This window comes from Mytilus edulis, chromosome 9 (genome assembly GCF_963676685.1).
Source record: "Mytilus edulis chromosome 9, xbMytEdul2.2, whole genome shotgun sequence".
NCBI classification, from domain to species: Eukaryota; Metazoa; Mollusca; class Bivalvia; order Mytilida; family Mytilidae; genus Mytilus; species Mytilus edulis.
Genome location: NC_092352.1, coordinates 25,152,332 through 25,221,463, shown reverse-complemented (window position 1 = coordinate 25,221,463; position 69,132 = coordinate 25,152,332). Strand labels below are relative to the sequence as shown.

The 69,132-nt window shown below is 33.1% G+C and overlaps 3 protein-coding genes and 2 long non-coding RNA genes across 5 annotated transcripts in view; 4 read left to right on the top strand and 1 right to left on the bottom strand.

The window, feature by feature from the left end:
* The window catches only part of LOC139487883 (cytochrome P450 2B4-like), an 11,454-nt gene extending 4,434 nt beyond the window's left edge, over positions 1–7,020 (top strand). Inside the window, exons 2-4 of the mRNA XM_071273049.1 lie at positions 1,669–2,187; positions 4,289–4,732; positions 6,677–7,020. Coding sequence (XP_071129150.1) covers positions 1,669–2,187; positions 4,289–4,732; positions 6,677–6,858 — 1,145 coding nt within the window. The 3' untranslated portion in view covers positions 6,859–7,020. The remainder of the gene's footprint in view (positions 1–1,668; positions 2,188–4,288; positions 4,733–6,676) is intronic.
* A 12,386-nt stretch (positions 7,021–19,406) lies between these two features.
* LOC139490282 (uncharacterized) lies at positions 19,407–21,732 on the top strand. The gene is made up of 3 exons (XR_011656263.1): positions 19,407–19,452; positions 20,373–20,427; positions 20,851–21,732. It is a non-coding gene; the product is annotated as an uncharacterized lncRNA (long non-coding RNA).
* A 5,434-nt stretch (positions 21,733–27,166) lies between these two features.
* Positions 27,167–31,327, top strand: LOC139490280 (uncharacterized). The gene is made up of 4 exons (XR_011656262.1): positions 27,167–27,797; positions 29,458–29,502; positions 30,120–30,181; positions 30,738–31,327. It is a non-coding gene; the product is annotated as an uncharacterized lncRNA (long non-coding RNA).
* Positions 31,328–33,563: 2,236 nt separating this feature from the next.
* Positions 33,564–41,468, top strand: LOC139487882 (uncharacterized). Its single transcript, XM_071273048.1, has 5 exons — positions 33,564–33,645; positions 34,266–34,885; positions 39,252–39,296; positions 40,103–40,168; positions 41,188–41,468. Exons 2-4 carry the CDS (start codon positions 34,274–34,276, stop codon positions 40,163–40,165), a joined length of 720 nt encoding a protein of 239 aa, XP_071129149.1. The 5' UTR covers positions 33,564–33,645; positions 34,266–34,273; the 3' UTR covers positions 40,166–40,168; positions 41,188–41,468.
* Positions 41,469–67,260: 25,792 nt separating this feature from the next.
* LOC139489885 (uncharacterized) overlaps positions 67,261–69,132 on the bottom strand; it is a 4,402-nt gene continuing 2,530 nt past the window's right edge. The window contains exons 4-5 of the mRNA XM_071276730.1: positions 68,853–69,045; positions 67,261–67,740 (exon numbers count right to left, since the gene is read on the bottom strand). Of these exons, the coding sequence (XP_071132831.1) occupies positions 67,521–67,740; positions 68,853–69,045 (413 nt within the window). The 3' untranslated portion in view covers positions 67,261–67,520. The remainder of the gene's footprint in view (positions 67,741–68,852; positions 69,046–69,132) is intronic.

The window sequence follows — 69,132 nt, the reverse complement described above, 5'->3', positions numbered from 1 at the left end:
ATGTTTTGTTATCCGCGAAGGGACATTTTTCTCGATTTCCCCCGATTATCAAAGACAAACGTATAATGCTCTCAGTATTGCATTGGTTCATGTTTCCACCAGGAACCAGGTTCACTTAGAGGAAACATGTTAAGACATTAAAGAATTCACGGAAATGTTGTAGATTGATAAAAGAGGGACAAAAGATACCAAACTCATAAATCGAAAATAAACTGACAACGCCATGGCTAAAAATGAAAAAAAGACAAACAGACAAACAATAGTACACATGACACAACATAGAAAACTATAGAATTAGCAACACAAACCCCACCAAAAACTAGGGGTGATCTCAGGTGCCCCGGAAAGATTAGCAGATCCTGCTCCACATGTGGCACTAGTCGTGTTGCTTATGTGAAAACAAATTCGGTAAATAGTCAAATTCCGATAAACGATTCCCAAAACCATATTAATTACAAGTACATTAACAATTACTTCTGTGTTGACATGAATTATCATTGATATGGTCATATTTATAAATTAACTGTTTGCAAAATTTGGAATTTTTGAAATACTAAGGCTTTCCTATCTCAGGTGTGGATAACCTTAGCCGTATTTGGCAAAACTTTTAAGAATTTCGGTCCTTAATGCTTTTCAACTTCGTGCTTTATTTTGGCCTTATTAACTATTTTTGGATTCGAGCGTCACTGATGAGTATTTTGTAGACGAAACGCGTGTCTGGTGTAAATATAAAATTTAATCCTGGTTTATATGATGAGTTTATTGTAACACAATATGCCAATCACCACATGAACCTTTTCCAAAATATACAAATAAGACGAGGGGGTTACATTGCTATTCACCAGAGAAAAAAGATGATGTAAACAAGTTAGGGCACTGTACATATGTTGTATACTTTTCCATAAAGACAATCTTATTGGAACTCTAAAGTGTCGTGTGGCTCCTTATATATATTGAAAATAACTCTGCAGTTATAATAGAAATCAAAAGTACCAGGATTATAATTTTATACGCCAGACGCGCGTTTCGTCTACATAAGACTCATCAGTGACGCTCATATCAAAAAAGTTAAAAAGCCAAATAAATACAAAGTTGAAGAGCATTGAGGATCCAAATTATAACAATGTTTCTTGATTCACAATAGATTGGTGTACATCCTGGTGAAATAGTCTTAAAGCACACCGCTTTATGAGCCAAAAATATACTAATCAATATCAATATGTTTACAAGACAGATCTGCAACAGTTTTACGTTTATTTATTGTTCTCATAGGGTTTTGTCTGGTGCTTGGTCCGTTTATGTGTGTATGTCTGTTACATTTTAATGCTGTGTCATTGTTCTCCTCTTATATTTAATGCGTTTCCCTCGGTTTTAGTTTGTTACCCCGATTTTGTTTTTTGTCCATGGATTTATGAGTTTTGAACAGCGGTATACTACTGTTGCCTTAAATTACCCTAGTAACAAAATCTAATTAATCGATGGACAATGTTTTGTTACCTATCACAATATATTCAAAGACGATTAAAATGTTTTGCTTTAGTAAGTATAAAAATAAAGAGACGTGGTATGATTTCAGTACACATGTAACATACAATGGATATCGTGTAAAGACGTCATTGACGGTTCGAGAAAAATATGACCTTGTGCAATGTTTTTATTTTGTTTCAGGAATTATTGGATCTAGTGGTCTTTTGTGGAAAGAAAGCAGATTTTTTACTCAAAAGACATTGAAGGATTTCGGATTAGGAAAACGCAGCCTGCAGGACAAAATCCTTGAAGAGGTGACAATTTTATTAAAAACAATTGAAAACACTAAAGGCGAAATGTTTACATTGAAACCACTTATTCAAGGTGTTTTTTCTAACATTGTAACATCTATTGTGTTCAATCGTCGTTTTGATTATGATGACCCACAAATGATGAAAATCAGAGATATGCTACACGAGCATCTAACAGACTCCGAATTTTCTGGAATATTAGACGCGATACCAGTTTTGGAATCATTCCCTGGAGATCTTTTCCATGCTAAAAGATTATTGGACGTCGAAAGAAAGTTAGACGCATTTGTCCAGAAATGTCTTGATGAGCATAAGCAAACATTTGATGAAAATAATCTAGTCGATTATGCTGATGCTTATTTATCTGAGATGAAGAAGCGACAAAACGAAAAAGATTCTGTATACTCAGGTAAGAATTGTTCTTCCATTTTTATGCCCCACCTACGATAGTAGAGGGGGATTATGTTTTCTGGTCTGTGGCTCCGTTCGTTCGTCCGTCCGTCCGTCCGTCCGTCCGTTCGTTCGTTCGTCCGACTTCAGGTTAAAGTTTTTGGTCAAGGTAGTATTTGATGAAGCTGAAGTCCAATCAACTTGAAACTTAGTACACTTGTTGCTTATGATATGATCTTTCTAATTTTAAAGCCAAATTAGACTTTTGACCCCAATTTCACGGTCCACTGAACATAGTAAATGAAAGTGGGAGTTTCAGGTTAAAGTTTTTGGTCAAGGTAGTTTTTGATGAGGCTGAAGTCCAATCAACTTGAAACTTAGTACACTCGTTGCTTATGATATGATCTTTCTAATTTTAAAGCCCAATTACACTTTTGACACCAATTTCATGGTCCACTGAACATAGAAATAGAAAATGGGAGTTTCAGGTTAAAGTTTTGGTCAAGGTAGTTTTTGATGAAGCTGAAGTCCAATCAAATTGAAACTTAGTACACTTGTTGCTTATGATATGATCTTTCTAATTTTAAAGCCCAATTACACTTTTGACCCCAATTTCATGGTCCACTGAACATAGAAAATGAAAGTGGGAGTTTCAGGTTAAAGTTTTTGGTCATGGTAGTTTTTGATGAAGTTGAAGTCCAATCAACTTTAAACTTAGTAAACACATTCCCTATGATATGATCTTTCTAATTTAATTGCAAAATTATATTTTCGATCCCAATTTCACGGTCTACTGAACATAGAAAATGAAAATGGGAGTGGGGCATCCGTGTACTATGGACACATTCTTGTTTTTAAGTTGTATTAGATTTTCATTTTTTTTTCTTAAAGTGAGTGGTGAACATACAACGAGGAAAAACTAGTTTCACTCATAGTGTCAACTCGTAAACGTTGTCATGGAACATAATGAATAATATATTTTTGCGAAAAACTAAGGATTTTCTTATCCCAGGAAAAGATTACCTTAGCCGTATTTGACACAACTTTTTGAAATTTTGTGTCCTCAATGCTCTTCAACTTTTCACTTGTTTGGCTTTATAACTTTTTTGATCTGAGCATCACCGATGAGTCTTATGTAAACGAAACGCGCGTCAGTCGTATTAAATTATAATCCTGGTACCTATGCGAATTCTTGACTCTTTGACTAAAAAAAATTTCAACGTAACCATATAACATTTAATCTTTTATCTTCTTAATTCAAATGTGAGATTTGTAATTCATATTAACGACGTAAGTGTCTTAAATCGAGGTATGTGCAACTTTAAAATTCATACTTGACAATAGTTTACATAAAAGATGTAATAATAACTATTAATCTTTGATTTAGTATAGTAGTAACCAAACTCTGCCAAAATTTTTTATGAATGCAAACCATTCTGCCTAAAACATTGAATAAATGCAAATTATTTCATATTATGGTTACTTACTTTCCAACTCATTGTTTTGGCAATTCCTTATAGAAAGGGATTATAGACTCTGCTATTGCATAGTACTATATGCAACACAACGTTTCATGTGGTCATGCCCAAACAAATATGATCCATAAACTCATATCATCGTAAAGATTTATACATAAATAAACATTTTTTTACCAATAATCCGTTCCGTAGAAAAAAAACCACACAGCCTTACTTATATTTAATTTTGGTTTTGATTTAATGTCATTTACATTTTTACATTTAAAAGAAACAGTTATATTTTGGTTAAATATAAAATAGTATGACATGAGTTGTCAGAAGTTCAACGAAACCACACGTAGCTGTGTTATTGCAAACTTTATTTGAAATTTTATAGTTTTTTTGTAAATATCCTTGGTAGTCAATAAAAATGTTTAAAACCTAAGTGGAGCACTTATTTATACTTCTTTTATTTTATTGTGTGTAAAAATGTTTTTGACTCACGTTATGATTCGAATATGATAATGTTCAAGAGATAGCTCATAGCTCTAAGAATTTGTTAAACTTTATACTTATGATATTTTTAGTATGCGTGTTACAACTTTCTAAACTATGAAAGAAGACCTACGTTTAAAAATATTTCTGTACTTTTCTTATTTGTAGAACGACAGCTTGTAAGAATATGCCGTGATTTTTTGTTGGCAGGAACTGACACTACAGCCACAAACACACGATGGGCAATTCTCCATCTTATTTGCAAACCTGAAATACAGGAAAGAATGTTTCTTGAAATTCAAGACGTTATTGGACTAGAACGCCCTCCTGATATGAATGACAGATTGAATATGCCTTACTGTGACGCTGTTTGCAACGAAACCATGCGGGTATCGAATGTGGGACCATTGTCTGCTCCAAGGTCTTCTCGGGTTGATGTTAAATTCCAAGGGTATAAAATCCCTGCTGAGACTGTTATCTACCCAAGTTTGGATTCTGTACTTTTTGATAAGAACATTTATCCTGACCCAGAAGATTTTATACCAGATAGATTCTTAGAGGGATCTAAAATATCTACATCGATGACCAAATTGAATGTACCGTTTTCGTTAGGTATGTAAAAGAAAAAGTAGAAGGCATATAACACTCTTCAATTTTTCGCTGTGTTGACACACTGGTAGCGTTTTAGCTGCTTTTTAGTCGGTGTGTTGTCTCCTTGACGCATTCTTCGATTTCATTCTTAATCTTATTGGTTACTGCGAAAAATCTTACTGTATTCTTCTTAGCTTTAATTTTATGTTTTAACATACTCATAGCTATAAACAACAGTAACCAAACCACATACACAACAGTAAATCATAAAACGACAAAAGATATCAGAAAATGTGGTATAGGTGCAAATAAAAAACTCTGCCTGCATACATGACTTGTATAGATTCTGAAAATGTAAATCGCCACATGATAAAACAATAACGAAAAACAAACCATGAGAAATAAAATTGAGAATATATATGGCAAATGTGTCAAAGAGACAACAACCCGACCATAGAACAGACAACAGCAGAAGGTTACCAACAGGTCTTCAATGCAGCGAACAATTCCCGCACCCGGGGGCGTTCTTCAGCTGGCCCCTAAACAAATATATATATCATTTCAGTGAATATGAACGCCATACTAAACTCCAAATTGTACACAAGAGACTAAAATTAAAAATAATACAAGACTAACAAAGGCCAGAGGCTCCTGAATTGGGACAGGCGCAAAAAATGCGACGGGGTTCAACATGTTTATGAGATCTTAATCCTCCCCCTATACCTCTAGCCAATGTAGAAAAGTAAACGCATAACAACACGCACATTAAAATTCAGTTCAAGAGAAGTCCGAGTCCGATGCCAGAAGATGTAACCAAAGAAAATAAACAAAATGACAATTATACATAAATAACAACAGACTACTAGCAGTTAACTGACATGCCAGCTCCAGACTTAGATTAAACTGATTGAAAGATTACGTCTTCATCATATGAATATCAGGCACAATCCTTCCCGTTAGGGGTTAACTATCTTACCATCATAACATATATGAGAAGAACATAACCCGTGTCATGCCAACCACTGGTTTTTAAATAAATGTGTTTAGTTCCGATGCAAAGACCCTATAAGTGAATCAATATTAACGCCAAAATATGCAATCTTTAATGACCTGACAACAGTATCGTAACTATATCCCTTCTTAATAAGTTTATTAAAAGGTTTTGTAAGCTGCTGAGGTGAATACTAAAATTTTTGTGCTTTATAAAGAATATTTCCATAAAAGATTGGATGTGAAATACCTGAACGTATAAAAAGTCTGCATGTTGAGCTATATTTACGAATGATGTCCTTATACCGATGATAAAATTTAGTAAAAGTGTTGACTAGTTTGTGATATCGAAAACCCTGGTGTAATAATTTTTCAGTAATACATAAATTTCTCTCGTTAAAATCTAAAACGTTGTTACATACACGAGCGAATCGTATGTATCGAAAGTCGAATAATATGTGTTAAATCTTGATATTTTATTGATATAACCATGAGGAATCGCATATTAATGGTTTCAAGAGACAACGATCCTTTTTAACGCATTGGAATTTTTGGGAATACAATAAAGAGGGTACTTGTGATATTCAAAATACACGAGAAGTATGGAAAGGAAATGACGGTATAGATATAGTAGAAATCATGTCATGCCATATAAGCTTAGGTTAATTCAATATAATTTCATTTAGTAATGTTTAGGACCCTTTATAGCTTACTTTTCGGTGTGAGCCAAGGCTTCGTGTTGAAGACCGTATTTTTACTATAATGGTTCTTCTTTTGTCCGAGAAACATATTTAATGCGAAACCAGTGTACATTACATTTAACTAATTGTAAACGTGTTTAAACTAAATCAATGTTGATTTTGTACTGTGATATGTATCCAGTGAGACAGGATGAATATTTGTTCTAGCAACTACATATGCTAAGGAATGAATGTGATATTGGTAATATTTTATATTGTATATTACTTATTCTAGGCAAAAGAAGCTGCCCTGGAGAAGTGTTGGCCCGGCAAGAGTTATTTTTAACCATCGTTTCCCTTGTGAGAAAGTTTAAATTTTTGCCACCTGATGGATCGGGACCACCCGCTAAGAAAAGAATGTTTGGAGTTATCTTCTTTCCTGCAGAATACAAACTCAGAGCAAAATTAAGGAACTGAAGTGTTTCAATTACTCTTGGCAATTGCCTCCCTTTTTGATTCATTTGACTATGATTGTGATCATATTTATTGCAATTTGATAGAAACAAACTGAAATGTCAAATGTTGTTTCAAGTTTAAAAAAAAATGTTTACTTGTTTCTTGATTGACGAAATAAATATATTGAGAAATATGTCAATTTCCTTATTTTTGAACAATGTTCTTTCGGTGGCGCAATTCAAAGGACAGGGTACGATAAGGCCTGCCTTTTGCCCCCTATTTTCTCATTTTCAAATTTTGTTTTGGAAAGCTATTTATCACGTTAAAATAATCCCGTAAGTTTGAAATTTGTTTGAATGAATTTCAAAACCATAAATTTCAAAAAATGGGTGAGTTGAGGGGGTTAAAAGAGCATAAAAAATGCCAAAAGTAGGAAAAATAACGATTTTTGGCCATTGTTTCTTAAAATTTAATAGCGTGTGCCTATGTGATTATGGCGATTTAGACAGCAAAAACTACGGTGGCAGAATGCGGCCATGAAATAAAAAAAAAATATGTTGTTCCCTCAAGATACTATGTCGTTCCCTCAAGATGCTATGTCGTTCCCACAAGATAGTTATCTCGTTCCCTCAAGATACTATGTCGTTCCTTCAAGATAGTTATCTCGTTCCCTCAAGATACTATGTCGTTCCCTCAAGATGTTATGTTGTTCCCTCAAGATAGTTATCTCGTTCCCTCAAGATGCTATGTCGTTCCCTCAAGATACTATGTCGTTCCCTCAAGATGTTATGTTGTTCCCTCAAGATAGTTATCTCGTTCCCTCAAGATACTATGTCGTTCCCTCAAAATAGTTATCTCGTTCCCTCAAGATACTATGTCGTTCCCTCAAGATAATATGTTGTTCCCTCAAGATAGTTATCTCGTTCCCTCAAGATACTATGTCGTTCCCTCAAGATGTTATGTTGTTCCCTCAAGATGCTATGTCGTTCCCTCAAGATACTATGTTGTTCCCTCAAGATAGTTATCTCGTTCCCTCAAGATTTTAAATTTGTATTGATATATGATTCATTTCGCCCTTCGAAGCGGAACTGTAGACGTGGCCAGATCCCAAAAGTAGAATATTTACATAATAATAATGATATAATAATTCTGTATTTAAAGAGAATAACTGAGAGGGGATAGGAGGGTTCCTGATCCAGAAATCCCGGGCTTAAAAACACGAAATCTCGAAATCCCGAATTTAAATAAAGTAAATCCCGACGTCCCGTAATCCGAAAAAAAGAATTCCCGGATCCGAAAGGGTCAATCCCGAAATCCCGAGCTTAAAAACACCCGATCCCGGAGTCCCAGTAAAGGTAGCACTCCACAGTTAGATGTGTAGTTTCGCATTTTGGCCCCTGAGGATTTTTCAAATATAAGAGCTAGTGTGCAATAAAATTCATTTTTGGATAGCTGAGTATTAAAATAGCCTTCGTATTGGGTTTATATGAACATCAAGATCATATAATGTATGTAATATAGGCTGTTTTCTGTATGACAGTCCGTATTTGTACATGTATGTCCATACCATACATTGGTCCGGCAATTTTTGTAATGTTTTTTTCCAACTTTTTGTCGCACGAACTTTGTGATTAGATTTTACGAAAAAATTAGGCGAAAGACACCCATTTTTTATTTGATCATTAGGAAGATTTATGAAAACAGTGTCTAAAAAGGTATCACTCAAAGGCATTGAAATTCTAGTTTGATCCAACTTTTGGGGGATATGTGACATGCATGTTTACCCCCTTTTTGCAATATTTTATGGTAAATAAATGAAGAATGTTGCCATGGATACACAGAAAAGGAATTATTTTTCACCCTTTTAACATTTGAAAATTAAATCTAAGGAAGATACTGATTACATACATATGCACATGTACAACACAAACAGTTAGGTTAATGTATTAGAAATCCAGGAATAGGAGATGATAAAACATTTTGTGGCTCATTTTTAATTTTATTTTCTAAGGGTGGTAAAGGGTTATTTTCGTGCAACGTTTTCGGCTTTTTCATTTTACGTGTTTTCGTGATTTGGTGTTTTATTTCTCGTTTTCTCGTGTTTGGTTCGATGTGCGTGCTTCGTATTTCCCCTTATTTATTTTCCGTGTTTCGTGTCGGTGGTCTTAATTTCTCGTTCTTGCATTGTTCCGCATTTGATTAAAAAGTGAATTGGAAGTAACTCCACGTCTTTACTCCACCGTTTCGAAGTTGGAAATAAAGAATAAATCAATATAATTGTATTGCTATGTTGAGGGAACGAGATAACTATCTTGAGGGAACGATATAGTATCTTGAGGGAACGAGATAGCTATCTTGAGGGAACGACATAGTATCTTGAGGGAACGAGATAACTATCTTGTGGGAACGACATATCATCTTGAGGGAACGACATAGTATCTTGAGGGAACGACATAGTATCTTGAGGGAACGACATAGTATCTTGAGGGAACGAGATAATTATCTTGAGGGAACGAGATAACTATCTTGAGGGAACGACATAGTATCTTGCGGGAACGAGATAACTATCTTGAGGGAACGACATAGTAACTTGAGGGAACGAGATAACTATCTTGTGGTAACGACATATCATCTTGAGGGAACGACATAGTATCTTGAGGGAACAACATAACATCTTGAGGGATCGACATAGTATCTTGAGGGAACGAGATAATTATCTTGAGGGAACGAGATAACTATCTTGAGGGAACGACATAGTATCTTGAGGGAACGAGATAACTATCTTGAGGGAACGACATAGTATCTTGAGGGAACGAGATAACTATCTTGTTGGAACGACATAGCATCTTGAGGGAACGACATAGTATCTTGAGGGAACAACATAATTTTTTTTTCTTTCATGGCCGCATTCTGCCACCGTAAAAAACAGTTCTCATGACTTTGGAATAAAAAAATCCTGGGTCACGTTGTCGCAGGCACTTAAAAACTAAAAAATAGTTGTACTGAACACCTGCAAAGTGAAAAAATAATTACATTATTTGAATAGATTGAAATCATAGGAGTTTTTTTTAATTGGCCATAAATATTTAATATCAATGAATTTCATTAAGAGTTACACGTCGGATAACACTTGTGCAGCTATACCCTTCGTTTATTTGGTTGATCAGACTTCCTCTATCTTTAGTTTTCTGTATAGTGTTTTGTAAGCTATTGTAAGGCTTTCGTCTTATTTTCTTTATTAAACAAAGGCGAAAAATATCAAGGGGACATTTAAAACTCATAATTCGAAGAGTAACTGTCAACAACATGGCAATAACAAAAGAGGACGAAAACAATCAATCTCCTCAAAACATTTTATTTGATAAAGGCAACATTAGTATACCACTGTTCAAAAGTCTTAAATCGATTTAGAGAAAACAAATATGGGTTACACACTAAAGCAGAAGAAAACACATTTCCTCAAAAAAGAAAACAAAGGCAGAACAAACACACTGAAGTGCAACAAAAACAAAACACCCATTAAAGACTAAACAAGGGGTTTTCCAAAGGTAATCTTTAGGGGGAAGCAGATGATGCACAAAAATTTAGACACGTCATGTTACTCATTATAAGGACACATTCGTTGATAAGTTTAATTCGGTATTATCATAATCGTGTAAAGGGGACTGTATTGTGTAGCAAGAACGCGAAGCAAGCTACAAAGGGTCTCACACATGACTAGTGTAAAACTATTCAAACAGAGAAACCAACGGTATAATCTATATAAAAAAATGAGAAACGAGAAACTGTTATGAAAAACGTCAACAAACGACAACCACTGAACATCAGCTTCCTGACTAAGGACAGGTATAAACAAAGGCGTTTTTATTAGATACCAACCTTCACCCTTACCTGAAACAAAAGTAGAACATTACAACATAGAAAGACATACTATAAAATATCAATAGAAATGGCTTAACTGATTCAAAATACTTACAAAACACAAACAAGTGAAAATGCACTGAACGAAAACAATTAATATATGAAACAATCTTAATATAAAATCAATATCATAAGGGGTGAGATGTCGAAAAGACAACCATAACAAAATACCGCTAAATAAAATAAAATATTGTACACAGGTAAATGGAAAAAAAAAATGTTGTAAGGTAAAGGACTACTTTAACTTTAGTAATTTGAACCATGAGTACAATATATTTTCCATGTGAGTAGCAACCTTCTGTCATGGAAAATCAGGATAGAGAATGCAGCCATCAACTTGGAGATACAAAACTTTGATATCGTACTACATAGAAACTAAAATTCACAATTAGGAAGCTGAATTCATCCCTTTTACGGTAAAGTTTTGGCGTTGTCTGTTTTGTTCTACTAACGGTTTATGTAATATTGTAAATAATATATTCTCCTGTTTTATGTCGTCCAAGATAATCATTGTTTTATTAAGACTACTAACTAATATGATATATTTGTACTGAATCTCTTTGAGGTGTACTGATCGACATTTTTAATCAAAACCAATAAACTCTTGACAAGATTTTTTATACAAGTGGCAGGATCGTCTCCAAAAGATGACTCTTTCCGTCGAAAATGTATTAATAAAAGCGAAAATGTCATTATTCATACTTTTCCTCTGTCTTCTTTAATATAGCCTTTCGTTATAATGACACCAATGCATAAAAGGCTTACTGTTCTATTTTTCTATTTTTTATAATCCCGCCTTCAAGAAAGCACCGTTCTGACTGAGATGTAGCATTCAAAAGTACTTCTCTAGATTAAGACTGTCTTGCTTACTGTCGCGATTGCCGGACACAACTTTACATTAACAATAAAGCAAAAGTTTTAGTATTGTGCATTTTGAACATGCAGTGAAGCTAGCAAAGGCATATCTACATTGAATTCGTAAAAAGTTAAATAACAGTTTCCTTAATGTCTTTAAATTAACAATAGTAAATAAGAAATAGATGTAATTTTGATTGGACTGTTTCCGACTCATGTGTTCTTAAAAATGTCAGTATTCACCTCAAAAGCTTACAAAACCGTTAAACAGACTTATTAAAAGGGATATAGTTACGATACTGTTGTCAGGTAATTAAAGATTGCAAATTTTGGCTTTAATATTGATTCACTTATAGGGTCTTTTCATCGGAACTAAACACGTTTATTTAAAAAAAAACAGTTGTTGACATGACACGGGTTATGTTCTTCTCATATATTTTAGGATATTATGATACTAAACCCCAAACGGGAGGGATTTTGCCTGATATTCATATGATGAAGACATACTCTTTCAATCAGTTTAATTGAGGTCTGGAGCTGGCATGTCAGTTAACTGCTGGTAGTCTGTTGTTATTTATGTATTATTGTCATTTTATTTATTTTCTTTGGTTACATCTTCTGACATCGGACTCGGACTTCTCTTGAACTCAATTTTAATGTGCGTATTGTTATGCGTCTACTTTTCTACATTGGCTAGAGTATAGGGAGAGGGTTGAGATCTCATAAACATGTTGAACCCCGCCGCAATTTTGCGCCTGTCCCAAGTCAGGAGCCTCTGGCCTTTGTTTGTCTTGTATGATTTTTAATTGAGGTTTGTTGTGTATAATTCGGAGTTTAGTATGACGTCCATTATCACTGTACAAGTATTTATATTTTTTAAGAAGCGAGCTGAAGGACGCTTACGGGTGATGGAGTTTCTCGCTATATTTAAGACCCATTGGTGGCCTTTGGCTGTTGTCTGCTCTATGGTTGGGTTGTTGTCGCTTTGACACATTCCCCATTTCCTTTCTCAAGTTTATTAAACATTAAATATAGCCCACTATAGGTTATGTAACTTTTAATTTAAACGCACTGTAATATTTTAAACAAACCTCTAAATGCTTCTATCCTGAAATTTGTCAAAAAATCGAATAATGTCTAATTGGTGTTGTCCATTCGTTTGATGTGGTGTTTTTTTTTCATTTGATTTTGCCATTTGATAAGGGACTTTCCGTTTTTACTTTTCCTCAGAGTTCAGTATTTTTGTGATTTTACTTTTTATCAGCAACTACCTCATTTCACACTCACTTCTTGTCTGGTACAATCCCTGTATTTGATAATATTTTCCTTTTCATTTCAACCTGTTTTGTTGTGCAAATTAATAGCGAGAGTACAAAAAAAAAACGAAACAGAAACCCGGAAACAAAACGTAGTATTGTCAGTTTATTCGACATGCCAGATATTTTCTCAAAGTTACGATTTTATTAATAGAAACTTAAATATTTCCTGTTTTCTGGATTTTTTTTCATTGCTGTTTTTTCAATACTTGTTGTCTGCTCTATGGTCGGGTTGTTGTCGCTTTGACACATTCCCTATTTCCTTTCTCAATTTTATTCGTTCAATTCATATCAAAACCGAGGTACGATGGTGGTTACGCTGTAGTGCGATGGGTTACATAAATTGCATATTGTTCGTGTCGATAAAGAAGTAAATATCTGTGCTAGAAGAAGCATTATTGTTTATTAATTAAAAAATCGAGAATATTTCAAGTTTTAATCGTAAAGTTTAAGTGTACTCTCAGACTTTGCACAAAAAAAGTTAAAATTCATTCAATCGTTCCAGCAGCTACAAGCAAACATATTTTCCATTAAAAATAGTGCTTATTTTATTGACTGAATATGTGATAGCTGCTTAAAACGAAATATAATAAGTACTTTATAACTTATCACCCGCATGTCGCTTTTACTGCAACTGGACTAAGAAAATATGGAATTGTTTTGTATATCCATTATGCATACAAGTTATATACATTCTTAATACTACCGGTAAAATGAAATTATTAGAAAACATGTGAAATTAAGCCTCTGTGAAGCACATCTTTTTTTGAAATTTACAGAAGTTAATTGTATTTTACATACGATTGTGCTTTGAAACCTTTAACTATATATGGGTTCGCTCACATGGTCCGAGAACACAATTTATTTATAGTACATTTCTTTTAGACAATAAATGAAAATAAAAAAAATCCCACTTGCGCTTTATCAATGATATTTGTACAGTGTGTTGTACTAAATTAAAGAAAACTTCATCGACTCTAACTCAAAGTATGAACAACGAAAATTAACGGACGATAATTGTGTTCCCGGACCACATACTCTTCGTGTTATGATATGTGAAGATGTGGTATGATTACCAATGACACAACTCTCCACAATAGACCTACATGACACAGAAATTAACAACTATAGGTCACCGTACGGCCTTCAACAATGAGCAAAGCCCATACCACATAGTCAGCTATAACAGGCCCCGAAATGACTACGTAAAACAATTTAAACGAGAAAACTAACAGCTTTATTTATGTACAAAAAATGAACGAAAACAAATATAAATATTAACGCAGAAAATATCTTCATACAGAAAATTTAAAGAGAACGTTCTCTCATTAAGCATAAAACTATAAATAACAACATATATAGACCATCGCACATTAGCGTACGGACCATCGCACTTCGGCGTAGACCATCGCACTAAAGCGTGACCATCGCACTTCAGCGTCCCTAACGCACCTCCGAGTCCCTAACGCACCTCCGAGTCCTACATTTATACGATATCCCATGCCCCCTATCGAAGATCTGATATTTTCAACGGTTTTGTAATTTTCCTATATGTGACAAGACCAAGAACTACATATGAAGCAAACTTCGCATTGACGCCGGAAGTGCTTGAATATTAGGCATTTATGTCGACACAACTTGTCTGTCTGTCTTCTTATACCTGGACTGAAAGCTGAAATGACTTTTGCACATTATCATAATTTATAAACTGAAGGCAATTAGTACTTTTCCTTTTAGAAATTTGGTGTTTTAACACCCATGTGTATAAGTATAACAGAGACATATTTAAAAGGTTCCGATTACAATTTAGTCCAATTTTATTTTAACATTACGCTGGTACGACTAATTTCCTTTATTAAATATGCAAAATTTAAATACAACAATTAAAACAATCAAAATTCACTTATGTGGATCACTTGCTAAGTCTTACACAATTCTAAAAAAAATAATGTAAAAGGTCAAACTATTTATAAATATAAAGGTTATGGAATATTGAACACAAAAATAAAGGTAAGAGCTTTCAAATATATATATTCATTTTTAGAATTTCAAAGCAACAGAAAATTGAGAAGGGAAATGGGGAATATTTCAATAAGACAACGTATACTTTAAGATAGGAACAGAAAGAATATGTTAAGAAAAAGCCGCATGCACATTGAGCGGGTGTAAAACTTTTTTTTTTAAAAACACTCAAACATCCTGCTTTTCATTTCGAGCAGTGGGGTGGGTATCAAAAGGAATAAAAAAGGCAATGAAAATTAGTTTGAAAAATAGAACCTCACCGCATATATGATAAACAATGGTAAAAAAAACCCAGATACAATGACACAATACATAAAATATCAGTATTAAAGAATGTTCGGATTCTATGAAAGTAAGCATAAAGTACATACTATGCCACCTTTATTTTCGGCAGCTGTCTTTCGGGTTAAGTTTCATACAGCACCTGCATAAACAGTACAGATAGACACCGGCACGACCAATAAGTTAATATTTTATACTTATGTAATTATAATTTATTTTTATTTTTGTCGATGTTAGAAACATGGCATCAGAACAGCAAAATTACGAGCGTCTGAATAAATTACTAAATCAATTAGTTCATCCAACGTGTGAAAAGATACTCGAAAATCATCTACGAGAAAATAGAGTGTCGTTCTACCAATTCCTAGAGACAAACAAACATCGCATTATGCACTGTTTTCGTGTCAATATAACTTGCTGTGCACTGCATGCTGACTGTGCATACTCTATATCGGCAACATTGACCAAAAGACAATGGAGTTTCTTGTATAAAGACGAAAAAACAAATAGTTGCAGGAAGTCAGGATGTATTTGTAAAGTTATAACATCATGCACAACATTTCGGAATCTAAATCTGAATGTTATATGTTTCCTTATAATCGAATGCTCAATGATTAATGGATCGAACATTGAAGCAGTGAAGAGATTGAATGTGTTCAATCAGGAGATGCAGGTTATAAGAACAGGAATAGTTCCGTACAGTGAATTTCAGACCAAATGGAAAACAACAACAGACAGTTTAGTGGTCCTAGGTGTTACTCGGCAGCAGATAGATGAAGTAAACCGCATACCTACTCCCACTGCTATAACTCCCACTGCTATAGATGACAGGGTAATAATATATGTAAAGATTTTTTTCCATCAATTTGAGAGCAGAAAAAAATATTTGGTCGTTGCAATTTTTCATTCCTGAATACAATGGGTTACAAGACAAAACACAATTCATGTCTGGTATGTCCGTTTTACCTTGTGTGTAATTGAAGACGTAGTGAATCAAATCCAGTGCAAAAAAGACACGAATGAGAAATTGTAATCTAGACTATTGATTTAATCTTTATGGAAGTTAGTTTCCACATAAAATATTATATCATTAAGGTACATCCTTAGAGAGTGGGTATGAGGGGTCCTGATCCCGAAATCCCAGGCTTAAAAAGACGAAATCCCGAGGTCCCGACATCCCGATATTCCAAAAACAGAATTCTTGGATCCCGAAAGGGTCAATCCCGAAATCCTGAGCTTAAAAACACCCGATCCTGGAGTCCCGATAAAGGTCATATCCCCCTCACTAGAGGCTAATTAAAGTTCAGCATGTCCAGAAATCAACGCCACCTTGCCTATTTGAATATTATACTAAAGAAATCGAATACGGGTCACGGGAATTATATTGAAATGATAGGGAAATAAAAAAAAATGTGTGTTTTAACTTTAATTTAAGCATGGAAGTAATATTACTTCCATGATTTAAGTGATAGATAGGTTGCCGGGACAGAAAGTAAATATACATAACAATAAACACAATTTAAACGAAACATAATGACTGTTGTTGCAAAAATCAAGGTTCCTGAGCTATTTTAAAAATTGAAGAGAGAGGCTTTTAACATTGCAGTATTAAATACAGGCTAAAATGGCTGAAACGTCAAATTTGCAAACTTCGTGTTGAAAATTGGCTAACAAGGTCGTTACAAAAACAGGTTGCCGGGATAAAACTTGAAACTTAAATGTTCAGAGAATAAGCAAGTTTAAACCTTGTATGTGTAGTCGTTGAACTTTAGGTTCCCACGTAAAGTTAAAATGCCCCTATTTCAAGAAAAAAAAACCCTCACAAAAACATGAAAAATTCACTAAATTCGTGTTCATTGTTTTGATTTTGACCGCCTGACAACTTTAGGGAAAACGGTAGTATTACATTTTCCCAGCATTAGGTTGGCCTTTTGTGTACCCAAGGCAGGTGAAGGAAGTCAAATTAGGAGCGCTGTGATTGGATGTAAGGGTACAATATATTTTTTTAATTATCTATGAATAACTGCAGTGTGTAAATTTCCAATATAAATTTAAAAACCTATTGAAATATTTTCTAGAGAATTATTCGAAAAGGCTTCCAAAATTTCCAAAATTTGTTGTAAAATGACGGTGGGCATGGATAACATAAACAAGCTCCGTTGGAAATTGGTCATGATACTATTTGGCTTTAATTTTTAAAATAGAATAATAAAGTACTAACACCACACATAACTGTTTTATTCAGGTTTTTATTATAAAAAGTGGTAAATTTAGGAATTGTTAGTATTGTCGCCTATGGCAGAATAAATAGTACCGTTTTCCCTTTACGGAAATATCAGAGTGATTATAATCAAGGCTTTGTGACGGGCAACTTATAATATCCGTGTTTTAAAGATTTTAATGATATCAACCCATTCCAGTTCAAACTATTATCACGTGGTACAATTCTCATTTACATATTATGAATATTAATTAGCAAAAGTACTACAAATTTCTGGCTATGGGTAATTTGATAGATAAATTGATTTTTACAATTTCTTCGATTTTCATTTTGACAGTAGCCCATATCAAAAATAAAGGTGTCTTTACTAATTAATGAATGTTTGCTGAAACTCAAGTGATAGAAATTAGTGGCATATTTTGTTATAAAAATTTAAGGGATGTGTAGAACATTTAAACAGCCCTTAGGACAAAAGAGCATGATTGAAGTTTTACTAATACGGCTGTAGATTGGACAAAACAACAAGTGGAATTTGTGATACAGTTATGATCAATTATGTAGCTAAAGATAATTCAGACATCACCTCTGGTAAGGATTCTACATGTTTAACATGAACGAATGTACATGTTGTAATTTATAAAATGTGTTTGTAGTTTTACAACCTAGATACTTTTAAATTTCTACAACTAAAAATAGTGTCTGTAAATTCTGCTCTATCTTTAAATTGGTCACGTCAACATTTCTACAAATTACAGAGAATAAGCTGCAAATGAAACTTTCATCAGTGAAACTAATCAATATGAGAGATATCAAATCTCATGATGACATCAGGATAAATTTTGGGAAGATTATTTTGTGTTGCTGTTCATCAGAATGTGGGCGTTTTATAAAAATTGTCGAATAAGCATTTTGATCAAGATTCTGTGGTTCACTGAACTAGGTAGTGTGATAGTGTGAGCGAGGTATCATTTCTTGTCGACACACATTTTTGTTTTTTTAATATCTTTGTTTTGATAAAATTTGTCAATACAATGATATATAGACGTTTTTTTTTTATGTAAATGAAAAATCGTATAAAAATAAGATATGTTATGATTGCCTACGAGACCAGACACCGAAGGACGAGGATGGTATTATCTACAGGTTACTATACGGCCTTAAATAATGATCCAACTCAACCGTTTAAGAGACTATATGTATATATGCTCACTATTTTTATTTGTAACAATATTAACGGGAGTTTTATTACAATTTATAATGGAAATGGGTAACGTGTCAAAGAGACAACAACCCGACGAGATAGCAGACAACAACCTAAGGCCACCAATTGGTCTTCAACGCAGCGTGAAATTCCCGCACCTGGAGGCGTGCTTCAGCTGGCCCCTAAACAAAAATGTGTACTAGGTTAGTATTAATGGACGTCATACTAAACTCCGAAATATACAAAAGAAACTATAATTCAAAATCATACAAGACTAATTAGGCCAGAGACTCCTGGTTTGGGACAGGCGCACAAATGCGGCGGGGTTACACATGTTTTTGAGATCTCAACTCTCCCCCTATTCCTCAAGCCCATGTAGAAAAAACAAACGCACAGCAACACGCACAGTAAAACTCAGTTAAAAGAAGTCCGATGTCAGAATAAGTAACAAAAAAAAAAACCCTAAACAATATGACAATGATACAAAGTCTAAAAACTTGGATTTAAAAAAAATCAATGTTTACAATTTTAAAATCATAGATTTACTCATACTTTTGATTTTAAAGTTTTAATACTGAAATTAAAGTTTTTCTCCAGACCTTAAACTGAAAGTACGAGTTTTTGCTCTGTTAAGTAGGTAGTAACTAAGTGCTTTTCTTGAACGTGTCTTAACAAAATTTAAGAATAGGACTCTTACTGATTTGTTCAATATGTTATGATAGTTTATTAATTTAGCTTTTTCTGTTTTGCAGGAGTGCAGAAATGTATGTTATACAATACTTCTATCGATAAGTGCCGTATCCTTTACATGAATTGTGAGGAAAGCAGTTAATATAAAGATAAAATGCCATGTAAAAAATACTTAGAAAGCTCTTATATGAATCGTGCTTGGGTAGTTTTGTATTTAGGAAGTCAATGGAAATTAATGGAATAAGTTCGTGTAAATACTATAGAATATTTATGAAAGTCCTCAGTAATTAAAACAATGACAGATTTTTGCTTCGGAAAGAAAACAGAAACGGCTGTTATGGCGTTTTTCGTGTCTTGTTCTGTATGCAATGTGCCATCTATTATTTGAAGCAGTAGGGTCATTGTCTGTCGAAGAAGAGCGTTGCGTAACATGTCAATGCTCGAATTGGTTTTAGTTAAATAATATCTTATTAGCCTTCTTATATCTGTTGCATTCACAATAACATTTCAAAACTTAACATACGCCATCACGAGTTGACCGTTATTATTTCACATATTAATTTTGTGTGTTTATTTTAATTGGCTTATGTTCGACCAATTCCCTATTTCCATTCTCTTTTTCCAATTGTCGTAACTACAATCCCGACCTATTTTTGCCCGACGTTGACCCAACGAATTCAACTAATATATACTGGGTTTGTACTTGCATAAGCAACACGACGGGTGCCACTCAAGAAGCAGGAGCTTTGCGTTTTGTATACTGCTGTTGGTCTTTTGGTCGTTTTCTTTATGTGCAATGGCGTTGTAAGTTTATTTCCATCCTCTCTAATATAATTTCATCAGAGAAAAATAACAGTCCTACGCAATGTATAAATTAGTGTTATGATAACTTTCGAAGACCGTTCTGTAGTTGTTTAACGACCTTGAACTTTGATAACTTTGCGGATATTTTTCTCATTGAAATGATCATATTGTTTGACAATACAATGCATTATAATTACAATTTCCTTAACTTTAATACTTACAGCTAGTATTCTGTGTTGTTCTTACAATAGGTATTACACTGGGCATCACTTCATAATGTAAGTCAACATACAATTAATAAATCTCATAGTTAAAGTGTGGGAAATGAATATATTCTCATAAAAGTTTGGCATTCGCATTAATTTTATAATGTCAAGTCAATTAAACAGTCATCGTTCTGTGTTTTTTGCTTGGAATTTCAATAACATTTATTTTGGAATTATTTAGGAGAAAATTGCTTATATATTCGAAAATGTAAAACCCTAAACTAACAAGATCGTCAGATATCTCAACAGAACTATGTACAAAAAGATAAAAAATAGCAGTTAGATATCAGACAAACAGACTATTTGAAATTAACCTTTCCTTTTAGTTTTGCCTACTTAATATACTAAAATTTAAAAAAATATTATTTTCAAAATGTGTGTTACTCTGCCTTTTGATGCATTATGCATACTAATGAACGTATTTATTTCTTAAAGTACAGAAAGAGAGACTGCAGATCAACATCAGCAACAGTGGACTCGTTATATTAACACGACTAATTTGAGAATGGAAGACTTAAGAAGGGCATGCTATCTTGTTGCTTTTATCCGTGGCATAAACAGCTGAATACAATGTCTTATTTAGAAAATGCGGTTTGATATAGAATTCAGATTTGTTTTTAAAGAGACACTTGCTGTAAAATTCACCAATTTGACTCAAATTCTCATATTAGATTTATAACAATGTAAAACATTTATACAAATTTTAAAAAGTCTAAAATAAACAATTAACAGTGCATGGACTCGATAATATGTAGCTTCGTGTCATGTGCATTTTAGTCTAGACGCCATCTAACTAACTATCGAGATGACCCCGAAAACAACCGACGGTCACATAACACGATATAATCATCAACATACATATAAATAGATATATTGACCTTTTACAAATGGATTTTTCCATGTCTGTTTAAGTTCAATTTTAAGGTTTAAAAAATTATTTTGACAGTGCGAGTTAAAATCACAAAAACACTGCACCCCAATTGTTAATGTATAATTGTTATCCTCTTGTAGCACCATACGTGTGCCTAAGTTGTAATAAATTATCTTGTCTTGTCTTGTCCAAACGAAAAATCTCTTATAAAATGGCAAATTATCAAAGCTCAAACACATTAAATTGATGGAAAACTAACTTGGTACAGGCATTTACTTATGTCGAAAAGGGTGGATAAAACCTGGTTTAAGCTAGCTAAACCTCACACTTTTATGACAGTCGCATCAAGTTTTTTGGTACCTTTATTTCATTAAAAATCATACTCGAAAAGAAATGTTCAAAAGTGAAAATTTTAGCCTGATTTTTATCGTAAGAGATATTTTTGCGTGAAAGGGTACATCGCAGATCGTTGGTATAATTTGGATATTTTCCGTTTTATCAGAGACTTTACGTTTTAATTTTTCCTCGGAGTTCTGTATTTTTTTTAATTTAACTTCGCATTTTATTTCTTACTTATTAAAACAGTGCAATTTTTCTACATCGGGAGAAAGGCTTTTCAAAGATTTGAATTACACATGATAGTAAATATGCTATTTTATTAGGTAAAATTGAGAATGGAAATGGGGAATGTGCCAAAGAGACAACAACCCGACCATAGAAAAAACAACAGCAGAAGGTCACCAACAGGTCTTCAATGTAGCGAGAAATTCCCGCACCCGGAGGCGTCCTTCAGCTGGCCCCTAATTAAATATGTACTAGGTGTACAGTAAAGTATATAAAGTATACTATGTGATGATGTAGAGTATTGATATTTATCATAACAAGTAAGGAGCTGTGGTATGAGTGCCAATAAGAAAACTAAGGTCGACTATATATGAATCACCGTGCATCCTTCAACATGGCGTAACATCATTATAGTTTGGCTTAGGTTTCGGTATGACAAAACCTGAAGCTAAACACAATAAACGAAAAACAAATTTCCTAGATAACAACATACGAAAATAGCTGAATTACAGGATCGTGTTATAAAGAATATGGAGGGTTGTCAATAACAAAAAAGCTGTAAACTAAAATAAATTTTGAAAGTGACTGACTCAACAGATCGACTTGAAATATAGACACATTCAGAATAAAAAACAAAACAATATTACAATCTAAATATAGGCGCAATTATTGTAGTAAATTGAAACTTTAGATATCTGATGTATTCCTGGACACAAATTATCAAAAGTACACATCTAGTGGAATTTAACGCAAAGACATTTAACACTCGAAGAAAAAGCATGTCCTTGTGCAACCACAAGTGTATTACATGTATGTATAACACTACATGAAAGTACACATTCGGTGATTAATCTCAATCGATGATGTAACTGTGGCGGAAAAGGAACAGCAATGTCACTACGACAATCTCAACACTTCTATGGCCATCTGTGACACAGATTTTCCGTAAAGATCAATTAAATCGTAAACACTTCGAAGGGATTTCTTCATCTTTATCAGTTGGAACGCACGGTTCAATATAATTACCCCTTAATCAGCAAACTTATATCAAGTAAATCATGCTAAAAGACACAAACATCAACTGGGAGATACATTCTCCATACATACAGACGCTGCTGGAATGTTGCAACATAGAAATGATCAGGTCAGGATTGGAAAGTTAAAATCATTCCTTTTGTCGATCACTTCCAAAAATTGGCGGGGATCTCAAGTGCTTCGGAATTGTAAGTAGATCCTTTTTTTTTTATACCTTTTTACAAGGTATAAAGATCAGCACATTGAGTTAAAACAATAAACACACGAAACAAACTTGTCAAGATAGTTTAAACAAGTGGGAATGTTATTTGAAAAAAGATGGATTCTCTCCTACTAAAGTGTCCTAATAAAGTTAGAATGTTATTATCTATTTCAATTGCCCGTTTTAGTATTTTCCCGTTGTAATATTGACACTTGTGCATACAATTTTAAGTGGTTGTATTTTTCTATTTTAATAATACCGCCTTCAAGAAAGTACCATTATATCAGAGTTATAACATTTAAATGTAGGTTGTCTTATTTCCTTATATAGCAACAAACTACATGCAATTCATTACCTATATCAATAAAACGATTCTATCGAACCAAAAATAGAGTCTTAATATTGTATATCCTGAAACCGCAGCAAAGCTAACGCATTACTTTGCAATTTTTTGCCAATTATTCTAACATCTGTAAATAAGAACGAGATGCAATTTGATTGGATAATTTCCTACCAATGTGTACTAATAAATAAACAATAACCGGCTGTAGGCTATATAACTTTTTATTATAATATACGATAAAATTGTTTCTAGAAGGTCTTGATGCTCTTTCGTCTGATTTTCAGCGTTTCCAAAGTTGTAATCATTAAATGTCTCATTTCAGATTATTTTGAATTGCTCTCTGATTTACCTCATCTATTTTTCAATATGTATCAATATTTAAATGATATTTTCAATTTTTATATTTGTAGATTTTCATTGAGTTGAACAAAAACTGTGTAGATTTGAATTGAGGTGAACAAAAAGTGTGTAGATTTGAATTGAGGTGAACAAAAATATAACAATACCTCAAAACACAATTTTGATATCAGTAAATGTTATTTAATACAATATTTTGGTTCGATTTTATAAAGAGCGATACTCTTTTAAACTTAATTGATTTCTTGTTTTATTTTGTTGCTGTTTACTTTTTTTACTCAACCCAATATCTCCTTCAATGCCTATTGATCGGGGGTGTAATATGTTATACCATTAAAATATATGGTGTTGAATAATATGGATTTGTCGTTTCGAAAGGCATTTTTCATCTCTAAAAATAAATGGTGAAATACTTACAATTCAAAAAGTCCAGATGGTCAAACATATATTAGCTTTTAGATTATCTAAAGGTCGGATGGATTTCTTGCTACATATATTGCAGTCAATACAAATCATTATTAAATTTCCAATAATACAGCCATCTTTGTTTGTTAGGATTTTTCACATACTCAAAATAGATTCGTAATGTATTATTTTAAAAATGTAGATGCTCACATTAAAAAAGTGAAAATAAATTTATAAATATAATGCGTCCTAAAACTTTTAAAGATTAATTTTCATTAAAAATGCTCAAAACATAATGTTGAAGCATGCCGAAAGGCCAAATGACATGTGCTGAAAAATGTTGTTTTACGACGGGAGATGAGTACGTGAGTAAATCTTACTAATATCTATAGGGATATGAGAAAGCATAAGGCGGTCATCACTTCACATCCTCTTCTGTCGACATCGCTTCACACGTTCTACTGTAGACATTACTTCACATGTTGTGTATTGTGTTCTATTATTTGTCTGTGTGTCTTTTTCTTTTTTAGCTATGGTGTTGTCAGCTTGTTTTCGATATATGAGTTTGACTGTTCCTCTAATATCTTTCACCCCTCTTCTACCGTCGACATCACTTCAAAAGTTCTACTGTCGACATCACTTCACACGTTCTACTTCGACATTACTTAACAAGTTCTACTATCGACATCTCTTCATAAGTTCTATCATTGAAATCACTTCGCACGTTTTAATGCCGACATCTTCTCACAGTTTCTACAGTTGAAATCACGTCACAAATTCTACAGTTGAAATCACTTCACACTTTCTACAGTTGAAATCACTTCACAAATTCTACAGTTGACATCACTTCACACGTTTTACTGTTGACATCACTGCCGTGTTTTACTGTCAACAATCCTTCAAAAGTTCTACTGTCGAAATCACTGCACAGGTTCTACTGACGACATCATCTCACATGTTCTACTGTCGACATCTCTTCACAAGTTCTATTCTTGACATTACATCACAAATTCTACAGATGACATCACTACCCACGTTTTACTGTCGATATCACCTTATAATTTCTGCAGTCGACATCAATTCACAAGTTCTTCCGTCGATATGACAGATTGATAATCTAATAATGTCTGAAGATTTCACACGACCGAAGCACATTTCTAGATTTACCTTCGACAAAAGCGCTCAAGGTCAAGTAATTGAAAACAAAGGATATATAAGAACCAAAAACAATTGAAGCTATTTGACAAAAAAAACCCCACTAAAATAAAAAAAAATCCGTCGAAGGCCAACTTTGCCTGAGGGAGTTGAAACCTTAGATTCTTTATAATTCAAAATGTATTCACTGACTATTTTAGAAAGGATTGTTATAAATCATTTCAATACCAAAATACTCCCCATCGTCCACCAGTAATTATTAACGGGTTTGCTCTCTTGATATTCTTTCTTGTGTCAAATGCTACCGGATTTGACGTATACCTAACATTTATAAACTACGATATCTTCCTATATCTATGTAGATCAAAGGTAAAAAGATTGTAATATTTTGCACAAATGAATACGTATGCTCACGGTAACAGATCAGCTGTTTGATTACAAGATATTTTATGAAATTTTTCGCATGCACTTTGGATATCATAAACTATGTTATGATGATGAAATTTTCGTTTTAGTCTTACAAAATTTAAAGTGGTATACAATAAAATGACATATTGAATTGATTTTGACTATTCAAATGGGGTCTTTAAGAAACACAATTTTGAATCAATGAACTTAAAACACTTGAAATATTTATTCAAAGAATTCGGTGACCCCATATAATTTTTATATTTCAATTAGAAAAAAATTGAAGTCGCTATAACACATCATTCGAGAAACAATTCAAAGGATATATGGTTTTTTATACATATTATATCATTATTATATTTTTTTTTACAGATATTCAATTTGTTATATTCAATAAGCTATGTATATATATATATATATATATATATATATAAATTTTTCTAATGCATTTCCATATGCTATGGTTGTTTTCATAATATTCGTGAGATCGCCCATTTGCATACCACATTCGATTTTAATAGAGACATATACTAAAAGTAAACACAAGTAAACAGTAACGAAGTCGAAATAACGATATGACAATGCACTGTTACGCCAAATTAATTTAACTTTATTCTGAGTGTACAAATTTAAGTACAACAATGAAAACAATAAAGATTCACTAATATGGATCGCTTGGTAAGTCTAACACACATATAACCGAAATGAAAAAGGTCAAGTTATTTATAATATCAGGTAATTTTAATGTTTTTGAAATATTGACCAAATTATAAAAGGTATGTTTTTTCAAAAATATATATATTAATATATTGTACAATTTCAAAGTAACATATGATTTAAAATATGAATTAACGGATAAATTGAACGAGTTTTACAGACTATCAAACATTTATCATCAGCCAAAATGTTTTAATGACAAACAAAACCTACTAAATAACGACTAAGACAACCAATATCGAGATTTTATATATAGAAAATAGACACATACACATATGACTTGCTTAAACAATTTTTAGCACAAACATCTTCCTTCTAATTTTGAGCAGTGGAATTACAAAATGTATAGTTTGGAAAAAGGACTTAACCGTATCATGAATTTTTGCATTGTTTGAAATAAAACTCAAGGGAGATAATCTGCTGATAAAGATATGCCGTTTTTTACATTTTTTTAAACTTAATATCTCGATCGGTACAGGAAGCCACAATCTTGTGCAATACTGAAAGTGAAATTAGTATGAGACCATTACAGAAAATAACCCTGTAAGTTATACATTTTGCTTCCGTTTGTTTAACATAGAAAACACTCATACATACTAATAGTTAACATAAGTCTAAACTCATTATTTGCAGTATATATAATAGTTTTAAAAGAGCTATTTTTTACAGTATAAATGCAATACCCATACTTATGTAATTATTGTTTTATGTTCTTTTTTTCGATTCAAAGAAAGATGTCATCAGGAACGGAAAATTACGAGCGTCTGAATGAACTTCTAACTCGTTTAGTATATCCAACGTGTGAAAAAATTCTGGACAACCATCTGCGAGCAAATAAAGTATCGATCTACCAATTTCTAGAAACAAACAAACATCGCATCGTACACTGTTTTCGTGTCAAATCGCCATGCTGTTCATTGCATGCTAACTGTACATACCCAATAAAGGCAACTCTGACCCAAAGGCAATGGAGCTTCTTGTATAAAGACGAAGAAAAAAATGTTTGCACGAAGCCAGTTTGTATTTGTAATGTTGTTACAACATGCAAAAAATTTCGGAATCTTAATCTGAATGTTATATGCTTCCTTATAATCGAATTCTCAATGTTAAATGGGTTGAACATGGAAGCATTGAAGAGACTGAATGTGTTCAATCAGGAGATGCAGGACATAAGAACAGGAATAGTTCCGTACAGTGAATTTCAGACCAAATGGAATACCACTACAGACAGTTTGATGGTCCTAGGTGTGACACAGCAGCAAATAGATAGAATAAAGAAAATAAGAGTAAACCGCACACCTACTCCTACTGCTTTGGATGACAGGGTAATATACTTTAAATATTTTCATCAAATTTGTGAATAAAAAAAGTTGAAAATATTTTGCCGTCGCAATTTTCAAAACCGTTATACAAATGAATTATAAAACCAAACATCATTCTTATCTGCTATGTTGTAATTATTCTGTGAGTATCCCAGATAAATACGATATTAAAAGAAGGACGAAAGAAACCAGAGGGACAGTCAAACTCATAAATCGAAAACAAACTGACAACGCCTGTGATGATTTCAACTTCACCATTTGGAACTCTTGGTTTAATAGCTTCCTTGTTAGCAGCAACCCTCTATCAAGAAAATCATGATAGGAAATATCGTATCAATTGGGAGATATATACCCCGTATGTAGGTGATGCTGGATGTTGCTACTTAGAAATGAAAAGTTCACAATTGGATAGCTGAAATCATCTCTTTTGTCGTAAAGTTTTGTTTTCAACCGACCTTCATTGTCAATTTCTAGATGTAAGTCAAGATATAAGGCCGACTTAACTGTATCTGTTGTATCCTTTATCTCTTGTTCGATGGGATAGAAAGAGAAAAGATACGAGTAAGAAATTGTCATCCTAATTCCTCTTGATATCTTTATGGAAGCTAGTTTAAAAATGAAATACTGAAACAAGACGTTCAACCCACATCTTTGACCACTGATCGTAGAGGCCGATTTAAAAAAAAAAAACTTTCATGATAGGCAGACACATTTTTTAAAGGTTTTTCTATTCCTTTTGGCCGAAGTTAGTAATGCAAATAAAGGTGGCTTTACTGAATGATGACTTCTAAAATTCAAGTGAAAAAAATAATTGGCATATTTCAATAGATAAGAGTTTAAATGATGTGCAGAAGAGTTTAACAACCTTCAGTGAAAAGGGCATCATGGAAGTTTTTCTTTCACTAATGCTACTTAACATCCATTATGTGAAATGTAGCATTGGTGTTTTAATCTAAAGAGTGTATAGAATACTGGAAAATCCAACCAGTCTAATTTGTAATGCAGTAATGATCATTTATACATCTTAAGCTGACTCAGACATCCCCTCTAGTGAGGATTCCACCTTCTTAATATGAGGGAATGATATATTGTTATTTAAAAAATGTGTTAGTAATAATATAAACCAGAAACCTTTGAAGTGCTAAGACAAATAGAGTCTGTTCTTTTATAAGTAGGTGATGTCTGCACTTTTACAAAATTTAGTAATTACTGCAAAAGATAACTTTTACTTATGAATATGATCAATGTTCTACACATCAAATATAATAATTACATGGTAATGATTTTGTTTAAACATGGATTTTTGTTTTGCCACTGTTCATTATAAAGTGAACTTTTAAAGTTTCAAACTAAGATTTAGTCGGGGGTAGATTCGGTGATTTTTCCTAACTTTTAACGTAACGTACGAGGTTTTGAACAAGGAAAAGGCAATTAAACCAATCCTCACCTTGAATGGGCATGTACGCAGTTTATGTTTATGACTCTATCTCTCAGATCAGTCAATACCTATCGGAATTTTCTTACCTTAAATTTCGAGAGTCACTGATGAGTCTATTCTGGACTGAACGCACGTCTGACGTACACAGCTATAATTCTGGTATATTTGATGAGTTTTTATTCTCATTAGAATGGTTAATAAATTTATCTATTTCATTTTTTGCAGGGTTGCAGATGTCCATGTTGTAAAATACTACTGATGGCACTAGTCGTATCCTTTGGTTATCATTCAAATGAATTTGGAGGAAAATGTCGAAAAATATAAAATATAATGTAAAAATTATACGTAGAAAGCACTTGTAAGTTTTCCATTATGGGCTGCTTTATTTTTCATAAGTGTGTGTAAATTGAATAAGTGTATATACTTATTTTTTTTATAAGAGTCATTGGAAATCAAGAGATGACAGTACAGAACGGAAATCGATAAATTATCTGGTACGAGAAATTTGTAGCAATTTTACGTACCCAAAGATTCATTCGTTCTTTATTTTACATGTTAACTTATTGCGACAAGCGTTACTGGTGAGTGTTTTGTAGACGAAACGCGCATCTGGCGTACACACTGATATCTTTCACGGTCTAATTGTGTTTTTTTTTATAATTCGGAATGAAAATGGGTTAAATGAATTAGTTTTAAAACTTTTTGTTGAAGCTGGAGTTATATTAAAAAAAACTTTCAACTAATGCTGTATTCTTTACAGATAATATAAAGTGTACAAACTATTAGACGGAATGTTTTATTGAGAATATTGGTTGCTATCTGTATGTAGTTTCCCTGTGACTATCATTTCATACAATTTGTTGATTATTTCCTTGACACATACAAAGGTATTGATCATTCTAGCCATACCTGTAGGAATCATTGTTGTACTTGTCCTGTACATTTAATGGTAAGTTAACAAACATTAATGAAAAGAGAAGCGGGGTACGTTCAGTAAGATCCCTACTAGGAACACATGATATATAAAGGTCAGCATGGAATATTTAACGGTAAACAAGCAGACCGCTCTCAGTTTTACAAAATATATTTACAATTTAGTCTTTTTTTGTGGATCGAATCAATCAACACATTATTCACCCTTATTTCACTCATAACAATTGTTTCTATTTAATAACTGAACACGCCTAGTAAATAAGTAATCCATCTCGAGCTAAGGTTTTAAATTCAAGTTCACATGAATACGGATTCACATGAGGTCGAATTATTCACTTACAAGCCAATAATACATTAGTGATGATGTTTTAGAGCTTATTTTGACAAAGTTAAACTAAACTTTCTACTCTTAACGAAATGTTAGTTCAAAATTCCGCTTTTATTTATACTTTAAACGAAAAGATTAGTATTTTTAGTGGAATATTTTGAAACATTTTTTACCTTCATTTACTTTTTGAATAATTCATCAATTATTTTGCATATGAAAGATTTTTTGTTCTTCTTTATTTTAGACAAAATTGCCGGTTATCAATTGCTTGAAGATAGTCAGACGTCATACATATATTCATATACAGATCTGGGATAATACAACTAGAAATGGATTGAAAAAAAAGAGAAAATTGATAGACATTGAAATATCCGACTGACAAAAATTAAAATAATTTATATTAAAAAATTAAGACAATGCTTTATCAATGACAAAAACATAAAATAAAAAAAAAAAAACCAAATAAATAAAAGTCAATCTAATCAAAATATTGATCTCTGATTTCGTTATACTGCATATGAGCGGTATAACGAAATCAGAGATCAATATTTTAATAAGATTGAATAAAAGTCAGCAAGATGAATAGTGCAATGATTATTTGTGGTAATCATATGTTATTCAAAAATGTGCAAGAAGTATATAGCAATATTTTTAGTTGTCAAAGATTCGTAATAATATATGCTTTGAATAAATTATTAAGTTTCATGATAATTTCTACTCTTTTGAACGTAAAATTTTTAAAGGTGTTGTATAAATAAAGTTAGTGCCGAAGCGCAGGGTACTGACCAATCAAAATAGGAATGACACCTTGTAAAAACAACTCTGATTCAAACATAGCCTTCTCTAAGCCTGACATCATCAGCATGATCGATCTTTTTTATATTGACAACATATATGTTACGTAGGAAGGACGTGATTTTAACAAATAATCGGCATTCAAATTGGAGTCAACTGTGATCCTCTTACCTATTTATTTATGTATATGATAGTTATCAAAGGTACCAGGATTATAATTTAGTACGCCAGACGCGCGTTTCGTCTACATAAAGATTCATCAGTGACGCTCAAATCAAAATATTTATAAAGCCAAACAAGTACAAAGTTGAAGAGCATTGAGGATCCAAAATTCCAAAAAGTTCTGCCAAATACGGCTTAGGTAATCTATGCCTGAGACAGACTCAGTGCCCACTATATATTAGAAATTAACACCCTGTATTTGTTGTCTCTGCATTTCCAACTAAAACTCCTTGAGGTAAAGTTGAACATCACGCTTTCCATAATAAGGGTTAAGCGCAAACACGATGAAGGGAATTCCAGAAGCACCGTGACGCGAACGAAAATCATATGATTATATATATACTAGAACACATTCGCAACACCCTCGGCTGAATAAAAGCTTCTTCGCCTTATTCTTAGCTTGGATTTTTAGTATTCTTTTTTGTCATCTGATAAAATCATGCAGATTATAAGGTGCATAGTTTTCTCTGCTTGCAAAATGTTTCTGTGTTTAATTCAGTCCTGTGTTTGAATCAGTCCTGGTTTTCCTACTGCAGTATGTCCTTCACTGTTTCCTGTTCTTTGTCATTTCATGTGTTCGGCATCTGGGGTGACCTTATCCCTTATTTTGTATTTAATTGTTTTTATATATTGCATTTTTATATTTGAGGATGAGAGAATGGGGTAATTAAGTGTGTGTTCGTATGTTTTATAACGGGGATGTGAACTTTCTGGTTGTAAAACACGTCACGGCCAGGATGGAAAACTGTGTATGAAAATTCTCACATAATAAAATAAATCATAGTGGTCCTAAGAAACTAATGTTTTGTTTCCCCGTTTCCAAACATATTCTTAGATGGAATTGGCTATTATTGTCAGGCTCTTTTTTGGTCATAAAGTTTTTTCAACTGTTTCGGTTCTTATTCTTGGCTTTAAAATATTCAGCTTTGAGCATTTCTGATGAAAGCGAATCTAGAAAAGCGCTTTGAACGCATACACTTTATACTCTGTTGTTTTCATTTTTAACAGCAGTGGGTTGATTCTCCTTCTGGTGGACTATCAGTCCCCGAGGGTATCATCAGCTTAGTATTCAGTTCTTCGTTACTGACGTGATTTATAACAAACATTGCTTGTTATAAATCAAATATGAGCATTTGAGTGAAATCGGTGAATATGATTTTGACAGCTAGTGCCCCTTTAAAATAGTGAAAAAGTTTCTAAAAATAATCATAAACCAATGCATATATTTTTTTATAAATGTATATGTTGTTGCGTCATAAATTTCCGTTTGGATTATATATAAACATAATAATGATGTGAATGACTCTGGGTTTTTTCGTTGTATGGCTTCACATGTGTGGCATTTTGAACTAGAAACATTATATTAAACGATTTATATCATAACCCCCCCCCCAAAAAAAAAAAAAAAACCAAAAAAAAAAACCACCCCCCAACAACAACCAAAAACAAAACAAAAATTTCCATTAAAGTCTGCTACTTACAATTGATTTACATTATTAAAACTGAATTATATCTGACAAAAACATATCAATTGTTGATTAAAGTCTGAATATAAATTTGAATCATCTAAGTTTTAGATCTATTACGTACATTTATACAAATGTTAAACTTCAACATGCCAAAGTTGCATGCACATTTCACTAAAATCTGTGACATTTACTTTTTGATCTAAAGTCCTTCGATATGGTCAGCATTTAGTGTTTTATACTTTTCTGAGCTACTATTGGTAATAACAACGGTAGACGTCATCTGAACTAAATACACAACAATTCGACGTGAAACATAAATATACAGTCAGTACAATTATACTCTTCGATTTTGTGTGAACATACGTACGTATATATGAGAGAATGTCAAATATAATGGATGTCAATGCATTCTATTATTATGTGACAATGTTATTTGTTTTAAAGAGTTGAAGCACTTAATGTTTATAATTAAAACTTAATTTCATTACATTTAAAATAAACTATTCAGATATAAGATATTTGTTAAGTTTGTGTGCATTCAACGATTCGTTGATCTTATTGAGAAACAATAATCACGATTCATAAGGCTTGACTAATAGTACATGTCATAATAAAGTAAAATGGAGAGTTTCGAAACATAGATTTAAAACAAAAATAAAACAAAAAGTAAGTATACATTATATATTTTAAGTTATAATTCTGCCGATTGTTGCGCCTGTCCAAAGTCAGGACCCTCTGGCCTGTCAAGTCTTGTATAATATTTAATTTTAATTAGTTTATTTATATATTTCAGAGTTTAGTATGACGTCCATTATCACTAAACTAGTAATCATTTTTGTTTACGGGCCAGCTGGAGCACGCTTCCGAGTGCGGGATTTTGTCGCTGTGTTGAAGACCCATAGGTGGCCTTCGGCTGTTTTCTGCTCCTTGGTCGGGTTGTTGTCTCTTTTTGACACATTCCCCATTTCCTTTCTCAATTTTATTACTATGAGTTTTTTCGGAATACTTAGGGTTTTTTATCCCAGGAATAGATTTTCGTAGCTGTAAATTTTAGAAATATTTGGTCTCCAGTGTTACTCACGGAGTATTTATATACTGCTACTAGTAATTTCGTCGTAAATAGTACTAATATGTATTCTGAATTTCAGACTTTGTTAAAGACCCATTGGTATTCTTCGGCTGTTTTCTTCTCTTTGGTCGGGTTGTTGTCCTTTTGACACATTCCAAATTTCCATTCTTAATTTGATGTTATCACATATACATTCTCTATAACTATTACTTTACAGATTCAAAGATGGCTACACAACGTGACAATTACCTTCGTATAAATAATCTCTTCCACAAAATTGCCGAACCAACAATTGATAAACTGATGGAAAATTATCTCCACAGAACAAACCAGTCGTTGGAGAAATTTCTCAACAATACAAATATCAAGCATACAATTATGCATTTGTACTGGAACGACAAAGAGTGCTGTGAAAATGTGAAAGACTGCACCAAATCCAAAAACCGTCCAATCAGCCGTGACAAGCTTGATGCTTATTATGATTACGGTTACAAGATAAACTCGCATTGTAATGTTCACCCATGTCTATGTCACATTATTGCCAAGCGCATTATGTCTCCAGATCTGGAGATGCCACAACTTGCCTTCTTATTTCGGCAATTCGAAATTTTGAACGCAGACATATTAGAATCTGTCGATATCATTCTAAAAGTCCATACAAAGTTGAAGCTTGACTACACAGACCAACGTATAAGAGCAAATGACTTTGAAAAGATGTGGGCTACCTTATCACCAAATCTCCAGAAGTTAGGAGCAACACAGCATGACATTGGCTTGGTCAGAATTAGCACAATTGAAGACTCAAAGATAAAGCAGATCGATATGACAAGTCCACAAGTATGTTGGTATAAATCTTTATATACTTGTAAAAGCCATAAAATGTTTCAAAAGACGAAATTCACTCATCCGAATATAGTAATACCCATTCGAAATCTTGTTATTTATGGTGCGTTTTTTGTGTGTTCATGCTTCGAGAGAGACTGTCATAGTTAATGTTATAGGTGCTTTTCAAATTTTATCATCGTTTAAGATATAGTTGACTCAATGTATTCAAATGACAAACTTACAAAAAATATGTTCAGCAAGCTTAAACGACAAAAGAAAGGGGGGAAGGGGAGGTGGTAATTTTGACTGTCACTGGAAAAAAATGGTATTTTTGAGTGTAGAGACTTAAAGTCCTCGTTCTGACCGAACGTGTCTAAAAATGTCCACACATCCAAGCCATACTTGAAAAGGTTAAAATGGCGGTCAAAAGAAAACCAACGTAACAATATTTCTTTTTTTCCAATCAATCTTGGGAAATGCTTAATTTTAGGTTTCTTCTCTGCATGAAATCAGGGACTGTCTTTATTCTAATCCCTTCGTGCACAAAATTAAAAATATCTGAAATAACCTAAAGCAAATTAAAATACACAAACAAACAGAGGAAAAAGATATAAAAAAAACAACAATATAAGTTCAAAAAACACAGTCAGCCAATACTATTTTAAACCTGAGTGGTAATAATTCGCATTCACAATCATTGTTCAACAGTTACATTAATCAACATGAAACTTCAGTGTTGTTACAAGTAAAAGGATGGTTAATCAATGTTGTTTGCCTGAGGGGCAGATATAGAATTTTAGCATATATTATCACAGTTTGGGAACGAAGCTGTACAGTTTTTAATAATTTGGTCATTCGAGATACTGGCAAGCGGGGCTCCGACATTTGCAAAATAACAAGTTGCTTGATGATATCTTTGACGAACTTGGTCAGAAAGAGGACTTTAAGTCTCTAATGTTACTATATAACGTTTCTGCTTTGGTAGCTAAAACATTCTTTATGTAAATATTAACCAATAAAGTAATGAGAAATATATATGCATCCAAACGTTTTCCTTAGAATAGTGGAGGTGGAGCTTCGTGTAAAACGATTCACCAGGTGCGATCAAAAATTTCAAATAAAACATCGAAAAGCCAATCGTTGCTACCAGAATTTTCACATGTACCCTTTCTGATATATAGTCTTACCTTTCTGAAAGTTTCAAAGCCATTGTTTCAGTAGAAATATAAATATATTCATTTTCTCCATGTCGGATATTTTATTGACTGTACAATCGCTTGCCAGTTTGCTGTACAATCACTTGGAGCTTTACTGTTCAACGTTTGGCCAACCAGACTACTCTGAAAGGAGGGTTATCTACTTTTGGACTATTTCAAATCTCAGTCTATTCCTGAAATTTATTCTCCATACTTTTGATTTTTCAACCCTGTATGCTAACATTGCCCATGTGAAATTTTAAGACTGTGTGCTTGAATCATCCATTTGTGTTAAGCATGCGCAGTTCATAAAACACTGATAACTTGTACAAAATATCTGTACAAATTATAATTTGTACAACATTACAACTTGTACACAACATATACATTGAACGACAATTATATGTGACGTATACATTTTTCTGACGTCAGACACGCGAATCAATGAATGCGTGTGTAGATAGATGTTTTTTGTGTTCTGTTTTATTGTTCCTTTTACAATTGTTACACGAGGATGACTGCTGTACCAATATTTTGACTATTTTATTTATTATGTCTGTGTAGTTCATGCATCTTTGTAAATATAACGGATTTGCTGAGACCGTCATAAAATTGGGAGGTTTAGCGCTTTAAAACCAGGTTTAATCCACAATTTTCTACATTTGAAAATGCCTGTACCAAGTCAAGAATAATATGACAGTTCTTGTCCATTCGTTTTTGATGTTTTGTCATTTGATTTTGCCATGTGATTATAGACTTTCCGATTAGATTTTCCTGTGAGTTCAGTATTTTTGTGATTTAACTTTTTACCTTATGATGACTTCCCGGTCCAGCTAGCAAGCAAACTAGTCAAAGGTATTACCATTACCTACACACACATTGCATTTTACTGTAATAGTTTCTAGTGGCATATGACTAATTATAACTCTCTAGTGGACGTGTCAAGGTGTTCCGTGGTTTGGATCCCCCATTTTTCAGAAAGACTGGATCCTCACCGTGTCTGATATGGTCCATGATAGTATTAACTATTAAATGATGATCCTATCATTCAATTGTGTTTTTTTTTATAGTTTTTCTTGTGTTGTGCTAGTTTTGGGGAGAAATGAGCGCACACAGACATGTTTAAACCCGCCAAAATCTTTATGTACCTGTTCCAAGCCAAGAGCCCGTAGTTCAGTGGTTGTCGTTGGTTCATGTCTGTCATATAGAATTAAATTCAAAACAGTGTGGCTGTGGCCATTGATTGACACATTAAATTCATCCATTGACTGGGACAATTTAGGTGAACGTTTGTATGTAACGACCACTTCTCACTATGTACTTTTTAAAGACACTTAAACTATGGGGTCACCAAAGGTTCTCAACACCTTAATAAAGTAATTCGAAAAATTAATCAGAAATAACGCGATGTTTTGACTTATATCAATTATATAAATCAAAACATAAAGGTTATTCCTGATTAATTTTTCGAATTATTTTATAATTAAAGGCGTTAAGAAACCTTTGGTGACCCCACAGTTTAAATGTCTATCGTAGGTACGTCGTGAACAGTGGTCGTTACAGACAAACGTTCACGTAAATTGTCCCAGTCAATGGATGAATTTAATGTGTCAATCAATGGCCACAGCCACACTGTTTTGAATTTCATTCTATGTTTTTCGTAAATTGTTTTATTATAAATTAGGCCGCCAGTTTTCGAAATGTATTGTTTCTTATTTTTCATGTCGGGACCTTTTACAGCCGACTATAATTGCTTAAATCTATTTATTTTTTAACTTTGACAATCATGTCACATCTCGTTATTTTTATATTGAAGATATAAATGTGGTTTGATATAATGTTGTTCTCACTAAAAAAAAAACCCAACTGTTTCGTTCGTTCATCGGATGTTATAGTTAGGAATATTGAGTGTTCCTGGAGCGTGCCACTGATCAAAAAGGATTTTGTGTTTTCTCTGTCTTTCAGATAACAAGTCCTCTCCCATCCTTGATAAAATTTAATTTTACGGGAAATTCTAATATGACCTGCTTCTTTGGCTTTATGAATAAACCCATGCTCTAAATCCAATATTTTTATTTTGCACATGCGAGGATTATTTTCATTTTTATTTTAGATTAGTGATTTCTTAGCATATTTTGTACTATCCTTTTTATTTTGTCTTGTATAGTTACTCAGTGGTTGTTTGGTTATGTGTTACATATTTGTTTTTCGTTCATTTTTTGTACATAAATTAGGCTGTTAATTATCTTGTTAAATTGTTATTTCGGGCCTTTTATAGCTGACTATGCGGTATGGGCTTTGCTCATTGTTGACGGCCGTACGGTGACCTATAGTTGTTAATTTCTGTGTCATTTTGGTCTGTTGTGGAGAGTTGTTTCTTTGGCAATCATACACATCTTCTTTTTTATTTATTATACAAAGTATGTTTTTTTCTCTGATATAGTCACTTTAAAAGGGTTCCTTGATAGAATCTTAATTGTCAAAATGACTGGTTTTGTGCATATTTTCATTTCAAATACCATAGGTGAATATAATAGGACAGACAAGGAATAACCACTGCAATGTATATGCAATGCACATTTAATAAATTAGGCCAACCGATTGTATAGGAAAGCTCCAAGTGATTGTACAGGAAGGCTCCGAGTGATTGTACCGTCAATAAAAATATCCGACATGGAGAAAATGAATATATTTAGATTTCTACTGGGACAATGGCTTTGAAACTTTCAGACAGGTAAGACTATATATCAGAAAGGGTACATGAGAAAATTCTGGTAGCTACGATGGGTTTTTCGGTGTTTTATTGAACATTTTTTATTGATCGCTGTTGTAAGACAGTTTGATCGGTTTACACGGAGCTCCACCATTCTAAGGAAAACGTTTGGATGCATATATTTTTCTCATTACTTTATTGGTTAATATTTACATAAAGAATGTTTTAGCTACCAAAACGTGAAACGGAAACGTTATACATGTATAGTAACATTAGAGTTCGTCAAAGTTATCATCATGCAACTTGTTAATTTGCAAATGTCGGAGCCCCGCTTAACAGTCTCCCGAATGGCCAAATTATTAGAAACTCGTACAGTTCCGTTCCCACACTATATACTAGTATATTATCATCGCAGTAATTTGTACCATTTTTTCCAACATCTCTTATATGTTTTATTTTTATTTTTTAGAGAAGATGTACAGAACTGACGTTGATCACCATCAATCTTATTGTTGTATCCTTTCACAATAGTTTTCTGGACATTTCATCAATTTTATAGATAGTTATTATCGTTCAGGTTAGACAAGGACCTCAGTGGCCGAGACTTATACGTTGTTAAACTTCTGTAATCACTATCCAGTCAACACTGAGGTTGCGAATTCGTACCATGTGTGCACTCGACAATTGACTAGAATATTAAGTTTTCCTATCGGTTCGAACTCACAACTCAAGTGTTGACTGGCTAGTGATAACAGTAGTAGAACTACTTAGACCACTTGGCCACCGAGGACCCTCCACCAAGAAGAACTGACCGCCACGAAATAGCAGAATAGTTTTGAAAGTGGCGTTAAAAACTAATCAGATCTATAAATAAATCAAGCAAGTTAAACATATTTACACCTACAAATATAGAAATAAGAAAAATTATAAATAAGTTGCCATACTTATGATGATATGAAGTCTCCTTTTTTGCAAAATGGATGGATTGTCCTTTTTTTAAGTACACAAAATTACTAAATATTTATGAAAAAGTATCAAATTGTAAAGATAATCTAACGTTTCATTTGTATCTGAAAGGATAATCTAAAATTGTTGACTGATAACTTTATTCGCCTTTTAAACGTCGCTAAGTAAAATACAAGTGCGTAGACTAAACGAAAATATAAAATGTCAGAAACAATACAGAATCAAACGATGAAGAACAGGCGCGAAAAACAGTAAAAACAACACAAAATACATTGATTGTCAGAAGTCATTAGAACGTTCACAAGTTGACAAATTAAAACTAGTTTATTACACTTCCTTGATGTTGAACTACAGATATTAGTTTTACTAGTTGCTGTTATTGCCTTAGTGATTACCATTGCAGTTTATACTTTCTAAAAGGTACACTTACTTGTAGATTTATCTGTATTAAGGTAGCACAATACAATGATTTTTTCAATCCCCAATCAGACAACTTTAAACTGATGTAATTCATTTCATCCTTCTTTATATTTTATAAATGAGGTACCAAAAGAAAGAAGAAAAATTAATCTTTCAAATTGTGATAATTACATAATGACATAATTAATTATTATGTAATAAGTTGCTATATTGTGGTGACCACACTGAAATGAATTTAGTATCTTTGTTGTTCATAGCATCCCAAAATATTTTATAGATTCTTGTACAACACAGCTTGACCTCCAAAACCGTGTCTCAGATTTCCAAAAACATCAATAGAACAAATTTTATACCCAAATGAATTTAGTGGTGTCTTATGAATTGATGTTGCAAACTTCATTGAAGATTTATGAGAGAATGAAATACAATAGGAAAAATCTGAGCCAAATTTTTGGAGGTCAAACTGTGTTGTAAGAGATTCTATAAAATATTTTGGGATGCTATGAATAACAAAGAAGCTAAATTCATTCAAGTATGGACATCACAATATGGCAACTAATTACATAACAATTAATTATGTAATAATTATTTCTTAATGAAATTATCACAATTTAAAAGATTAATCTTTCTTCTTTCTTTTGGCACCTCATTTATAAAATTTAAAGAAAGATAAATGGAATTGCATCAGTTTAAAGATGTCTGATTTGGGATGAAAAATCTTTGTATTGTGCTACCTTAACTTTAATAAATTGTATTTTTGTCAAAAATTGAAAGTATTTCCCCTTTGTTGGCGTGTGATAAAAATCAAGTACTAGCATGTCACAATGTTGTTCTACTATTATGCATATCGATAATTATTGCATCTGAAATGTTGCCCTTTAGTTATAAATGTAAAGTTTCTCCCCGACAAATGACATAATTTAAAAAAAAATTATAAACAGAAAAGAACACAAATTAAGCATGTAATTGGTTATACTTAAACGAAGAATTTTAACATAATGTGGTTATTTATCTTGCAGAACCAGGACAAGAGTACGGTGAACAGACAGAGAGTATGAAGAAACAAACCGAGGGAAATAATGACAATGACATTAATCCTATTCCAATGACGTGTTTCTATGTTTTACAAGATTAACATCAAACATCCATTTAATAATGCATGGAACTATCCATGTTTTTCTCCTAATCGAATAGCTTTATTTTCATGAAACGACATGATTTAAATGACATCTTGATTTACAATGTTCATCTCATATCGCTGTCATTTGCTTTTTAATGTTTATTATATGTATTCAAATTTTTAGCAGATAAATTTTTTAAACTGAAATTGAATGTAGATTCTCTTTTTACATAAAAATATAGTTTTAAATTTATTTCATCATGATATAGAAAAGAATTGTCTCTTGAAGAAGTGCTAGTATAAGCATACAATGAAAGGATATATGTCAATATGCATTCTGTGAGAACTGGATGACAAAAATATTTCCCTCTTTACATTTCGATCTTTTGAGATAAAAAAAAATCCGCCAATAACATAGACTTATTTAAAATTAAACATAAACAGGATAGGTGGTAATGTTTTTACTGAAAAGACCTTTCACATGCCGATTTTCTTCATTTTATACACCAAATCTAGCTAGCGGTTTCAACTTTTCATGTATTTATTTCGATATGCTGATATCATCCACTGATATACCACCTCCTGCTATACTGCATCTCAATATACTAGGACAGCATTTTGATAAATTACATGCTGCTATCACATCATCTTCTGATATACCAAATAAAACCTTCTGCTAAAGATTATGTCAATATACTATAGTACTGCCCTCTTACATAGCACATACTGATATGACTCCCTTTCATATACTTCTTTAACCACATGACTATAATCAAGTACCACCTTCTGCTATACCGCATGCCAATATACTAGTACCGCCCCTTAATATAGCAAATGCCGACACTACTCTATCTGATATATCTCATGATATTAACCAACCATGTGCTATACAGCATTTCAATCTACTAGCAGCGCCCTTGAGTAAATTACATACAGATATAACTCCATCTGATATATCTCATGATATTAACCTTCTCTTTGCTATACACCATGCCTATAAAGAAGAACCACATTCTGCTATACATTATGTCAATAAAATAGTACCACCTTTCAATATATCACATATTAAAAGCAGATATGGTATGATTGTCAATGAGCCAACTCTCCACAAGTGACATAGACAACTAAAGACTGACTAACACGAACCCCACCAAATTTGGGTGTGCAACAATTTACAAAGAGTTCACACTGTACCTGGATATACTCAGTGGTTTGAAAGCAAATAAAATTGAACATTTGTTTGTCTTTTTCGTATGTTATAAAAACGGCACATAATCCCTTTTTGAAATAATGGGTTGCAGCTTTGAGGCTGTATCATATGTGTGTTTACATTCTTTGTTCCTATAGTTACAATTTGGGATTACAATTATGTTTATTATGTATCGAGAAAGAAAATGTTGAGGGCATGTTTATGTTTTTTTTGGAGAAAAATATCAATGAGAGGTTTAATTTTAAAAGAAAATCAAGAGATTTTGGGACTCAGTGCAAATATCACAGTAACTATTTTTGATATGTCCAAAAACAATATACATGAACAAAATGTAATACCTGCTAAATGTTTATATTTATGTCAATTGTGTTCCTTTTAATTGATTTTAGCAGCAGGTCTATAACTGCATGCACTAGGAAACAATCAGTCGTATGGTGATCTTACATGATCAGTTGTGTCTGATATTTGACAGGAAGTTCTGAACAGCAGAAGTGAGATTGTGAAAATCCAATGCCACCAGAGATCCGACAACTGTGACCATCACAACTGCTGCTGTCAATCTCATGACTTTTGAAGACAACCTTGGATCTGGAGCACTGCTAAAACGTCGTCGATATCTAGACGTGTTCTTCTTGTCAATTTTGATTCCTTCTATAACTTTATTGATATCAAAAGGCTCAATGCAATTACAATGACAGTTGTCAACAGTCTTGTTTTCTGTAATATGGAAAACAACATTTCATGTGATAAATATGAATCACGTGGATGAAGAGCAAACATTCATTGTAAATGCTGATAAATTTACTTTTGCTATGACTAATTTATTCTAAAAATAATATTTTTTATGCTAATTTAATGGGGAGGCATATTGTCTAACATTTAAATAATTAAATGATTTAAGTAAATGTTACATATTTGTTTTGTTTATTCTTAATTATATTTGTATATAATAGCAGCCGTCTAATTATTTAAATTTTATACTAGTAAAAATATTATATCTCATTTAAACCATGAATTTCATACGATATATGAAGACAACCAGCAAAGATTTTTACAAATACCCGCAAGAAAATCTACTTATTTAAATTGTGATCCTCTTTAGTATATACTTTTTAGCTACTTTCTTGTCCGCCAACAGCACACGTCCAGCAAACCCATATATATTTAAGGTAATTGAATGCAACAATGGGCGAAAAAAATGTCTTCGCAAAAAGACTTTAGCGACAATCCAAAAAAAATAAATCATCGTCTGATGATGGAAATGGCTTTATATAAACTCCTTTTCATTTCGCTCTGAAAATGGGGCCATATATACATGATTAAAGAATCAAAAATGAAAATTTTTCAAATACACATCAGGTTAACAGATATGCAAAGCTAAAAAATGCAAGAAAATCAAAATAAGAAATAAACCTGAATTACAAAAAGGTATAATACAAGAGCATGCATATGCCAATCCTGATTGTACAGATACACCGGCACTTGAGCATGTTGAGACTTTGGTGGCAAATGATTCCAAAATTTTTTCACTATATTCACTCCCTAATGATTTAATCAGCACAAGACATTGCACTGTATTGACCTCTAAAGCTTAAAAGGAAGGGAAAATGAAATCGGGCATTTTATAGAAAAAACATGCCAAAACATCAGAAAACAATTTTCTGATAGAAGAGACAATTGAATCATTGGTTTTTGGTGAACCAAGTGCTGCAGGTTTTGTTTAATAACTTATACATGTTCACTAGTATATATCTTTATAGGACCATTTAAAACACGTCTCTCGGTGCGGGAGTTTCTCTCACATTATTGAATACCAATTTGTGCTGTGGCCTTTTGTGGATTGTTGCTGCTTATAATCCTGGTACCTTTGATAACTATTGACACATACCTCATTTCTATTATCAATTATATGTGTTTATATATTTAAAAATTGAAATTCCAAGACTCTTGTCTACTTCAATAATAATGATTGAGTAAATGTTGAAAGGCTTACATTTTTTTTGTAAAGCAAATTGTTACACTCTATCACTATGTTTTTTTAACTATTCAACATCAATTGATTTAAGATGTGGATATGGGTGGCCAACTCTCCATCCAAGTAATTATTTGTAAAAGTTAACAATGTTAATCATTATAGGTCAAAGTAAAGTTTTAAAGCGGACACTTGGCTCACACCGTGGCAGAACAGCATTCTATAAAAGGCCAAAAAAATTTAACGTGAAAAATCTCCAATACATCCTGAAATACAGAAAGTTATGATAATCATTAACCAAAAAAAAAACTCAAGGAGACTTTATGTTCTCACTCCTTGTCAATCTGTCAGTCCAGTAAATTATTCTTGTCACAATTTTTTTTCTTCTATTATATTTGATAAATAGTTAAACCATGACAAGTTACACTTATCAAGTTTAAATTTTGATATGGTTGGATATTTTATTTGCCGGGGTTATTTGAATTAGAAAATCAACAAAGACTTTGTAACCTCAGGGAGTAAAAATTGATCAATATAAAAGTTAAGAATGACTTTAGATTTAACAAACCTTGAACCAAGAAAAAAATCATCGGGCAGGATATCGCAGAGGAAATCTATAAAGATGGAAGTACTTTTACTTTCTAGCAATGTGAACAGAAGTGAAAAAACTTTACAAAAATATTTCGTGACACATCACAACCAAAAGAGTGGAACTGATGTGAAAAAGTGCACCTATTTTAGTGAAATCGAAGAAGTTTATGGGTACAAAGCAAACGTTAACCCTGTCTTCACAATGAGCACTGCCATCAGCTGAATCTCCAACTTGCGAGGATACAAATAGTGATGTATGGTCTTCAAATGAAAGAAGTTTTTCGTCAGAAGGAGGTATAAGAAACCAAGTAATTAAGAAGAAGGCAAGTGATTCAGCAGATTAAACAATGAACTAGGGAAAGAAGGTAAAAAAAAAAAGTTCTAATGTATTTGGAGACCAGAAGAACAGAAATCAAGGAACAACATAAGGCAAAAAAATCTAAAACGATTCCTAAAGTCATCAAGTGTGTATTGGGGAATACAAATCAACATAATTTTCCACCCTGGCTATGTTTCGATGCCAAGCATGATATAACAGAGAAAACTAACTTTCTTTTTGAGAAACTTTTGTGAATCTGATAAAGCCTATCAAAGCTTTCATCATCGGTTTGTGATATCAAGTCCTGTAGTAAAAGATATACATCTGCCATTTTTGTTATGATTTCAAGGAAAAAGTAAAATCACAAAATTACTTAACTGCGAAGAAAATTCAAAACGGAAAGTCCCTAATCAAATAGCAAACTCAAATGATAAAACACATCAACCGAATGGACAACAACTTGCATATTCCCGACTTGGTACACGCATTTCCTACTGTAGAAAATGGTGGATTGAACCTGGTTTTATAGCGCTAAACCTCTCACTTGTATGACAGTCGCATCAAATTCCGTTATATTAACAACAATGTGTGAACAAAACAGACACAATCGGTAACATAGTCAAAATATGGTTACAGTCTAAAAACCCCGTTTACACCACCAAATAATTGAATTAAATCGATCTTAAAAAGACCACTTTGCGTTTACATTGCTCACACAACATCGATCGCGATCGATCTTGTTTAATCTAGTGAGTTTACACTTAAACATAAAAAAAAACCAGTCTGACCTTAATCTTTTTGTATCTAAATATAAAATTCATCAAAAAAAAAAAAAGATCGCGATCGAACTAAGCGTTTACACCAAAAAAAAAATCGATCTTTTTAAAACCACCTCTAGAGGTAGTCTTTTTAAGTCCGATTGCAGATTCATCTTACCCGTTTACACTGGACCAGAGATCGATCTTTTTTGTCAGTGTAAACGGGGTCTATAAGTCATCACTGTGTCACCATTTCAAAACAAACAACCATTTACAAACAAGCGCAAAAGGATCTATCAAATTAAAAAAACTACATTCATTGTTTCGAGTGTTTGGCGTATGAAAATGTAAACGTCATAAAGGAAAAAATGTTGTCGTTCAATGTATATTCAAAACAATTTTAATTTTACATGGGGATTGGTGGTATGCAGGGTTAAAAATTCAAAAGTTATGTTTGAATTAATTTCAGAAACAGACCGAGAAAATTATACAGAAGTTCTTTAGAATATTTAAGAACCCATATATGGTTAATACCACTACGCAGTAAATATTTTTGTCGTTTGTCGTTCAAAGAATTATCAAATTGATAGTAGAACAATAACATAAAGTCACATAACAGAACAATAACATAATGACGGGATCTTTAAAAGTACAAAGTCACGTTATAAGAACCAAAGAAACACAAAAAAATCGCATATACAAAACACACAAGCAAAAATGAAAGATAATACAAACACATTGACGGGATGTATAAGTACTGGGCCACGTCAAATGGATATAAAAAAACCCCAGACGAAACAGTAAAGGTAATATTAAAATTGATAAAAAACAAATAAAAGAACAATATAACACGTACTTTAGATGATAAACAACGTCAGTACGCAGAATCTATACATCATACATCATAAGACCATCATGAATTATTTGTGAAGTTGATACGGAATATGTATCAATAATGTTTTGGTACCTTCTGATGAACCTTTTTTGAAAAAGGTTGAGACGTTCTTTGACATACACCTGGTTTTTCAACTTTCTGACAGACACTGGTGACGTTTTACAAAGTCTGAGTAGGAGCTGCAAGCTCTTGAATATCGAATAAGTTGGGAACTGTATATTCCATATGCAGGTGAAGTTGGTATATTGCCACTAAAGTAGGGGAAATTTATAATTTCAGAATTTAAAATCGTCTCGTTTATCATAGATTCTGATACTGAGATGACTGTGTATTTCAAATTCAAGTACAAGTCTAAAAATTAGGCGGAGAGAGATATATTAATGGAACCCAATCATAAAAGTTCGGATTGTAAATGGAAAGAACATCAATATATCGGAAAGTGTAAATAAATAATCTGGCTTCTTTGATCTTTTTGTTTTTGACAAGTGTCCGAAGTGTTCATATTAATCGGAGTGATTAATATGAAAATAAGAAGAGGTTGGCAAGGAGAGGCGCTCAATTTGTTCCAATAGGAATGCCGACAATTTGTTGAAAAAGTCTACCTCCAAATTCAACAAATATGTTGTCGTTAAGAAACTCCAGCATGCTGATCACTTGTTCCTCTGTGTAGCATGTTTTACCCTTTTGTTTACTAGTAACAAAATATGCCAAAGTAATAAATTTATAGCGTATGCTACCAATTTTATGTTGAAAGGCATTGTGGAATATTTCTTTCAGGCGATTTTTCAATTTCACACGGGGATTGGTGGTATACAGGGTTGAAAAATCAAAAGTTTCTATAGAACTAATTTCAGAAAGAGACCGAGATTTGAAATTATCTAGAAGTTCTTTAGAATTTTTAAGAATCTACAGATGTTTAATGCCACTACGCGTGTGAAGTTTCACAGTATTTCTGAAGACCCTCTCACTGCGGACAGAATTTTAGTCAATCTAATGGACAATTCTTAAGTGGAACATGCAGATGAGCCAACAATGTACCGTTGTTTGTACGGAATATTGTGAAGCTTAGGTATGTAATACAATCAAGGTAATGTTCATTGAAGCCATGAAGGACTTATGATTTGCCAAAATTAGATTTTTGTCATATGATATGTCTTTGTATATGGGGATTACCCGAGTGCTCATTTATTCCTAATTCTTTTACAAGACAATCGTAGTAATACGAAACCACCCATTTGTTGAAATGCGTTTTTCTTACACAATTTGGTGACTACGTTGAACGAATCGATCCCATCGAACTAGAGATAACGGATACTACGATACAGTTAAGTCTGCCTCATATCTTGAATTACATTTATAAATTGACAATGAGGGTCGGTTGAAAACAAAACTTTACGACAAAAGAAATGATTGCAGCTTCCAATTGTGAACTTTCCATTTCTATGTAGCAACGTTCCAGCAGCCCCTGCATACGGAGTATATAACTCCCAATTGATACGATATTCCCGGGCTTGTATTTCCTATAATGATTTCTGCTCACAAGGAAGCTATTAAACCAAGAGTTTCAAATGGTGAAGTTGAAATCAACCCTTCATAAATTTTACGGACACCATCACGCGTTGATTGACCGTTATGGAATAACCGTTTCACAGATGATATTTGATATGTTCCTTATGTGGTGACTTCAATATCCTTCCCTTTTCACGATAGTTTTAATAAGTGAAATCCTTTTCTAACGCAACTCTTTCTTCCGGTTGGTCATTGGTGAACTATCGGGTCCGTTCGCCATTTTACATACCCCCCCCCCTCCCGAGTTGTTCGCCCTTGTTTCGTTTTCCTTACTTTTATTGAAAAATCTTAATATTAAGTGCATTAAGCGACAGTTATGCATGCATGATATATGGTATAAGTTCATGAAAAGGCATGGAAATTTTTAAAAGTTGTTTTGAAGCATTTCAATGACACCCATATAATTTTCACTGATTGTTGTAATATTTGTCGTTTATGGATTAAAAATAAAAACAAAGTTTTGTTTTAATAAACCAGTCAGTTTAGAGTGAGTAAACCAATGATGTACGAAAACACGAAAAGGATTAACAAGCTAATTTATTATTATGCTGAATAGCTTGATTGAATAGAATTATTTAAATTGTTAATACATATCAATAATGATAAATTAAATGTGTTCTAGTATTCAATCAAGCAAATTATAGGGAAATAAGTATTTGTCTGCGGCAATCAGGACAGACAGACCCTGGACATTCATTGGTGAAGGCATGTTGTTGTTGTTGTTTGAGGGGGGGGGGGGGGGCATCTGGAACATGAAATCCCAGTCGTACCTGTCTTCAAGTCATTATGACTCTGAAACCTTTGCCAAAATGGTAGGACAAGCAATCCAGTAATAACAAAAAGAAATGCTGAGGAGAATGATAATATTATGAGCAACCTTAGTGAAAAGTGGGAAAATGCTGTGAAAGAAATAGAACTATGGGTGTTTAACACACTGATTGATTGGTTTACGTCTTTACCTTGTAATGACTACTTATAAAATGTCTGGTAAAAGTTAACAATTATACGTAAAAGTACGGCCTTTGTCACAGAGCCTTAGTACACACCGAACAGCAAGCTATCAAGGGCACCAACATGACTTGTGTATCACTATTCAAACAGGAAAACCAACGGTCTTATCTATTTACATGTATAAAATAGATGATCAAACAACAACCACTGAACAAGGTCTCCTGTCTTAGGAAAAGTGCATATGATATATGCAGCGGGTTTGACTGTTTTAACAGGCACCAACCTTCACCCTTACATAATACAGCAGTATAACATTACCTTTTGAAAAGATGCACCATAAAATATTAATTGAAAATGGCGTAACTCTGGCAACACTACGCGAATTACACAAAAGCTGTAAAAAATGTATAAACCTTTTAAGGCTTGTACATGTATGACTATAAATCTGGTGCTGGTCGAATGAAGAATAAGCCTAAATATTAATGATGCTTAATCCTTAATTTTATTTTTAGCAGGTTAATTTTTTGTGTGTTAAATCTCATATTCCATTAATGTTGCTTACATTTTAACTTTCCCTGATCATTGAACTTATATGTTGGCATGGCACTTATAAAGTGTTCATTATCACCACCGCAATTAAAACCATCATCCATGCATTCTTAACAATTTTATGAAGAATGTATGAATGACCTGATGCCCCGCCCCTGCAATTTATTACAACTAAACTAGTTAATAAGAGCGATACAATTTGAATACATGTTGATTATTCATGTATGTACATAGTTGCATTATGATAGCACATTCCCTTCACGAAAAACTAACTTGCCATGTAGATTTACCTTGTGTAACATTCCCTCTTTTTCTGGGATAGATGAATCATGACGTTGATTAGAGGAGTGTAATTTTTAAATGATTTCAAATTGTTCATACCCATATGCATATATGTATTAAGTTTCATGATGACATCATATCCTCTATATGGAAAACTTCAACCCGTAGGTTAACCTGATTTTAGGTCAAACGGACAGACCCGAATACTATAAGTTCCTTACTTTCGTAGGTGGGACATTAAAATCCGAGAGTATGAACAATGCAATTAAATCCCGAGAAAAAACATTTTGAGATGAAGACAACAGCAAGCATATGAAAAAAGCTAACAAGAACACCATTGGAGCTAATAACCCGCATTTCTGCATTTTCCAATAGACGTATGTTTCTGACAAGTAAAAAGGCTTATACAGCATCTGATATGGAACATACATGCTAAGTTTGTTAAAATCCTTTCAGTAATTCGCTTTTTTAATATTTCAAAGAAATATGGAAAGTCTGTGTTAAACAAGTTACCGGTGGATATCAGCTACAAATCAAAAACACTTTGTTAGCCTCTCATAAGGTAACATTTGTGTCATACTTAGTATCAATCCTTTCAGTGGTTACTAGAAGAAAATTAATATGTGAATAGACGGATAACAGATGCCAAAATGAAATGTATTTAAAAGAACTAAAGAAGTATTCACTATCATAGTTTTGTCATTAAATGTTGTTGTTTTTTTTTTACATTGAAACATATTTTGGTCCTTCCTTTTAAAATTTCAATCCTGGTATCTATGATGAGTTTTTTTACTCTTGTTTTTTTTTTTGTGTGTTTTATTTTTAACTTCAATATTTTCAATTCTAAGTACTGCTGATGATTCGTGAGTTGCAGATATTTGTCAATTTAAAGCATTTTAAATTGGTATAGTTTAATAGGGTCTCGCCACGAAAGTGTCGGTCCCTCTGTAGTAAGCAATCTGTCTGTTTATCTGTCTGTAACAAAATTGTGTCCAGGTCATAACATTTTTATCATGCAATAGGCTCCTGGTATTTGGCATGTGGGTAGATAACTTCGAGACAATATGTTGCGTACCATTGATTATAACTTTCGTTAGAATAAAGACCTTGACATAATGAATTTTACTCTGTCAGGTGACTTTGGCCTAAAAATTCAATAGGCTTCAGATTTTGATAAAAACTAACATTTAAAAAATCATTGATATATGTTTATTCTAGAGCGTGCACAAGAAATGGAGGGAAATTTAACCAGAAGACATGGACCTTTAAGCTAGAAATTCAATAGGGTTCTAGTTATGGGTGAAGACTAATTATATTATAAGTTTCATCAAAATTCATTGACAAATGTATATTCCAGAGCGTCAAAATATTGATGATTTTAAATGGGTGACCCTTTGACCTTGAAAATCAGTAGCAAGTCAGATATTGATAAGTTTCATCAAAATTCATTGATAAATGTATATTCTGAACATCGGACAAACTGCATGTTTATTATTAAAGTAACTTTTATACATTGAAAATAATTAACAAAAACAATTCCACAAACCAGAAACTATGCCTTATAGGATTAATAAATATTATTCAACAAACTAGAAATTGTGTACACATGTATTTATTTATTGATATATCACTCAAGTGTTTGTATTTGCAAATAATTCAATTTCATTCCCCTCTTGTTTCATCTTGTCATCGTGCTGTTTCTTTTACATCCATTCATTCATGATGGTCATCCGTAATTGTGGCTATCAATTTCATCACATCTTTGTAAGTGTAGTTTGTATTTTTCTTTCTTTTCGGGAACTTGTTTTCTTCTGTCGTTTTGGGAACTGGTACTTCTAAATCTGCAGCATCGTCTTCTTTTTGTTTTTGGTTAATTTCGATATCTTCTTGGCTAGATGGGGACAAATCTGCATTTGACCCCATTGTGTAGAGGGGTGTTACATTTGGACGGTACCAGTATCATTCTTCAAGTTACTCTAAATATTAAAAAAAAAGCACATTCCTTACGTTAATTTCCTGTTTTTCTGTTGTGATCGACTGTATCTCTATAGACTATTCCAAATTTATTACATATTTTGTTCATATTGTGCTGGATTAAAAAGATAATTCTCCTCTGCCATAGCTTTACTTATTTTTGGCCATACACCCTTCTGTATCAAAGAAGGTTTTCCAAACAAGGTTTGATGCTTTGGTAGAGGCCAATACAGGATAGAGTACCCGCCTTGCTCAAATCGTTAGCCCCCTTGCTTTAATCGTTATAGTCTTTACTGACATGACTGAACTTTGGAACGATTGTGCTGTTATAGTCTTTCGTGTTGGAAACTCAATGATTCAATAGAACAATAACGGGCTCTTCCAATAATGCGACGACGTCATGTAGTAATTACCAAATAGCACACGAATTTACCTATTTTGTTTGGAACAATTAAACCCACACGTGATTTTAATACTTTTATCCACCTAGCCGATCAGAGTAGGCGCACGTCAATGAAAATAAGAATAACATAACTCGAGGACCGTTTTAATTTTCATTAAATTGGAGATTTCTAATTAATCACGCTTACCTTTCAATGGTAACCATAAAAGAAACATCAAATAGCCCAAAATGATTTTTTTGAGGTAAGCCCTTTTAACAACATCAACCTGGATATAGCAGGCCTTTGACAATACAATATCATAATAATTTATTGAGATGTAAACTTATTCCTGTGGACAATTTTCGATAAGCTATTATTTCATCAATATTAAAGGGTTTGGTATTTATTTCAATAGATAAAGGCAACAGTAGATTATAAGTTTTTCATGCAAAGTTCAGTGATATTGTACGGACACATACATTGTCCGAGACGGGTCTTGTCCTATATAAATTTAAACCTCGCTCCTAATAAATTCAAGTTGATATTCAAACAGATGCTTCTACTCGAAAACGAATAAAATGTATAAGATACCACTATTTGTAAGTTAACGTATTCATAAAGAAAATAGAATTTTTAGTCAATATGATATCTTAGTGCTAAGGTTTATTATGATTTCCTTAATAGAGGTGAGGGTTACTGCTTATAAAAGGGAGGCAAAATAAATTCTTCATAGATACCAGGATCAAAACTTTAAATTTACGCCAGACGCGCGTTTCGTCTAAAAAGACTCATCAGTGACGCTCGAATCAAAAACTGTTTAAAAGGCCAAATAAAGTACAAAGCCGAAGAGCATTGAGGACCAAACATTTCTAAAAGTTTGACAAATACAACTAAGGTAATCTATTCCTGAGGTAGAAAAGCCTTAGTTTAAAAAAAAAGAAGTTTTGTAATGCGGGCTTCACACATTGCCGATTATTGCTCCCGTTGAGATCAGACAGCGATACGACACGAAAAGTGAAACAGTCGGATTACTATCCTCAATTATCTGGAATAACCTATCATTGTCTGAACGCAGTCGTTTAAGTTCGTAACAGATTCCTACGGGTCGGGAAGTGTCCGAAACGTTCGGCGAAGCACCTCCAGAGTTAGGTGCGTCCCGTAACATTCGGGGAAACTCAGCCGATTTTGTCTAGTCGGATTACAATCGTGCCTATGTCGTGACAGTTTCTGCTGTATCGGATCAAAATCCTAACAATGTTCTGTGTTTTTGGACGGTGTCCTGTGGAACGGGAATGATCTGGAGAAATATTTCATTGCTGTTTTTCTGTCGCTGGAGTCCAGATTGCATCCAGATCTTGTCGATTGCGAACTGTTTTTGTCGAAACCGTTCCGGAACAGTCCCGTTATTAATACGCAATTCGTCAATGATACCCAAATCAGAGTCCCGACAATTACAGAATACAATACGACTGAGACCAGACAAAGCCGTTTGCAATACGATAGAGCGGTTTGTGACAGGATTACGTTCCAACAGTACCTGATCATCCCGAATATGCCGACAGTTATCTAATGGATAACTTCCGTCAGCGTCGGTTCACTGTCTGATGTCTGTCGGATTACATTCGGTAGAATCGGTACGCAGTCGTGACAGACTCGGTCAAATTTTACTATGCTAAAAATACAAAACGGATTAGAATCGGATTGAGAACGGGATTATCGGGACAAATTTGCTTGGAAACGGTTGAATATCGACGCTTCCTGAACAATATCTGATTGTTGTGGATACATTTTTCTTTTACAAATTTTATTTAAGCTGGGGTCACACATTCCCGATTTTTACTGCCGTCCTCGACAGGACCATTCCCGACTAAAAGATCCTGTGAATCATGGATGGAAATTCAAACTTTAATTAAAATTTGTAATTTTTTTTTTAATCAGGACAACAATCAGACAATGATAGGGGTGCAATCAACAGTTTTTTTTCTATGACGTCATATTTTGACGGACCATGCATAAGTGACCCTTAGTGTTGGACTTATTAATAAAGATACTTGTATAAAACTAGGCATCATTGGATTCAGAATGTTCTCTAGTTTATAATGAAATAAAAATATTGTGTACTTTCAATATATTAAAAAGTTCCATCCAATGAACATGAGGAAAAAAAGGCCTAATTTGAACATATAAAATCTGAAACCAGGTCATGTGCACACCCATGAAGACATAATCAAAACTGTATAAAAATTTATAGGTTTTTACCTGGCCTTTCAAAAAAATCTTGTTTCAGGGTACGGTACCTGCTCCGAAAAGAGCTACAGTGGCTGCAAATAAGTTTTCAATTTTCACTGCCACAAAAAACAGGATGTTTACAGTGTTGTCTCCCCTCAAAACATGTACATTCATTATAATTTTTAAAAATATTTCAATCATTAAACCTGGTTTATTTGAAAACTAATTAACTATTTTTACAATCAAATACAAAAAACATGATACTTTTTCACTAATAAAGTAAATAAACAGGGGTTTCCCTCCATGGTTATTTTAAGTCGGGGAATAACCCCTAGTTTTTTTTTTATACGAAACTGTTTATAGCACCCTAGGACATTCCAGATAATTGAGGATAGTAATCCGATTTTTTTTCACTTTTCGTGTCTTATGGCTGTCTGGTCTCAAACGGGAGCAAGAATCGGCAATGTGTGAACGCCGCATTAAAGTTTGAATTTCCATAACGATTCACATGATCTTGATCAGACTTTTGACACATTTTAATCGGAAATGGTCCTGTCAAGGACGGCAGTAAAAATCGTGAATTTGTGACCCCAGCTTTACAGTTAATTTAATTATGAACATATCAATGATAACTCAAGTCAACACAGAAGTTCTGACTACTGGGCTTGTGATACCCTCGTGGAAATTAATCTCCAACAGCAGTGGCATCGACCCAGTGGTTGCAAATAAACTCACCACAAGAGACACCAAGATGTCCCATTCAATCTCAAAAATTGAAAATAAACTGACAACCCCATGGCAAAAATGAAAGACAAACAACATGGGCAACGAATGGCTGAGCAACAAAGACGCTCCCTTAAGGTAGCACTACAGTCTAACAATGATTTTTTGATCATATTTTTTTATCACATAATATTGAAGTAAGTATTATTCTGCACAGTTTGTAAAAATCCCAAAGTCATTATCATATCACAACAGGGAGTAAATTGATAATGAATTTATGTAAATATAAGCACATGGTAATTAATCTAAATATATAGGCATTTGGGAGGGGCTAATATGTCAATCATCTGTTGATACCAGTGTGCAGCTGTTAATCCCTGTCCACAAGTCAAATATTGTAGTCTTGTCTCATTGTTTTGCAACAAATATTCTTTATATAACATGGAAGTGAACAAAGAAAAAGAAAAAGAAAACACTTACAAGGGAAAATATCTACCAAAAAGGAAGAAAAGTACTATGGAAAAGAGACGGGAAGTATTTTTGAAATCCTCTGACTGACTGTATAAATTTCTTCTCTTTGATCTTCTTCATTTAAATACAGTTCTATGAATTTTAACTAATTTGCAGTTCGTGTGTATTTTTTCAATCCTATTTAAATTAAATGTATTTTCAAGAAAAGGGTGGTCTTGATCATTTTATGAACATGTTTTTTGATGCACACTTTTAATGTTCTAGCTAATTTCAGACATAGTTTATTTCTTTTTTAAAATTCAAATGAAAATTATTTTTTATATATAGAGAATAATGATGTTAAACATTGATTAAATGCAGCTGGTCAATCATGTTTTTCGTATCTGAGACTGCCTGGAAAGAGGCGGAGCTTTGTCTATATTTAAATACTTCATCTCAGATGATGGTCATATCTGTGACGTCAAACTCCCAAATGCCAAGTTAGTGTTGGACAGTTCACATATAATGCAAAATTTACAGCATTAGAGCATCAAAGACACAAGTGTGTGGTTCTATTGATATAGTAATGGTATCAGAACACTCCTGGGGTGTTCCCAGTGGAAGTTTGTATTTATATTGACTTTATAGGGGTTTCTAAGGGGGGAATTAAGTTTTTAGGTCATTTCTCAGAACAATTTTTCATGAAAATTACAAGGAAAAAATAAAAATAGAAACTTTATTGGTACCCCCTTTGGCTTGACTATGAAATATATGATTAAAGGGTGTATTTTCTACAATATGTGTCCCAGTTTTTGGATAATTTGTTTCTAAATGAATTTATAGGTCTCCAAAGATGAAAGGTGAAATGAGGTTTGGCACCCCGCAGTTAAATCAATATATCTTCTTACTGGAGGCATATATCAAAAATCTGAGACACGGTTTCGGAGATTGTATATAGTTGATTACAGGGATGAAAACAAATTTTTACTATCATTTGACATGAATGTGCCATTTTCATCACAGTTGGAAGACCACTTTTTTGGCATTTAATGAACTATATTTTGAGATTAATCAAACCAAAAATTAACTTATATATAAATTAAGAAAGAGTTATATTTCAGCTTTAAAATAAGTTAAAGGTTTTAAAAATCCATGGAGTAGTTTTGGAGAAATTAATCTTTAAAGACTGTTGATTGGAGTCAGAAAATTCTGACTGTAGTGCTACCTTAAACCGGGGGAAATCTCAGGTGCTTTGGGAGGGTGAGAAAATTCTATTCAGCATAGAATATGGTATCAACTGGGGGATACATACTCCATATTAAAGCGCTGCTGGGATGGTACTGCATGAATATGGAAAGTTTACAATTAAGAAGTTGAAAACTTATCTTTTGTCTTAAAGTTTGGTTTTCAACCGATCCAAATCGTCAATTTCAAGATGAAAGTCGAGATATGAGGCAGATTTATTTGTAACTATTGTATACTTAATCTCAAATTTAATGTGAAAGATGCACCATATTTACCAAACTTCGAATTATTTAGCTGGGAAAGAAAGATAAAAAGTTAGCAACATCCTTTAACTCTAGTTTCCGCTATATAGATGACGTTCTTTCACTAAATAATTCAAAATTTGGTGACTATGATGAATGGAACCTACCGAATTAAGACTATTTACCGGATTTGTTATAACATAAGCAACACGACGGGTGCCACTTGTGGATCAAGATCTGCTTACCCTTCCGGAGCACCTGAGATCACCTTGTGTTTGTGGTGGGTTTCGTGTTGCTTATTCTTTAGTTTTCTATGTTGTGTCATGTGTTCTATTGTTTGTCTGTTTGTCGTCTTTCATTTTTAGCCAAGCGTTGTCAGTTTATTTTTTGATTTATGAGTTTGACTGGTGTCCCTCTGGTATCTTCCGTCCCTCTTTTAGCGAGAGGCCACCATCATTATAGCGGAAATTAAAGTTGCAGGATAATGCTTTCTATTTTTTCCTTCATCCAAAGAACCTATTGTATTGATTCAGTCTCGTATGAATAAAGGGAAAAGTCGGCAAGATGAGGAGCAAATTTTGTTCCCATGGGATCAGATTGCCGATTGTATGATATATCCATATGTGGATTCTAAAAAACTCTAAAGAGCCTCTGGACTATTTTAAATCTCGATCTTTTTCTGAAATTATTTCTATCAAAACTTTTGATTTTTCAACCCTGTATACCACCATTCACCATTTGAAATTGAAAATTCGTTTGAAAGAAATAATTTACAATGCTTTTGAACATAAAAATGGTAGCATACGCTTACAAATTTAGTACTTTGAGATAACATACGGTATATATTGTTTAAAATAGTTAACAAAAAAGTAAAACAGCTGGCTATACAGAGAAACAAGTGGTCAGTGTGCTGGAATTCCTTATTGTCATATATTTGATGAATTTGGAAGTATACTTTTTCAAAATTGTTGGCATTCCTTTGAGAACGTATGCCTCTCCTTGACGACCTCATCTTATTTTCATAGGGATCAGTTTCATTTAGACACTTGTCAAACAAAAAAGATCCTTTAATTTTAGATTTAGATAAATTGATGATGTTATTTCCCTTGACAATTCAAACTTTTCTAATTGGTTTATCAGTTTAAACATGTTATATATATATATTTTTTATTTGTCTTTATGGATATTACTTTATCTGTTTAGGTAATATCGATTTGACGAAAAAGAGGTAATTTTAGGTGTGTCTGAGGATTTTGTCAACAGTAAAACAGTTAATAATATCTTGTTGTTACTTAAATACTAGATATTATACAAATGTAGATGTAAGAGCATATTGCCCACAACATATGGCGGAATAGAATATTTAAAGTATTGGATTAAAATAGAAAAATACTCTGTATGTTTCTTAACCCCTACACAAAAAATAAAAATGGATCAGAAGTGGCAATTGTTAGAAGCAGCATTTAATTAACAAAATCAATTGTAATATTTATATTTATTATACCATTATGATTTAATCGATCTTACACTTGTAAATTAACTTTTTATACCTTGTGTCTATTACTGTATTATGTAATTTCACATGCTTCATTTTGAAAAATAAAATAATTACAAAAAAATATCGATTTGACGTGACTTTAAATTTACACATCCCGTCATTTAGTTGTTGCATATAACTAAGTACATTTCTATATTCTTGTGTGATTAAGATCAAATCACAATGGTGACTGCTTCACCTTTTTTTTTACATTTTTATTTATTATGTCTGTTTGTCATGTTCACACATCAATATAAGGGATTTTTATGCCACTGTCATACATTAAGAGGTTAAGCTAGTTATAAAACCAGGTTTTATCAACCATGCACTCGTAAGAAAATGCCTGTACCAAGTCAGGAATATGACAGTTCGTTCGATGCATTTGAGCTTTTAATGTTGCCATTTGATTACGACATTCCGTTTTGAATTTTCACCAGAGTTCCGTAATTTTTGTTATTTTACTTTTTTTTGAAAACATGCTAACCAATATTTAAAAACAAGAGGCTGTCACAACGACAGCAAACCGGATTTATTAATATTTATTTGTGTCCTGGCAATATCACAAGAACCATTACTGATGAATGGTGAAAGTGAAAATCGTCAATATCAAATTTGACCTCCATTTTGTCATCAGTACCAACATATTAAAATTTGAAAAGCTTAGATTAAATGGTTCATGAGTAAATGCAACAACGTGAATGAAAACGCCATTTTACAATCTTTCAAGAACCATAACTCCTGTACGGTAAAAGTCAAAATCGTCATTATTGAAATTGACCTCTATTTTGCCATCAGTAACAACACATAAAAATTTCAAAAGCTTTGGTTAATTGGTTCACGAGAAAATGCACAGACACGACTGGAAACTCCATTTTTAAATCTTTCAAGAACCATAACTCCTGAACGGTAAAAGTCAAAATCGTCATTATTGAACTTGACCTCTATTTTGTCATCAGTAACATCCTATTAAAATTTGGGAAGCTTTGGTAGAACAGTTCATGCGTAAATGCACGGACACGACTGGAAACTCCATTTTTAAATCTTTCAAGAACCATAACTCCTGAACGGTAAAAGTCAAAATCGTCATTATTGAACTTGACCTCCATTTTGTCATCAGTAACAACATATTAAAATTTGGAAAGCTTTGGTAGAACAGTTCATGCGTAAATGCACGGACACGACTTGAAACTCAATTTTTCAATCTTTCAAGAACCATAACTCCTGAACGGTAAAAGTCAAAATCGCCATTATTGAACTTGACCTTCATTTAGTTGTCAGTAACAACATATTAAAATTTTAAAAGCTTTGGTTGAACGGTTCGTGAGTTAATGCACAACATTTGATTGCCGCCCGCCCGCCCGCCCGACGTACATCTCAAAATCAATAACCGACATTTTTGTCACAAAAATCCGGTTAAAAATATAATTTTGATTAATGTCAGATTATAATAATTGATGTTACATTGTGCATGGATGATAGCAGAATCAGAGAAATTTTTGTTTGAATCAGAGTGATTTTTTCACAGTTCGTTTCATCCCTCTTTAAAACAAGCTGCTTGTATGTACTTTTTTCCCTTTTGTTATGAAGCAAAGCAGGACAATTTGTCTGGCAAAACAGACATTAACAACTATAGGTCAACGTAGTACGGCCTTCAACAATGAGCAAAGCTTATGCCGCATAGTCAGCTATAAAAGGCCCCGATATGACAATGTAAAACAATTCAAACGAGAAAACTAACGGCCTTATTTATATATATAAAAAAAACCAGCCGTTGGACGTCAGAGTAATCTCGGATTCCAAGCTCGTGACTTTGGACAGGTATACAAAAAATGTGAAAAAAAAAATCATAATGGGGTTAAAGATGTTTGCGGACGTCCGACACTTTCCTTATTTGGGACAGTCGTGTAACATTAACACAAATAAATAGACTATTTATGAAAATAGACAAAAACTGCATAACTCGTCAGATCGAAACAAAGCAGAAAAACAAGTTACAAATACACCAGACTTTGATGTGGCAGGGTATTTATACATTCCCATAGAGACAAAGTACAGGTATTTTAGAAGAACTTGAGTTACGGACAGTTAGTTAAAAGCAAAGGAAAACTTATAACAAACAGTAATTAATTATATTTCAGAGTAACTATAAATTACTTTTTCTGTTGGTAGGTTTAGTTTAAACAATATTTATTCAGATAAATCAACATTAAACATATTATACAATGAAATAATATTAAGGATTCAGAAAGAAGCAATTTGCTTTTACAAATCTGTCTCCCTTTACAGACATAATACACTTATTGAACAATACATAAATATAAATACTGGCATGCTCTGTAATAAATATATGAATATGAAAAAGGTGAAAAAGGAAGAAAAAAACAAATTCATGATAAAAATAAAATAAAAATAATAATAAATAAACGTGAATAATTGGTAGGTTTAATAATCAACTTTTTGTTGTGCCACTGATTGAGATTAAAATTGTTATATTTCGTACTAATTTTGGTTTCAATGGTAGATATTGAACGCTCATGTCAATTGCATCATTACAATTCCCGCTATTTAATCAAAGAACAGTATGAGCTGAATGGATTTAAAGGGTTCATGAAGCGTTGTCTTGATATTTGAAGGTAAATTCAGAAATGTCATACAGTCAAAAAGTTAATTTGATTTACTGTGCAGTCTTATTCCCTAAAAAATAATATACGGCAAATGTAACAGACATATATGCACTAAAGTAACGACTGAGTACTAAGCTTATAACTTGGGTCATGCATACAAAGCATGTGGCGGGGTAAAACATGTTCGCCCGCGTCCGACACTTTCCTTACCTTGAACAGTCGTCTAATATTAACACATTTAAACAGACTAACGCCACGGTACCCAAACTGCACCTATTAAAAAAAAAAAAAAAAAATAGCAGCAGAAATCACACAAGATTTCCTAGAGACTAAACAATTTATATTTTTATGATTTGATACTATGCACGTCTTTCAACATGGGTAAAACTTTTAAGATATTCACAAAACGTTCACAGTATTTTAAAGCTAATGCGATTTTTACAAAAACTATAATGTTTCCATTCTCTCAGGCGAAGTTGATCTTTGATTTATATCGTCAAGAAAAATTATAAAGAAAATGACAGATGATCACAGATGATGTTGCAGAAGAATTACCGATAATGAGTTCACTTAGATTTCAGATACTAGTATATCTTTAGTACAACTGGTGTCTAAAAGAGTTACTGACAAATTTTATCCTTATATTCTAGATTTAATGTGCACTATAGAGGCCCCTCATGGGGGGTCCTAGTAATCACATAATCACCATTTGTTTGCCAATATAATCACATAATCATTAAATATTTGCCTTGGTAATCAAAAATTGATTATCTTTAGTAATCAAATAATCATAAACTAAAATCTTTATAATCATTAAATAACAGTTTAAATGTTAAATATTTAATAACAAAAAAGCTTCAACAGTTGTAAATAAAATCTGGGTCTGCTCTGAAATGTCTATCTCTTTTACTCTTTCTTTGGTTTTCTTTGGGAAGCTCTTCCTCTTCCTCATCCATCTCCTCTGGTGAAATAGTATCACCCGCATCTTTTGCTGGAAGAATAGATGTATACAATTCTACTTAGAGAATAATAGTATCATCTTCCACCTCAACATCCTCAAGCTCTATTGTTCCTAATATGCCACTACTTTTGACCTTAGTGTTCATTCCACTAACAAACTGAAGAGGAAGAAGATTGGCCTGATGGTACATTATACATTTTACCTCTTCTTGCAGTTCAACCAGGTGTTCTAACAATTTGGCAACAACCAATTTCTGATTCAATTTCAGATATATTAATGTTTTATTACTAAGTATTATTTTCTGGCTTGATTCATTAGATTTTCTAGTGTCTTTTTGAAGACAGTTGTCAAGATTACCAACATCTATCTCTTTAACTGCTGTATCACCTTTTTCATAACATGTTAATGGTAATGTTCCGGGCTTATCTTTAGTTGTTAAACCCCTGACTGTGTTTTGTCTGACACTCTGACCAAACTCTGAACGCCAACATCTTAATTTTGACATTTGATCTGCACTCAATTTCTTTTTCACAGGCAAGTCCATTCTTGGTATTTCTTGAAATGAGACATATGAGTTGTCTGTTCGATGATAATATGAGTTTTCACCAGTGAAATAAACAAAACTGGATTTAGTTACTCTTTTCAGAAGTTCTCGTGTGCAAGAGTGAAATCTTTGACTAACCTGAAGAACAAGAGGCATGTCATTTCCTTGCCTCATTTCTGCAAAGAGATTTTCAACAACTAATGTTAGACAAGACTTGATATTCAATCTCTCCTCAAATGTTGGTTTGACTTTCCTAACAAGATCAAGTACTTGTTGTAAGCTGTCTATCATCCTCTTCAGGTCTGAAACTGACTGAGCAGAACATGCACCCTCTGGACCCTGTAAAGTTTTGTTAATTCCTGTAAAATCTCTAATACGTTCATTGCATTGAATGAGAAACTCATATACTTTCTGTAAAACAGCAATCCTGTCTTCAAAACTATCTTCATTACTAACATTTGGCAAAGTGACACCAATTGCTTTGTGGAACATGTTAAGGAACTCAAGAAATTTGACAAGAGGGGAAGAACTAATGACCATTCTCACAGATCCTGCAGCAATGTCTGTCACGAAGATTGTACCCTGTTCTGTGCACAATCCTGCTGGTTGTTGAAACTCAGCTTCTACACCATCTCTGTGCCCCGTTTTTCCCACTCCTGCATAATCAGTTAAGGTATTACTCCTATGCATACCAGATAAAAGTTTTATTTTCTTATCCTGTATGTCAGTCAAAACAAGACCATCATGATAAACTGCAATTCCAACAGCTTGTTTTAAATCTGATCCATTTGAGACTAATTTCGTTACATTTTCAGCTAATTTTTCCCCGTTTCTTTCGATACTGAAAATACCTCCTTTTGCCAAATCAGATGATGCAAAATATACATAATTGTCTTTCAAAACCATGTTGTAAATGAGTGGTATGCAAGTGTAAACTATCTGTATAGTACTTGCTGTTACAGTTAGTCCATTGCTTGTCAAAGTAAGCATACTTATATTTCCTGATTTTAAGTCTGAAACAATCAATTTATCTGCTCCTATAGTACAAAGTCCTGCAGGGGCATCCATTTCATGATCCATGATTTCAAGTTTTTTGGCTTTTTGTCCTGATCCAGTTACATTTCCTGAACTTTCTGTGCTAACTTGATTATCTTTAATCCATTTTTGTAACTTTTGTTGCAAGTCTGCTTTCTTCAGGGTTCTATCTTTATTTTCCCATAACCCCTGGTCTTTGAGAGCTTTTTGCAGTTGCTTTATGGTCATTCTGTCGGGATCGTAAACAGAATTTCCTTTCAAATCTAAAAAGAATATGGGTTTCTCTGTTAAATCAGACACATAAATAACCTCCTTAGTATAGGCAACCCCAATAGGATGGTTTAACTTTCCTGTAATTTCTACAACATCAACGGGATAATGCAATCGTGCAGAAAACAGTTTGCCTTTGGCTGCATCAGCTATCAGTAACATCCCATTTTCAGTAATACAGACTGCAATGGGTGAAGACAGTGTCCCCTTTTTGTTGTCTTCATATAACAGGTATTTTTCTGGTATTGTATGAGTTATTGTCTTAATACCTGAAACAATGTTTCTCACTGGTTTACTTGATATCTCCAAAGATGCATCAACATCCATTCTATCTCTTTTTCTGCATGCTGCAACTGTCAGGTGTGGTCTTAGTTTATCTTTTAAACTTGGGTCTCCACGTAATGTTCGAAGAAGTACCCGATTGATGCGGCATCCATCAACGAGAAGAAACCAATTACTGAAGTGTCTGGCTAAACGCTTTCCTACATGGACACCATCTGGTACACAACATGCAAGTGAGACATTCGGATCAATGCCTCCATTTTTTTTTCTTTCTTCAAACATTTCTTCTGCACCTTTATTTTTTTATTCGGAGTCCATAGTAATCACAAGAACCATTAGCTTTACACATTTTTCTTTTTGTCTTAAACAGTTGCCACAACATCGAAGGGAAGGGTCTATGTGACATTGTCCATTTCGTTTACAGTCTTGGCAAACGGATCTTTGTTCTAAACAAGTTTCACATTTTGATGAGCAGTTACCACTTACAATCACTCCATTTTCAGTGTTAATGTGACCAGATTTTATGCACTGCAAACATATTTGCAATTGATAACAATGGAGATTGAATTTTTCAAAAGTCTCAGCAGAAGAAATTCCTTTACAATTATAATCAACACCTACAGGAAGAGTCAGTTTATTATCCAGGGAAGTGAGACATGTAACTTCAGCTTCTTGCACAAACAAACTTTTTAGCATTTCCGGAGAGGGATTAGGGTGCCTTTCAATGAATTCATTATCTATTTTCAATGTTCCGCCTATCAATACACCTTGCCTAATGTCGACCATTAGCCCAGGTTTTAACGCCATTCCATCTTTCTGCATTGCAACCGGTATAACTTTTGTGTAACCATTGTTAAGTAAAGTTACGACAGAATCCTCTTGAGCACAAATTTCCAAAAAGCTTCTTAAAAGGTTACAATGGATACCATTTTCTGTTGTATATCCACTTACATTTTTGTGTCTTGCAAAATGGCTAGGAAGTGGAAGATTCCATGACTTCCAATCAAAGTGTTTAATACCACCCTTTCCTGTTCCTAAAAACCCTGGACCTCTGAGGATATTCAAGACCTTCTTATGTCCATGATATTCAATTGTTTCTACAAACTCAAGAATTCTTTCATCCCAATGAAATTGTTTTTTAGGATCTTCTACTTGTCTCACAAAATTCAAAACATTATCAATGTACACATAAAATATGTGATTTTTCTGCAAAAGCCCTGAATTGAGCACGTCCTGAAGTTTCTCGCATATACTATCCCAATAGGTAAATCTCCTGAAATAAAAACAAAACACAATTATTATGGTGTGGGATGTGGTAACAATAAATAACATTGCCTAGGCACAATTTGAATTATGATTTGCAAAAATTCATCTTCGTGTAATTATTTGTGATTAGACAATATTAAACCATGGAAGTAGGCATAGTTTTGACTAGTGATCACTAGATTGAACTAGACAATGAACTATATTGGTATGTTTTCATGTGTGTGTGAACCTGACTGATCCTGTATACATAACCAGGGACGTATATATATGTCCTTGACATAACACACTTTTATGTCATAGGTTTAAATGAGTATCAAAATTCGTTAGATTATTGACATAACTGGTAAATACTTTTCATTTCTGATCATTTCTTTCTGATAAATCTAATGATGGCTAATGCAATCTGTTGTCATGTGTTTTCGCGTAATGAATGCGAGATGTTTTTTCAAGTATTTAATGTTAGAGAACCACTCGTGCAAAGATCTATCTTGGATCACATAGCAATTGTTATAAAGTATGAAATTCAGGATGGTTGTTGAAGGCCATATGGTGGCTCTAAAGGTCAGATTCTAAACATCAACAAAAACAGTGTACATTAAATATTAAAACAAGAAGCTCCCAGGAGCCTGTAGCGCTCACCTGGTCTTTCAGTTGGCATTTCAGGGGGAATAACTCCAAACGAGTCATAAGATTTTTCTGAAATGTTGGTACATAGAATCTGGGTGTCCATGGGGTCCAAAGTTTAACAAAGGCTTTTTTGAGAAAAGGCTTTAAAAATCTTCTACTGGAGAACCAGCAGTAGCAAGGCATCATAATTTGTCTGAAACCAGTAGGACATGATGCTTCAAGTTTATACAAATGAAGGTCCCGGAGTCCATGTGGTCCGAGCACTTGGGGTTCAAAGTTAGGCTTTAATGGGAAAAAGCTTTAAAAATCTTCTTCTTAAGAACCAGCAGTAGCAAGACAGTTGTGATTTGTCTGAAACATCAGTAGGACATGATGTTTCAAGTTTGTACAAATGAAGGTCTAGACCTTCATTTGTACAAACTCTACTGCTGCTTCAGACAAAGTATGACTCCCTTGCTACTGCTGGTTCTTTTTCAGGAGATTTAAAGCTTTTCCCATTTGAAACCCATTTTAAAACTTTCTTTGGACCCCATGGACCACCATATGAACAAACTAGAATCCCCAACTACCAAGGATCATCCCTACCAAGTTTGGTTAAATTTGGCCCAGTGGTTTCAGAGGAGAAGATTAAAATGTGATAATTTTATGACAGACGCTCAGTGGTAGCAAAAGCTCACATGACCCTTTGGGTCAGGTGAGCTAATAAGACATTTAGCATTGAAAGTTTATCCCTGAGTCAAGAATTTACCTAATATTGTCAGAAATTTGGTCTGCGTAAACTGCTGTTGACAAACCATCTGAATCATATTCACTCTCAGATGATAAGCTTGAAACACTTTCAAAACTGGATGTAAAGTCATGTAGCTCATTCTCTAATATGCAACTTGATTCTCTAAATGATGCAGGAGAACATGGGGGACTTTCATCAAGCCATGTATTGTCTTGTACATCTTGCAACATTAGACTATAAAAAACAAGAAATATTTCATGACACCTTTTATTATACATCTAATACAATAAAATAAAATGAACCAGAACGACTAGCAAGCAATGACTAGATTTTCATCTTAAATTCTAATAAAACAATAAATAAATAAAAATACAACAAAACCTTCATTTGCCACAACATAGACAATAACAAAATCAAACAACTTAATAACAAACTCTTAGAACGAGGTAAACATTTGGTTGGTTTTTGTAATCAGTTACAAAATTAAAGGTTGAATAATTAAAATAATTGGCTTTTCTGGGCACAGCATGATAGCACGGACTGCAACATGTCACTGAAGTAAAGTTGAGAGTTGAAGCAAGTGAGAACATAGAACTTTGTTGACCACAAAATTATATTAAAATTCTACAAAACTCATTTCATGCATATGAAGTCTAACAACTATTGACAGCAAACAATCATGGACCAATCAGTTTGTAGATCTGGTCTAACTGTTAGTTTTGTAGTTAAGGTATATAAACCCCTATGTTTTATTTTAAGCGATGGGGGCCATGTTTTTTTTCCAAGACTGATATAATGGATAAAATTGAAAAAAAAAGACACATACATGACATAAAGATAAATTGCATTTTTTTTACAGTTGTATAAAAACAATATGTAAATAAAAATGTGTAAATAAAAAATCACATCACAAAAAGAGATAAAAAAAGTACAGTGAAACCTGTCTAAACCGAATCCCTTTGGGACAAAAAATTGTATTCAGTTTAGACAGGTATTCGGATTACACAGGTTTTATTTGTATAGACATGATAGATACTTAAAACGGGACTATATATGGAGTTTGGTTTACACAGATTTTCGGTTTACTCAGGGTTCGGTTTAGACAGGTTTCACTGTATAACAATATTCTTGAATACAAATTTATACATTGAAACTGTAATGTATGGTGTTTGTCACATATCATTAAAAACCCACAGACAACCCTATATATTGAAGTCACAACTTGTTTCATTTACAAAACTATTGTCATATGAAATTCAAATGGACAGATATAACTGGTAAATGCTTATAGCACGTGAATATTCAATTGATGTCAACAAATGAAGATAAAGTACTTTCTTGCTTACATATCAGAAGGCTCCTCATCACTGGGAAGTCCCCCACTGTGAAGTGAATCATCACTTTGAACCTCATCCAATTTAGAAGAAGTGGACTTTTTTTCTTCTGATGTAGAATGTTTCAACAAAAACTCTTTTAATTTCACAGCTGATCCAGAAGTTGCTGCCTTTTGGACACTCTTTGCATTACAACTTTTCATATCTAAAAGTAAAAAAAATTGTATACAGGTCATATTGGTCTACAGATACTACAACTAAAGTTATTGACATAATCATTAAAACAAAATAT

What these genes read in the sequence shown, in the direction of transcription:
- LOC139487882 (XM_071273048.1), top strand. Translation starts at nt 34,274, where the DNA reads ATGGCTACACAACGTGACAATTACCTTCGTATAAATAATCTCTTCCAC. An exon ending in TCGATATGACAAGTCCACAA is followed by an intron (nt 34,886 to 39,251) that starts GTATGTTGGTAT and finishes TTTATTTTTTAG; the next exon opens with AGAAGATGTACAGAACTGAC. An exon ending in TCACCATCAATCTTATTGTT is followed by an intron (nt 39,297 to 40,102) that starts GTATCCTTTCAC and finishes GTTGAACTACAG; the next exon opens with ATATTAGTTTTACTAGTTGC.